The sequence below is a fragment of the Aethalodelphis obliquidens genome, unplaced genomic scaffold, assembly GCF_003676395.1.
Source record: "Aethalodelphis obliquidens isolate GAN/ISIS:26980383/991018 unplaced genomic scaffold, ASM367639v1 scaffold2, whole genome shotgun sequence".
Lineage (NCBI taxonomy): Eukaryota > Metazoa > Chordata > Mammalia > Artiodactyla > Delphinidae > Aethalodelphis > Aethalodelphis obliquidens.
In genome coordinates, this window is record NW_020837946.1 from 50324831 (window position 1) to 50396919 (window position 72089).

Here is a 72089-nt window from a genome sequence, read left to right on the forward strand (position 1 = left end):
ACTGACCTAATTATATGGAAGAGTGGCTAAAGGCCTTTTTTTCTTTTTTACACTATACCATTTCATTTATGTATTTTTTATATCTTCAAGTAGCCTATCAGAAGTTATTTTCAACTGAAAAATGACATTTTATTCCCCAAACAGAAAAGCAATGAATCACTAATTCAGCTATTTAGGAAAAGAGAAATTTTATTTTAGGAAAATTCTTTACTTCTGGGTGACATTATGATGAATAATAATTTATCTTCTTAGGAGAGAGAGAATATTTGAAATATGGATTTCTCTTAACTATGGAACATGAAGCTGTTATAACTTTTACTGTTTTACTCTGTCATATTAACAATTCCAATTATGTTGTTCTTGGATTTAGCATATTTTGTTCAGTACTGGCCACATTTTTTTTTTTTTCATTAGGGGTTGAAATCTTAAACAAGGTAATCTGAAAAAAAATCATGTTTTGTTTACTTTAGATATCCAAGGTTTTTGCCAATTTTTTTCCTGAGCATAATGATTTTGATAAACACTGTTCTACTATTGTTTGAATATCTGACAGGCTTTCCATTATATTCCAAATGTTACAACAGTTGACTTCAGTTTGAAAGAAAAAAGATAAGTTAGCCTGGCCTCCAACATTATTGATGTGTTTTGAATAAGAAATGCCAACCATGCTTCTGTGGCTTTGTACAGATGAGGAAAATGTGAAAAGAAATAAATTGGCAGTGATGATTTTATGATAAGTGACAATTTTATTAGAAAGACTACCCCAAAGAAATAATATTTCATCAGGAAAAAAGGAATATTTACATTAAAACAATCCATAACAGAAAACAGTTGCAAAAATGTGGAACATGTGGGTGTGCCTGCGGATGTAGGAAATGATTTACACTATTTCAAATTACTGTGCTTTTGAAAATTGAAATAATTTGATAGTATTATTTATCTTTCAAATATATATATTCACATAACTTTTCTCATTTTATTTATTTATTTATTTATTTTTTGCGGTACGTGGGCCTCTCACTGTTGTGGCCTCTCCCGTTGCGGAGCACAGGCTCCGGATGCACAGGCTCAGCGGCCATGGCTCACGGGCCCAGCCACTCCATGGCATGTGGGATCTTCCCAGACTGGGGCACGAACCCGTGTCCCCTGCATCGGCAGGCGGACTCTCAACCACTGCGCCACCAGGGAAGCCCCCTGATATGTCTTTTGACAATTGAAGATTATTTCAACTGTCAACCGTGAAGACATATATTGTCTCATGTACCATGACTAGGAGCTATACTGAAGTGCTAAAATTTTCAAGTGATTATCACGTCTGTCTAAGAAGAGTAATAATAAAAATGTTATTTGAAACATTAAGATTTTTTTTCTTACCTCAGAAAAACTATGCAAAGTTCTTTAGTCATTATTCAAGTTGTAAAATTAACTCATTATATGAAAATGTAAAGAAGACTAATGGTACTCTTAGAATATAAAACTATAGTAAATTGTTAATTATAAATTCATTTCCTTCTCCTTGTTCATCATAATGATTTACTTTTAAAATCTGGAACGAATAAGCCCAATTAACCAATTTTGATTATGGGTTTGCTCTTGGTTAAAATATTTCAATTCATATTTGCTTTTATGGGGGAGGGAATATTGAAATACCCAAGATTTTGGGAAATATTTAATAAATAATCACTTTAATTTTATATTAGTTATAAAATATTGGGAATAGCTTAATTATGATATGACAACAGATAGAAAGTGGGCCTAGTTTTTAATGATTGAATATATTTTTTATATTATGTTTAAATTAATTTTTGATTAGGTAGTATTACAATTAAATTAAATTAAAAACACAGTAAAAAGTCTATACCATCCTTTTCCCCATATGCCTAGTACTCACTTTATATTCTTCTTCCCACCCCTCCCCTTGCACAGGCAACTCCCTTATATAGATTCCTATATATCCTTCCAAAGTTTCTTTTTGCATGTACAAGGAAGCATGTATATAGAAACTTAATATTCCCCCATATTTTACACATGTTTGAAAACTTTTACTATGAAGTCTGTTGTCTTTGCTTTCTATTCTTTATATGTCTTCTGACAGTTAAGGAGTTTTTTTCCCTCCCTTGTGGTTGCCTTTATAAATATAACTATGTATAGTCTATAGTATCAGCCCTAAGACAACTAATAAAATAGACATGTTTCTTCTTCCTTCCTGTTCCCTCCGTTTTCTTCCACTATCTGATAGTATAGAATAAAATTATCTTTCTTAGTATTTACCCTTTTATGGTTAAATATACATATATTTCTATTAATTGATTTGTCAGCTTCAGATAACATTTTTGACTCCCAGCTGTTACAGACAAGACAATCAGAAAATTTATTTACTCTCTACCTTTCCTTTATGCCCTCCCTGTATTTATTAGTTTATCATTTCTACATTTTCAGAACATACTATATTTACATCCTGATTTTTTGCCCTTATCCTCACTTATAGTCAGTGTCAGTTCTACAGTTACATGTATTTCAGTCCTCATTTCCAGTTTCATTACTGCAGTTTTCCTGACCTTGTTTGGATAAAGTTCATCCTTTTGTATCTACTACTAGGAAAGAAACATTATTTGAAGAGAATATGATTGTATATGATTGTAATAATATTACAATATTACAATATACAATATGTATTACAATATGATTGTAATAACCAACCCCACCCCCCACCCCCCGCCCCATGTAATCAGTTGAAAACCTGCTGTAAATAAGAACATTCAGTGAAGTAAAGGGACATGGAAGTAACATAGAGAAATCAGTACTTTTTATTATATAAGGAACAACTATAAACAAATGACTCCATAAAATACCTAGAAATAAACACATCAAGAAATATATAAAACATATATCTAGAAATTTTTAGAACACTCCTAAAGAGCATAAAAGAAGAATTGAAATAATGGAAAGATATACCAAGATTTTGACAGGAATATTCAAAATCATGAAGTTATCATTTCTTCATAACTTATAAATTTAAAGTGATCCAATAAGAGAACCAAGTGTTTTTAAGCTAGAAAAATTGATTATAAAGTTTATATAGAAAAAATATACGAACAAGAATATTGAAAAGAACTTTGAAAAGAGCAATAGTGGTAGGGGCAGGATTTCCTGGAGGCAACACATTTTGTGTCTCAATAATTCAACAGAGAGCTAGTATATAAATAAACAAATGGCCAGAAATAAATGATATGGAAGTCTAGTATATTACATAGGTGTTATCCCAAAACTAATGGGTAAAAATGTATTATTAAACAAATGGTCCTGGGATGATGGGTAGCTCTCTGGAAAAAATAAAACTGGATCCACATTGTACATTATATACTATGATGAATTTCAGTTGCACCAAGAATTTACATGTAAAAGAAGAAGCCATTGAAATACTAGATGAAAATTTATTTTTCAGTGGGAAGGCTTTTCTAACTATGAATCAAAATCCAGAATCTTTAATAAAAAAAGATTAGTGGATTTGGAACTATAAAAAAGAAAAAAATTCTTCATGACAAAAATACCACATAGTAAGTCAAAAAACAAATTGCAATCTTGAAAAAATTTTGCAATTCATATCACAGGCAAAGATTAAATCTTATCATTACACAGAAAGCTTCTAGAGCTCAACCAAAGACCAACAGCCTAAAAGTTAAGAGAGCAAAAGATATAAGCAGTTCACAAATAACAAAGTACAAATAATTAAAAAACATAAAAGAGGACTCCCTGGTGGCGCAGTGGTTGAGAGTCTGCCTGCTGATGCAGGGGACGCGTGTTCTTGCCCCGGTCCGGGAAGATCCCACGTGCCGCGGAGCGGCTGGGCCCGTGAGCCATGGCCGCTGAGCCTGCACGTCCGGAGCCTGTGCTCCGCAACCGGAGAGGCCACAACAGTGAGAGGCCCACGTACCGCAAAAAACAAACAAACAAACAAACAAAAACATAAAAGAGGTAGTCAACCTCACTGAAAAATAGAGGTTTTTATAATGAAGAGTATCCAATTGATTTATTGTTCTAAATTTTTAAATTCAAATTATTCTATTAAGATCCTATAAGTTGCATGATATTACTTATAGGGTTGGTCAAAAGTTTGTTTTTCTGTACAACGTTATCAAAAAGCCTGAACGGACTTTTTGACCAACCCAATACAATAATATCAACTGCAGTTTATATTCACATGGAGTGACATTTTATGCTATCTTTTATTGTGCACCTGTTTTCATATTTCTGGAGCAGGTTCCAATCATTAGGATGAATGCAGTAATTAAGGGCCTACTAAAGATGAATCTTCACCCGTACATGCTGTGTTAATTTTGATCACTATAATATCTGCCACTGCTATTAAAACAATTCATTCTCATTTCATCAAGTATTCTTGTAAACTTATTTTCTTTTAGTCCTCACATTAGAGAGTTGTTTTTCTCTCTATCAAAAAGTGCTACCCATGTGAGATGAGGCATTCAAGACAAGGGTAACATTATTCCCTGAATAATAGTGACACCTGCAGTCCTTAGTATCACAAAATATGATAATTGCATCAGCTTTGTGCTACAAAACTGACAGTTGAAAACCTGCTTTGGCAAAGCAGGACTCTTTTGCTACTGCTTGGTTTGTTTCAATTGTTTGTGTTCTTAGTCCACCCTGTTCCTGAAGTTATTTTCATTTCCTCCAATACTTGGTTATCTTAGTATTATAAACATATTGGAGGTGGATGGTTATAATACATACTCCTTGTTTGATCTCTTCGGCAGAGACAGTACCCGAGAGAACTCTCTGGGATAACTGGATTTTCCTATGTCTGGCTCAAGCTTTATTGAGTTATGTTGGTCTGTGAGATCACATTGTACTGAGTAGAGGCTCTCTCAGCACACCTTGATTTATCCAACTTGCCCACTGAACTGGTGCTCCACATTCCCTCTGCAAAACATATCCATGACCAGAGCAAGCTGAATGCAGATGGCTGAAGACTGCTCTCTCATGCACTCTGCTCCTCCTTGGATAGTTGCATACTTACCGTATATCAAGAAGCTTGTCCCCACAATTTCTTTTATGTGAGTTTTATTATAATCACTAAACATAATTTTTTTTTGTTGCAGTATGCGGGCCCCTCACTGCCATGGCCTCTCCCGTTGCGGAGCACAGGCTCCGGACGCGCAGGCTCAGTGGCCATGGCTCACGGGCCCAGCCGCTCCGCGACACGCGGGATCCTCCCGAACCGGGGCACGAACCCGTGTCCCCTGCATCGGCAGGCGGACTCCCAACCACTGTGCCACCAGCGAAGCCCACTAAACATAATTTTAATTAAATATTCCATAAACTGGCAAGAATGGAAAGAAAGTGTTGTTTGCAATGATAACTAGAATGAATGCTTTGGAAAGATTCAATTAAAAAGGTCACTTAAAAATCCTGTCAGATAAAGTATTGGTGAAACAACAGTAAAAACATTAGAGAAATTATACAATATGAAAGGATTTTCTATTCAGATTGTTCTGAAAGACTGCATCCCTGAGATTTCTCTTCATATTAAAAAATTGAAATTGGAAATTGTAGATTGCATTGTGAGTTTGGTTCATGCAAGGTATCACAAAAAACTCCAGTCAAGTAGTGGGCTAATACTCACAGAAGTTTTCCTCTACATGAAAAAAACTGGAAAATGAATGTACATTTGTATATTTTAAACTCAGGTAAAATGTTTAAAGTATATATGCAATGCTTTTAAATGATTCAACCCTTTACACCAACTGGTTTTGATAAATTGACCAATTACAAATGCTGATGTTTCAGATAAGAGGATTTGTACTGAACTTAAACATGAATGGCTGTCCTTTTAATATTTTCATGTGGACCTAAGCTTTTGAGATAGGTAGAAGTTTGTTTTTGGAAGAATATAATGTTCTCTTAGGATGCAGGCAAAGTGATTAGAAAAAGTTTTGAGAATATCTGAAATAAGGGCAGGATGAAATGGAAGTGGGAGCAAAATGAGAAAACTGTGGACCCAGAAGTCATGTTCTTCCTATGCCTGCTGGAACAAATCCATGACCTAAATCACAAATTAACACCTCTTCTCTTTCCCCCATGGCTTCTTTTAATAAGAGACAAAGACTTTCAAGCTAATAGTAAGGGTATTCTAAGTACAAGTAACTGTACATAACACTAGGCATTTCTATTTTAGTGTGAATTAGTTTTTAGATTTTGTGTAAATGACAGACTGGTGGGGCTTCTGGAAGATGATGTAGATAAGAAACAGGAAGAAAAATATAAACACCAGGTTGGAGCAGGGCAAGACAGGGTGTACCTTCTTAAAGTGGTATTAGATGAGGGAAATCTCTTTGACTACATGGATAAAGATGTTGTTTTCAAAATTTTCCATGTAATCAATGTCACATTGTTGACCCGAGCAACTGAGATCTTATTCACGTTGTGCTATCTACCCATTTCATGCTGACCTGCTATCACCCTGACAGTTTGTCTTAATTATATTTGAGTAAGTCTATTCATCATGCCATTTTATTTTACTTGTTTTGATTGTAGCAAATGGAGCCAACATGAAATTCATCTTTATCTGTAATCTAGCAGGATTGGAAAATAAGTCTCTAAGACCTAAATGGATACAACATAACCTGAGTGCTACAAATTATGTGGTTTGAGTTTACCATGATGTCATGAAATCATTCTCCTTTTACTTAGGTTCTGGAAAAAAAATATGCTTTTTATTTAATGAATTAAGAAATTCAGAGAGAAACAAAGCAACACTGGTACCTGATAGTAGTCATAATTTGAGATCGTCTTATAATATAAACTTGATCCTTTTACTTAAAATCTAAGGGTACTACATAAACTGTGTGTTTATAAGAGTAATAATCTTTTTAAATAAAATTTGAATTATTACAAACAATTCTTTGCTGTATTCCATTTTCTTTCAGTTATAGAGATACTTGAAAAAATAACTTAACTTTGTAAAACTAGGAAATTACTTATAGTAAGTCTAGGACCCAGTTGGACACAGAAGCTGTGAAGGAAATAAGACATAATTTTCAAGGTAGAAGGATATTGCCTCTTATGGTGTCTAACAGAGCTATCCTATTGCTAGAGTGAGAAAAAGGGTAACTAGAGCAGCAGGGGACATAATTACACATAAAAGGGGAAATATCTTTGAATTTGAATCTTTGAATTTATTGCCAAATGTTTAAAAAGGAAGTTTTAAGTTTGTAGTTATTCTTCCATTTACTCAGGTGAATGATAAATCTTGCAAAGTTGATAGGTAAAGCCTCAGATTTTATATATTTGGCCTCTAGGATAAAAGTAGTCTCGTTAAAACATACTGGCAATTAAAATTTTTATTTTCAATGGTAGTACAGTTAAAGAAACCAGACTGTGTTTTTGTTTGACATTAAATCTGATGAAATACTTGTCTGGAAGAAAAATACGCCTGATTTTGTGTGTGTGTATCTGTGTGTGTATGTGCATGCTCTTGTTTATGTGTTATTATCCTAAGGCTTTTTTACTTTTCCGTCCATCTCCTCGGTCTAAACCAACCTTCTCTCACATCCTATATACTTCAGTCTGGAAGTGAATAAAACCCTCTGAAAGTTGTTTACAATTAGCATAAGAAAGGGAGAAAGAAAGCCTTGACTATAATTTAGTATCAGTGTATTTGATTCCACTGATTTTATTAATAATGCTTCCCATTTGTGGGAAGTATAAAAGCAAATTAATTACTGCCATTTCTGCTGGACTCTTGAGTTCAACCTACATTTTTGAGAATAGCAAATATTATAAATTTTTACAATTTCCTGACATTATACTTGACAGAAATGCAGAGAAATACTTTCATGTGAAAACTTTGCCAGAGAGGAAGAAAAGTGAATCATACCCAAACTTTTATTTGCTTTTATATAAAATTAAGTTTTACTAACAACCTCTGTTAAAGCAAATCCCCCAATAATAGGGCCTCAACATGTTTAAGTGCTTTGTGACTGTACGAACTCAAATTCTCACTAAATGAATGAACATTAAAAAGAAAGAAGAAAATGGAGGGGAAAAGGAGAAATGAGAACATTTGGATGAAAAGAATTAATAACATTAAAATGTGAATATTCTAAATGTTAATATAGAAACAAAATTAATTTTTAATCAGAACTCCTCACACGCTATTTTTTCAGTCTGATGAAGTGTTTTAAAATTTTTTATAAAGGTAAAAATGCATGAGATAAGTAAGATATTTTTGGAAAAGAGGACTAGAGAAGGAGAACTTGCTTTACTAGATGAGAACATGCAATAATTTACTGTATTTGAATCAATATGGCATTGGCATCAGAACAGACCAGTGGAAAAGAATCCAGAATCTGAAAATAGATCCTGGTGATGAAGAGAATTTAACATATGGCAAAGGTGGTATTTTAACTCACTGGGAAAATGGTTTTTGCAACATATAATCTTAGCCCAACTGGCTACCCATCAGGAAGTAAATAAAATTGTAACAGTACCTCACACCATATAGATAAATTTTGGATGGATTGAAAATTAAATTTAACAAAAACACAGTAACAAACACGTATAAGAAAATCTAGAAGACCATGGTTATAAACTGGGGGAAGGAGAGTTTTATTTTTTTAAAAGTAAATAGAAAAAGCAATATATTTGGAAAAGATATTTGTGTGTAGAATGCGGACAGAAGATTAATATTTATAATACACAAAGAGTTCTTAGAAATTGACAAGGAGATAATTCAAGAGAAAATGGGCAAAGGACAATAGGCAAATCATGAAAGAGTTAATCCAAAAAAGTTCAACCTCCTTATAGGCAGGCAAAAGTTAATTAAACTAATATCTGTATACCTCTCCAACGGGCCAAAATTAAAAAGAAGGAAAACACCACTTCCTGCCCAGGAATAGAGAGGTTAGAGTATTTTCAGATGTTACTAACAAAAATGTAAATTATTGTATCCTTGTTGGAAAGTAATGCGGTAATGTCTATTTAAAGAAATAAATGCATAGTTGACTTTGATCTAGTAGTCCCTTTCTTAGGAATTTAGCCAGTAGAAATAATAGCACCCATGAAAATTGTATACAGACTATTGGTTGTAACATTATTCATAGTGGCAAAGAATTAGAAACAAAGTGAATGCTCATCATAGTACATTTATACCACGGACTATTTTGTAGTCATTAAAAAGACTGTATTAGAACCATACTAGGAAACTTGGAAGGATTTCCATGAGGTATTGTTGAGTGAGAAAAGCAGTATGCTGACATATTGCATAATATCCAAATTTTGAAATATAAATAAGATCCCCCCACTATAAATATATATGCATTTTGTAAATACTTATAATTTTATAATCTAAGAAATTTTGTCACCTGGATTACCTAGGATGTGATGGTGCTGGTGATGACGTGGGTAAAAGCGGAAGAGAAAGGAGAAAGGTAACATATTAGTTTTTTGTTGTTATGTAACAAATTAGCACAAATTTAGAAGCTTAAACATCATACAGCAATTTTCCCACAGTTTTTATGTGTCAGCAGTCACATTTGCTAATCTGAGTCCTCTGCTCAGTGTCTTATAAGGCTGAATCAAAATGTTGGCAGGACTGAATTCTTTTCTAGAGCTCATGATGCTTTTCCAAGCTCACATGATTGTTGGTGGAATTCATTTCCTTGCGACTGCATGACTGCAGGCCTTGGCTTCTCCCTGGCTATTGTCTATAGGCCACCATAATGTCCTAGACGCCACCTGCAATTCCTCATCACGTGTCCTTTTCCATAGGCAGTTCAAAACACAGCTGTTTGATTCTTCAAGGCCAGCAGGAGAGTCTCCTGTTGCTAAATCAGTTAAGATGTCTTATAAAATGGAATGTAATCTTGAGAGACAACCCACCCAATCACTTTTGCCATATTCTACTGGTTAGAAGAAAGTCATAGGTCCTGCTAACACCCAAGGGCAGGGGATTTTTACAAGGTCATGGATCATAGGCGGGGAGGTCAAGATTAGAGTGTGTTTTGTCATAGAAAGCCAAGCAAATAATGAAAAGAAACAATATTTCAAAAAGACCAAAAAACTAATTGAATACAGAAACTATTAATATGATCATACCTATATGTAATAAATAATTTTTAAAAGTAAAGACTTTTTAAAAAAGAAAATGATTGCCATGTGTCAGATCATTAGTATTGTGCATTTCCTTGTGTTCTACACAGACCATTAATAACAATACATGGTGCCATGTGCTTCTCTGGTTTCTTCATAAAGAATGTGCTCTATTGTTTTCCTTCATATTTCATCCATTCTAACATGGTCTCAATTGTCAGAGGCCCATTATTTTATGTATCACAATGAAAGAAAAAAGAATGCTAGTTAAACTGGGTTTTTCTAACACCATCAATTATGAGACATAGGCCAATTTCAAAGACTTGAAAATGTGAAAATATATTCATCTTAGAATTGATGAAAATTACTTGGGGACATTTTCTTCTTGGGAAAGCTCTCTTTAGCTTCCTGCTGGAGGCCCTTAGGGTCCAATGGGTTACCTCCTTCCTCTCAGACATTGCCTGCTGAAAGCCATTGCTTGCCTCACACATCCTTCTATTTCCTTAAAATGTAAATCAGGAATAACAATAATCAGATTTAGGCTAAGCAAAGGTAAGTAAGACACTTTCTAAGAGCAAATTCCTCTGAAGTCATTCAGTGGTTCCATGGTGCTAGGTTTCCACTTTCAGGTTAACTTATGCAAACTCTAAACATATATTTTACTTATTATTATTATTATTTTTTTGTAGAAAGAAGCATTGTTAAGGTGAAAATAGTGTAACAAAATTTTTGAATTAATTTTTATTTGTCAGCTGCAAAGGTCTGGAAAATTTTTTTAGCTAAGCACAGAAAATAGATGTAATTATAATATTGTGTGTGAACAATGTTTTCCCTTAGATAAAATGAATGCTAATCAAACTTGTCAAGCAATTTAAATGAACTATCTCTTATGGCAATTTCAAATGCACTGAAAGTGACTCAGTAATTTCTTGAAAGAGATTGTATTTGAAAAATGAAGGTAATTTGCTCTTTTCTTTGGCTAGTTCTTTGCTCAAAGTCTTCTGTATATTAGGAAACATTTTTCTTATGGGTTCTACAGGTCGTTGCTAAATTTTTATGTGATATCATTATCATTCTCCAGAATAAAGTCTGTTACCATGATTTTTAATAAAAAATCCTTTACCAGTAAAATGATTAATATAACAAGCTCTAAAATTAGTTTAATATATTCAATAGGTGTTTGAAATAATTAGAATTTTCAAAAGGAACAGCCTAAACTGCTACCCTTAAAAAATTATAAATAGCATTATATATATAACTTTAGTCTTTAAAAAAAATTTAGGTGTCTTTTGCTTCCATTACTGTTTTGTAGATCTTAAAGTTTTTCTCTAACCTTCCTCTGAAATTGAATTTCACGGTGCTATTCTAGTTTTCATCATTAAAAAGCTTTAATTAGAACTCTAAGAATTTATTTCCATTTCCTGTTTCAAAGTGACCTGAAGCTATCTGGTGAAGTTTTCTTTTTTCTCCAGAAATCAGTGACAGCATGTCAGATATAGCTTCAAGCTGGAGTCTAATTTTCAGTCACCGTCATACCTCCCATACACGGGGGTGCCCTACAGATTTCAAGTGCAGTGGTCAGAAGCCGATGAGCAGGATCAGCTACCCATCTGTGCTTTGTCAGTGTTGGCATTTACCATCCTAAGAGTACCTTTTCTTTCTCTCTGCCTTTGTCTCTGATCTTAAGTACTGCTAGAATTTTACCCTTGTAAGTCTTCCTAATTTCCTGTTTCCCCTTTTGATTTTCTCACACACAGGCAATAATAGATGTCAGTGCTATGGTACACGTTGCTGTACCTGAGGAAGAGTTTTTTTATTAGCAAACATAAATACTTGGGTTTCTTTTCTTCTGAGTTAGAAGGGTATGATGGCTTGGGCCCCTCAAAAATACATCTTGGCTTTATGATATTGTATGATATTGACAAGTTGAAAGCAACATAAACTGATCTTACATTTTCATGTTTTTCTGTTACTAAGTCTATTCTCACATGAAAGCTGAAAGATTTAGCCTCTCCTAGAACTGGTGGGATGGCCCTGTACCCAGCCAGTCAGCCAAGGGTTGTTTCCCCAACCTAATGTATATTGGGGTCACCTGTATCTTGCTCCCTAAAACAGAGAGATCTCTTTTCATGGAGTGCTCTTGCACTTAGGCAGGTGCCCCAAACTCAATCTCACCTGTCAAAAGTCCAGAGGAGGGAACAGATATTTGGAAGAAATAGTCAAAGATAGGCAAGGCAGCTACCTAACTCTCCAATCACTATATCTGTATCAAGTCAGAGCACCAGAACACCTTGTACTCCAGGAGTACTACCTCACCTAGCCTGTTTTCTATGTTTTATAGGATTTTGCTTTAATCAGCTCCAGTTGTTTTAATAAAATACCTTAGACGGGATGGCTTAAACTACAGAAGTTTATTTCTCATAGTTCTGGAGGCTGTATGTCTGAGGCCAGGGTGTCAGTGTGATTGGGTTCTGGTGAAGACTCTCTTCCTCACTTGCAGATGGCCACCTTCTTGCTGCATTCTCACATGGTAAAGAGAGGAAGCTCTTGTCTCTTCCTCTTCTCATAAGGGCACTAATCCCATCTTGGAGGATCCACCCTTATGACCTCATTTAAAACTAATTACCTTCTAAAAGTCCCCTCTCCTAATGCCATTACATTGAAGGTTAGTGCTTCAGCATATGAATTTGGAGGGTACACAAATATTCAGTCTATAACAGATTTGAAGTTTTCTTTTTGTATGAAAGAACACAACACAATGACACTGGGATAGATGAGATAGATGAAAGGTACAGCTTTTAGTTACTTACAGCTCCAAATGAGAGAAGGCTATCACTCAGGCCATGCAGAGGGTTGCACCCAGGTAAGGATGACAGCAAGCTGGTGCTGTAGCAGGTTTGTATGTATGGCAAGAAGGGTGAGTTTCGCTAAGTTGTGTGGTCCTCCTGTGGATTGGCTAGTTTGAATAATTTTGCAGGCTCTGGGGCATAGAGGCTGTCCTTTGGTGTTTGGTACCTGGCCCTGGGGCAAATAGGTCAGATGCATAGTGACCCAGAGTCTGAGAGAGTCTAATAAGGGAAGTGATTGGGGTGTGGACTCAATCAGCTGCTGAAGAAGGGAAACTGACCAGCCTCTAGGCAGGGCCTTAAAACTGGTCAAGAGAGCATAAAATAATTATATTACACATGGTTGCCAGGAACATGATTTCCTATCATTCAGTTTTTATTAGGGGTTACTATGAGGACTGGCAATAAAAGAAAGGTTTCATTCAGTGTCTTTTAAAAAGTATTATTGAAAATAGTGCTCATTGGTATCCATGATACCAATATGAAGACTCATTTTATAAATTCTTCTTAGGATTTTGTGTTATTAACAACTGTTTCCCAATGCATTGGTATGGGAGCATTTAATTACTGGGTAACAAATGCTGTGGCTTCTGTAATTTCTTTTGCCTACAGACCTTTTCAATAAACAGCTGCAGTCATGAGTAGAGTCCCCCACCTGTACCTTAAGCACGTAGAAAGCTAATTATTATTATTTAAAATCAGGAAACATAAAGTTAATTTCATGATGGGTGATATTGAGTAGGTTTTTATCTTTTTTGGACTTCACTGTAAAATGGCAATAAAACCTGTACTATCATCTACATGGTTTGTATGAGATTCAAGTGAGATGATTTTATTAAAAGTACATAAAGGTGTTTTTCTAAATAATAATGGAATTCAAATAACTCAGGCTGTAGCCTGTGGACATAAAGTTATTGGTATTAACATCCAAATAGAGAGGGTTTTTTAAGCTATGGCCTGCTCATGCAAGACTCACTTTTAATCCCTAAGGCTCTCCATGTATATATTTACCTATATTCTGAGCATGTCTCACAGATGTTCATGGGGCCTCTGTGGCCCCTAGCTTATATCTCTTCTGTGCATTAGAGTCAAGTTGCTGGTGACAACCCTGAGCCCTAGGGCTTAACTCTAGTTGTTGGAAGACCAGGTAAGATGCTACCTGCTTTAATTTGGGGTTGTTTTCTCTCTCTTAGGCCTGAAACGAGATTCCTTGAGACTTCCTGTGCCTGGAATGCCACTTAGACTTTCCTAGAGAAGTATACTAAGTCTGTCTGCTCCCAAATATCTCTTTCCATACAGTTTCTACACCAGTCCATTGGACTGGGCATGTTGGGTGGTCACTGTGCTGTCACCTCCATCGTCATTTCCACTTTTCACTAGATTCCCAGATCCATACATACATATGCCTATATGTTTATGTCTTTTCTTCCTCCTTCTCCTCAGACCCCAAAGCTTTCATGGATGTCAATTCATGCACCCAGATAATGCTAGATTTGCCGTCCAATTTCTGCAAACAGTAGTTCAGTGCGGATTTAAGTATAACACCTCATTTTGTTGAGAACCATTTATTGTAAATTAAGTCACATCAATTTTTGATTGTTGTTCTAACTGTGCTCCACAGCCACAGAGTCTCTGCTATTACTAAAATGCTTCCTTCCACTGAGTATTGATGTTTGAAACTCTATCTTGAATAATGTCCTTCAATTTGTCTGTTTCTTGTTGTTGACCCTTTGTTTCTGGTCCCAGTTTTCTTCTCATTTTGGACCTATTCTTATATCTTGCTTCACCAGACTCTCAGAGTCCCTAGTTTCTGCACCACCCTTGTCTTCCATTAAATCTAGCTCAGCCTTCTAAGTCCCCCAAGCTCAGGTCAATGGCTTTGCTTCCTACTCAGCAGGGAGGGGAAATTGGTGGTTTGGATGTAGGATGGTATGAACTGATTCCTAAAAGTAATACGCATTCATTCCTATCATTTCTGTATAGGCCCTGTAGAACATTTGTTTATTTTTAAATTGTAGAAGACTGCTTGTCTTGGTAAGAACTTACTTCAGGATAGTTTATCTTATTCATATGGGAAATTATCACTGTATAGTTTTCCTTCTTGTGTTTAGCTGCTCTCTGACCTAATTAGATACAGCAGTGATGCTCAACACTGGCTGCACATTTTAAATCATCTCAAGTGGTTTTGAAAAAATGCTTTATTCTGGATCAATTGAATCAGAATTTCTACAGGTGGATTCAAGACGTGGGTGTTTTAAAAAAATCTTTCTAGGTGTTTCTAATATGCATCTAAGATTGAGAACCACCAGGAAGGTTTCAAAACAATCACTTGCTTTATAATTTTAGACAGCGGTTCTATCTCATACTTAATAGCCTCCTTTATTTTCAATCTGTTCTCTTCAAATATAAGAGTATTTAAAACATATTGTGCTTAACCCTCAATTCTTGCCTAAGATAGGGCATTTGCATATCTGGAAATGGGCTAACCGGTCTATAATATTCAATAACTTATAAATGAAACCATAATTGGATTTTCAAATATCATTCTCCAAAGTCATGAAAATTCTCTCCTGAGGCTATTTCCATTATTAAGTAAATGCATTATAAATTAGGAAACCAAAAGAATATGCATGAACTATAATTCATATCCTGTAAATTTAGAACTAAACCAGAAATCTCAGTTTTCTTCAGGATGTATTTCTGTATGCTTCTTGTCTACCTATCAAGAACTTAATTATGTAGAAATTAAATTCTTCGAAATCCTTAGGAATCTTATCAATGTTGAAAATAAACAACAAACATCTTGCTGTATTCACACAAAAATTAGGCTTTTAAAATTCCTGTTGGAGATCAAAAAGTATCGCAACACATTCAAAGGGAGAGAGAAACAATGACTTGAGAGAAAAGTTTTTTTTTTTTTTAATGTGTGAAAAATACTCGATGGGTATAGAAAATGACCACATATAAATTTAAAAAATTGATATTTCCTCCTGATATTTCTCCTTAGGAGAGTGTGATAGGTTGGAGAGTAAAAAAAAAAAAAAAAAAGACTTTAGTCTCTGGTTTTTGTTTTCAAAAAGCTCAGCCCCACTGAAGAAATTATATTAAGTGCTCTTTGAAGCAAAAACATTTCATAGAGAAAGTGATTCTTCTACACTTAAAGCAAGAATGGAGGATGGGGTTCAACTGGAGATAGTCAAATATTCTCCCGGGTTTTAAGTAGCTGGTGGATTTTGGACCCCAGAGGTAGGAATGTGTGGCCCTGCTTCAGAGATAGAATCCTGAAAAGGTAAAAAGGGAGAGGAGAGGTTTATAAAACACAAGATAGGAAGGGATCTGCACCCAGTTTTCAGGCTTAGAGTCTTGGGACGTGGCAAAACTTCAGAGAGGGAATGGCTGCTTGATGCATCTGGGCAGAAGGAGCACAGAGAGCCCCGTGGAGATGATTCTTGGGTCACTAAGTGCTATACACTGAATGCGTCTCCCCAAATTCATGTGTCTGAAGCAATAAACAAGGACTGAATGACTATTGACAAATCATTAAAAATCAAATAATTAAAATTCAAATTAATATATAAATGTGTTAATAATTACATTCTTAGAGATGCACACAGACTCATTCAATTACTATTTATTGAATAAATAAATACATTAAAAACTTATCAACCTTTTATTTATTTTATGGGATCCTGCACTTGGCTTAATTCCCATTAAAAATCCCAGCAAACCTTCTTCTGTGAAAGCCCAGTGGTATGAAATTCTCCTGAACTTGTATGTATAATAACTGTAATGTATCAGAAGGAAAGTTTGATAAAACAAATAAAATATTTTTCATAAAAGGTGGTTTACAGTAAGGTAAAATCTTAGATCTCAATGCTACACAAAGAATATTTCCAGTGTCAAAAACTTCTTTGAAAATAATTTTTTTCATGCAGGTGTCCATTCTGTGTGTAGCTCCGACAAAGTCTGCAGCATTTCCCTTTGTCACTGTGGTTTGATCATGTGACTCTGATCTTCCAGTCACTGGGGGGTATGGGTCACTGTACATTCCTCTGCTTATGTGAGCCACACAGTGTATTCTCAGAACTTGCTCTTTCTTATTTTCTGAGGCATCGATAACACTTTCTGGACATGCTCAGTTTTGAATTTCACACATCAGTAATATTTCCCCTCAATTTGGGGGCAATTATCATAGTGTTGTGATTTTCTATTTGGCCAAGCAAGCATGTTAATAAAACAAATAAAACACCCTTTCTTATCATATTGAATAAACGGATATTTTTGTGAGAGATAATAAATAAGGAAAACATAATTGCAGAAATTAAGAACGTGGAAATAATTTAGCTTTAGGATAGACTTGTTATAGTATATCTTTTTTTTTTTTTTTTTTCTTAATTGCAGAGAAATCAATGACAACTTAAGTACTGAGTGGCACTGGACAAAAGCCTGGCATTTGGGAGTCACTGCCCTAGATAATGCCTTCTTGTTCTGGACAATTTCAATGGTGCCCATAATTCTAAGATGCTGTCAGAAGAGGGATTTTCTTTCTCTAAGGTTTATCTTCTCTTCGTAGAGCATTCATTTATTTAACAAACACAATCCAGGCCTGTGCTTTGTGCCAGGGACATAGAGATAAAAGTCCCTGACTCCTGAAACTCACAATCTGTAAATAGATAATTTTTCAGTTGAATCATACTGTTACTGACTCATGTTCCTGGAAATAACCATGTATATAAAAAATGTGAAAGAGAAATATAATGCATACCATCTTTTAAAGCAGTTAACCTATTGCCAACATGCAGAGAAAACTTTCAATTATTTCTATCTTTATTAAATTATCATTTATATTTACTCATTTTTTACAAACAGAATCGTAATTTTTATGACAATTCTTACTGTAAAGTCTTTGACTCCATTTCTCTTTGACTATTATTGTATCGCTTGCCTTCCTCACCACTCTTTCACTGCTTCAACTTTCGCTTGGAATCAATTAGATCTTTTGTAGTCTTTTCCCTCTTTTTTTTCCCTATTCTAATTTCTTCTTTTGGTTGCACTTATTTTTGTTTTTCCAGTAATTTCTCACAAATTAAAAAAGTCAAACATAATTACACAATATCCATGACCTTAGAGAGGGAGCACAGCAGAAATGAGAAAGCAAAGCAAGCAAGCTGAGTATGAAATATTGAAGTTCCTCTGCTGCTAAAATTGGAGCCTGGTCAAAGTCTTACCAAGGACATTTGAGGTTGAAAGAAAGTAAAAATCACAAGCTTCAGGTGTTTATAATCTGGTAAATGTACTTTAGACGTAAGTACAAAGTCCTATGAGAAGGGCACACATGTAATATAGATGGAGTGTGGAGGTTTCTGGAAGCAAATGACACCTGAAACAATTTATGACAAGTGAGAAGGATTGAGTCGATGATGAATATGAGTAAAGACATTTCCAGAAAAGGAAAAGCTGATGTAAAAACATGGAGAAATGAGAAAGGATGCTGCTGCAACTCAAATGGAGAATTACTCCGGTTGGGGATCATTAGGTTCTTCACAGAGGAGACAATCTGAGCTGGGTGAACTGAATAGGCCACATGAAAAGTATATGAAATTCCCAAGATCACCCTCATTTGTGATGTCAACTGGAGATTGGAGGGTCCCTAAGATGACTCTCAGGTTTAATAACTCACTAGAAGAACTCACAGAACTCAGCAAAGCCATTATACTCATGGTTACAGTTTATTACAGCAAAAGATAGATTTAAATGATATAAGGGAGGAAGTGCACAGGGAAGGGTCTATGAAGGTCCTAGGCATGAGCTCCCAGTTATCCTTTCCCAGAACAATCTTGAGAACAGCACTAACTTTTCCCAGCAACAATGTGTGACAACACTCATTGAGTATTGCCAACCAGAGAAGTTTACTTGAGCCTTGGTGTCCAGAGTTTGTATTGGGGCTTGGTCACATAGACATGTCTGACTACCCACATGGCTGACCTTAGTCTTCAACCCCTCCAGACATCAATCTGACACTATGTGTCTCAAGGCTCCCCAACCATAAGTTACATTATTAGCACAGACTATCTGACAAGGTCCAATGTTCTCAAATAAACAAAAACATTCTTATCAGGCAGAACATTTCAAAGGCATAGAGGTTACCTCCCAGGATCTGAGGGCAAAGGCCAAACCTCTCTTTGGGCAAGGTTAATCCCTTATTGCACACCAGAAAACTCTGAAATTCCACCCATATTTCCTTCAGAGGAAGCCTGACATCAGGTATCTCTCATTGGACCAGGGGTCACATCCATTGAGACCTGGTGGATCTCAACACTGGCTACACATTGAGCTTACTTAGGAGCACTTAACATTGTTGATGTTTAAGTCTGTATCCCCTGATTAAGAGATTATGATTTAATTTGTCTGTGACAGGTCTAGGATTGGTATGTTTTTAAAGTTCTCCAGGAGATTTCAATTTGTGGTCAAGATTGGGAACCACTCACTACATGAAGTAGCTGGGAGAATTCTGCCTGGTAAAGATACTCTCAGGAGCATGATGGCTCTCTGTTGATGTATCAGAATAAAAGAAAAAGTTGCCTCTGGCAGTGGGTGTAGATAAAGATGCAGCCTCAGGAGAAGAAGAATAAAGAGAGATGCTGAGTCAAGAGAATGGTTTTCTACTGGAGTTGCTGAGATATCCAAACAGACATGACAATTCTCAAGAGGCCCTACTCTACTACTGCTAATCTGGTTTTTAGAGTGGTCATCTACCATCAGAGGTTATCTGTGCTTGTGCTGTGCAATTTGAATGAGTTTACCTAATACTCTGGCTACTGCCTCTTACCTCCTGGGGCAGGTTAGTTAATTCTTAAAGCTCCAGCTATCTCATTGGTAAAATGTAAATAATAATAGATACCTCATACGGTGTTCTAAGGTTAAATCATCAAAACCTTATTCTACTGTGCCAAATTATTTAGCTTAATACATAAATTAACTTATCTAATTTTTGTAACAGCTCTATGAGATAATGCCATTATAACTTTCATTTGATAGCTGAGAAAGTAGGACTTATAAAAATTAAATAATTTGTTCAATAGTGTTCATGGCTTATTTCATTAATAGTGCTACTAATAAAACTAGTTTATTGGGATAAATATACTTAATTTACTAATAAAGAAGTTGTTTTTCTAGCATCTGATGATATATGGTTTTGTATTGCTTTTGACTTTTTCCAAGTGTTATAGTTTTATCTTTCCAATGAGATTATAAGTTTTATATTCCCCATAATATTATATCTTCCCAATAAGATATAATATAGAAGTGACCAACTCATATTTCGTTTGCATCCCTTACTGCTCTTGGAGCAGGAGGAGAAGTGATCCTGTCATGTTAAAGAGAACCAAATTGATACCTGGGGAGGTCAAATGATTTGAAGTTACTCAATGAAGTGGAAGTAGAACTGCAATCTACTGGCTTTTATTCAGGAGGCTTTCACTGGAACTTATGCCCATGGAAAGAGAAGAGAAATTTATGTAACAATTCCACACATTCTCAAATCATCTGCCATAGCTACATGGCTTTGGAGATAGTGAAAATGGCATGATTCTAAATTCAATTACAAATGAATTTTCAGGAAAATAGAGTATTCTAGTTAATCAAATATTCTGGTTAATGAAGACTTTCTATATATGTCACATACGAATTATCTATTTTAAAAATCCCATTATATTAAAACTATGAAGCACATATCATACTTTATGTTTGATGATTCATAAAAGTTTCTTGCTATGGTTTAGGACCACAGTAGCATCACTTCAGGTAAAACTGAATCGATAAACTAAATTATTTTAAATATTATATAATAAAGTAACTTTATAAAAATAGCAAAGAAAAAGTTTTCATATAATAATAAAGTCCCCTACATATGAAAAAGTTCAGTTCCAAGAGCTCATTCGTTAAGTCCAACTTGTTCGTAAGTCCAACAAAGTTAGCCTAGGTACCCAACTAATACAATCGGCTACATACTACCATACTGTAATAGGTTTATAATACTTTCCACACAAATAATACATAAAAAAATGAACACAAAAAATAGAGAAAACATTTTTAATCTTACAGTAGAGTACCTTGAAAAGTACAGGGTACAGTACAAGATCTGGCATACAGGGGCTGGCATCGAGTGAACAGGCAAGAAGAGTTATTGACTGGAGGAGGGAGAGGAGGTGGGAGATGGTAGAGCTGAAGGATCATCAGCAATAGGAGATGGAGGGCAAGGTGCAATTTCACTCACACCTGACATTAATGGTACAGGTTCTGTTTCCTTGCTGGGTTCAATTACATCTACCCTCTTGAAAAAAACGATCCAGTGATGTGATGTCTGGGTAGTAGCTCTTTTTTTCTCTTCGTAGATGACATGGTAGCACTGTGGCATTCTGAACAGCTGCTGCAACCTTCAGGGACCATTTGCTGCTACTAATAGTGCCTCCTCAAAAACTAACAGTGCCTCCTCAAATAAAGAAAATCCCCTTGCCATTTCCTGTGTCGTGTATCTCTTCGGTTCTTCAGTTACTTCTTCCTCTTGTCTCTCTTCATCCTTTCTATGAGCCTCCAATTCCATCAGGTCTTCATTAGTAAGCTCCTCCTATTGCACAGAAAGGAGTTCAATGAAGTCGTCCTCTTGCAGATCTAGCTCCAGCTTCTCCCCGAGGGTCACTAAGTTGCTGAAGATCTCTTTTGACTCCTCATCCACCTTCTCAAATCAACAAAAATTGTGAACAAACTGCAGGCAAAGGTTCTTCCAAACCCCATTCATGGTGACGGCCATAGCCTCATGCCAAGCAAAGTCAATGTTTTTTTATGGCCTTGTAGATGTTAGAGATAGTCCTTCCAAAATTGTCACAAGGTTGTTCCTGATTCGTGATTCACCTTTACTGCCTGACAAAACGTGTGACATGAATAATATTTCTTGAAAGTCACTATAAATTCCCTGGTCCATAGGTTGGATGAGTGACATAGTATTTGGTGACAGATGCACTGCTTTGATGTTGGGATGAAATTCATCCATGAAAGGGAGGTGGCCCGGAGCATTATCAAGCAGTGAAAGAATGTTGAACGGGACGTCCTTCTTCAAGCAATAGTTCTCTACCTCCAGGATAAAGTGGTGGAAAAACCAGTCCTGGAAAATGGCCTGTGTAAGCCAGGCTTTGGGTTTACTCTTCCACACAACAGGAAGAGAGCCCTTGGCTACGTTTTTAAGGCCTCTTTGGTTCCCTGAATGATAAACTAAGAGAGGCTTCAGCTTCACATCGTGCTGGAAGCATTGCCACCAAACAATAGAGTTAGCCTATCCTTTGCTGCTTTATAGCTTAGCATCGAATTTCCTCCTTGCAGATGTAACTTCGTTATGGCATCCTCTTCCGGTACAGTCCTGTCTCAACCATATTAAAAAGCTGCTTGGGTAAATTTGCGCCTTCATCAATAATTTCTCAAAGCGTTTCAGGAAATTCCTGGGCAGTTACCGTATCTGTACTCGCTGCCTCGCCACTTTTACATTGTGAAGGTTGGCTCTAGCCTTGAACCGATGAAACCAGCCATGGCTGGCATTGAAAGATGCTCCCTCTGATTCTTCACTGTGTTTCTTCTTCAAGTCTTCATAAAGGCTTTTAGCTTTCTCTTGAATCAGCATTAAGCTGAGTGGGACTCGACACTGATGCTGATCCTGCATCCACACACTGATAAGTTTCTCCATCTCTTCCATCAATTTTCCACACTTCTTCGCTATTATTGTTGACATCATTGGCACAGCAGACTTCACATGTTCCATGACCTTGTTCTTATTCTTTAGAATCGTGCCAATGGTTGAACGATTCATGTTATAAGAATGAGCGACATCTACCATCTTTTCGCCTCACTCCACTCTCTCAATCATTTTCACTTTTGTTTCCATTGTTATCACTTGGTGCTTCTTAGCAGTACCAGCTACATCACCGCTGCTTTTACGCTCGCTTCCGGGACATCCTGGGTTTGAAATAAAGATACTGTACTACTGTACTCTATACAGTACTGTACAGTAAAGTACACAAAAGCACAACCAATTGTAGAGGATACATGCACATGACAATGTATGCCAGACATCTGAACTAACTTACGTGACTAGACATGCAAACACACGTTCACACCTTTGAAAGTTCGCAACTTGAAGTTTCATATGTAGGGGACTCACTGTATTGCAAAAATGAAAAATTCAATCAATCATTCAGGAAGATAGAGAATTAAAATTTATAGAGTTTCTATGGTCGTTATTTTAGATACTTTTACATGTATTATGTACTGTTTCACAATAGCAAACTCCTTCTTTCTGTTATTTTCCTGTCTTGAATATCTGTGAAATTGATGTCTCTTCTAAGCAATCTGATAACACACAATTTACAAGGACTAAATAATTAAATATTAATCATGTTCACTAAGAATATAGAATTCCTATAAATGAGACTGAAAGAAAAATGTATAGCTTGTTCTGAATACTAACATACTTTACGTATCTATTTTGAGTGAAATTAGTACTGGGCTGAAGTCTTTTGTGAAGCAAAGTATATTTGAGCTGACTCTTTGTGGCCCCATTACAAGTGGTTGGTTTGATACAGTTCAGTGTTGAGACTGAGACTTTGTTAGCAGGACACAGAAATTGTCTGAGCAGCAAGCCTCGTCATTCTTGTTTTGATTAGAGTTGTGATTTGGCCAAACATCATCTTTCATTTATATTTAACTTTGTTACTTGAAGTCACTTATCAGTTTCAGATATTACATTTCTTAATATTTGCTTACTTTTGTACTTTGCAATTCTTTTGCTTTCAAATAGACCTGATTTTTTCTTTTTTCCTCATTCTTTCCCAATATATATCTCATGACAGTATAAATTGTTAAATTTAAAAATAATTACTAAGGGAAGCTATAAAATCTTTGGAAATCTTTAACAACAAGATAGATTTTCTAGGGTTATTTTAGGCCATAGGTTAGACAGAGGGATAAATTTATATAATTTTCAGAGTCTGCTAGCCTTAGGGTTTTGGAATCCAATGCTATGTCAAGCAAAATGAAAGGTGAATTGAAATTAAATTTACTGATCACTGGTACTGGTTGAGAAGATTAAATCAGTGAAAAGTATAGCAGAAAGGGAATACTATGCCATGGCATTTCTTTATGTTGAATCTATCATTTGGCATATACATTTAGATACATTTTGGGCAGGAGTGTTTCTTTGAAATCACTTTAGTGCTATTTTGAGGCTTATTATTCCTCATTTTCTCCCACTTCTAAGCCCCCACATATCCACACTATAGGTGGTGAATAGTTTGGAATTCTGTGTGGCTTAGATGTTGTGTAATTCTATGTTATAGAGTACCTCAAAATGGCAGTACGTGGAATTAGCAGTGGGCTGAATCAGTTAATTGCACACTCTAGGTATGAAGGTCAGGGAACTGGAGGTCCAGGGAGACACAAAGAAAACTGGGCATTATAAGGGTAGAGCACACATTCACTGCCAGAATGTTGTGTGTGTCCAGGAGGGATGAGTGAGGGGAAGGAGGGACAGAGATGACAAAGGCCATTCCCTACAGGCTCTGATAACCTCACATTCTGCTTTTTAGGCTTAAGGGCTTTACTTGGATCATATGGTAGTTCTATTTTTAATTTTTTGAGGAATCTTCATACTGTTTTTCATAGTGGCTGTACCAATTTACAGAGCCACCAACAGTGTACTAAGGTTCTCTTTTCTCCACCTCCTAGCCAACATTTGTTATTTCTTGTCTTTTGATGATAGTCATTCTGACCTGTGTGTGGTGATACCTCATTGTGGTTTTGATGTGCATTCCCTGATGATTAGTGATGTTGAGCATCTTTCTATATGCCTATTGACCATCTGTATGTCTTCTTTGGAAAAATGTCTATTCAGATCCTCTGCCCACTTTTTAATTGGCTTATTTGGCTTTTGATATTGATTTGTATGAGTTCTTTATATATTTTGGATATTAACCCCTAATCAGATATATCATTTGCAAATATCTTCTCCCATTCAGTAGGTGGCCTTTTTATTTTACTGATGGTTTCTTTCACTGTGCAAAAGCTTTTAAGTTTTATTAGGTCCCATTTGTTTATTTTTGCTTTTGTTTCCCTTGCCTGAGGAGAGAGATCCAAAAAAGTATTTCTAAGACTGATGTCAAAGAGAACACTGCCTATGTTTTCTTCTAGTTTTATGGTTTCCAGTCTTACATTTAAAAGGTCTTTAATCCACTTTGAGTCTATTTTTGTATATGATATGAGAAAATGTTCTAATTTTATTCTTTTACATGTAGCTGTCCAGTTTTCCCAAAACTACTTCTGAAGAGACTGTCTTTACCCCATTGTATATTCTTGCTTCCTATGTTGTGGATTAATCTAGCAATTCCACACCTGGGTATTTAACAGAAGAAAACAAAAACATTAATTTGAAAAAAGATACATCCATTCCAATGTTCATAGCAGCATTATTTACAATAGCCAAGATATGGAAGCAACCTAAGTGTCCATCAACATATGAATGGATAAAGAGGATGTGGTATTGAGGTATATATAGTGGAATATTACTAAGCCATAGAAAAGAATGAAATTTTGCTATTTACAACAACATGGATGGACCTGGAGGGTATGATGTTTAGAGAAATAAGTCAGACAGAGAAAGACAAGTACTGTATGTTTTCACTTATATGTGGAATCTAAAAAATAAAACAACTGAACAAGTATAACAAAACAGAAACAGCCTCATAGATACAGAGAACAGACTGGCAGTTGCCAGAGGGGAAAGGGGTGGGGCTAGGGGCAAAAAGGGTGAGGGGGATTAAGAGAAACAAACTACTGGGTATAAAATAGATAAGTTACAAGGTTGTAAATTACAGCATAGGGAATACAACCAATATTTTAAAATGATTTTATACAGAGTGCAATCTATAAATTTATCAAATTACTATGTTGTACACTTGAAACTAATATAATATTATAAGTCAACTATATTTCAATTAAAAGAAAAGACTTTACTTGGAGACTTTTTCAAAGGAATTTGTATCTTCAGATGACAAGTAAGTAGTCAAAAAAGCAGAAACCCATGCCACCTTTTGCACTAAATTTGAATTTGCTTTCCTTATCTTTTGTCTATGAAATGCTTTGTAACAGCTTTTATATATTTTATTCTCTTAGTGTTTATAGCAATAATAGCTCATATTCTTAATTAAGAGTTTAAATTTTCCTTTTTATATTTTTGAGATACCTTACTTTTGCTTTTCAATTTATTTCCTTGCTCTTTTTAAAAAATAAGAGTTTTATAACTTTCTTATAATGTATCCAACACTATTAAATTTTGAGCTGTTTTATCTAACACTAGTAAATTTTGAGATGTTGGTTTTGTCTTATGTTTAAATAAATTAAGACAATTATTTTTAGAATAGTTTTAGGTTCACAGCACAACTGAAGGGAACGTACAGAGATTTCCTGTATAGCTCCCACCCCCACACATGCATAGCCTCCCATTATCAACATTACTCACCAGAATAGTACATTTTCTTGCCAAGGATGAACCTACACTGACACATCATAATCACTCAAAGTCCATAGTTTACTTAGGGCTTACTCTTGGTGTTGTACACTCTATGCATTTGGAAAAAAGTATAATGACATATGTTCATCATTATATAACACACACATTATAAATCAAATCTCTTCAACTAAGATCAGGTACAAAGCAAGGATGTCCCCTCTTACCAATCTTTTTCAACATTGTACTGAAAGTCCTTGCTAATACAAGTCAAAGAAGAATTAAAAAAGTGAAGAAATATTCCATGTTCATGTATAGAAAGACTCAATATTGTCAAGATATTAGTTCTTCCCAACTTGATCTGTAGCTTCAATGCAATTCCAGTCAAAATTGAAGCAAGTTACTGTGTGGATATTGACAAACTGATCCTAAAGTTTATATGAAGAGGCAATAGACCCAGAATAACCAACAAAATATTGAAGAAGAAGAACAAAGTTAGAGGCTGACACTACCCAAATTCAAGACTTACTAAAAGTTACAGTAATTAAGAGAGTATGGTATTGGTGAAAAAATAGACAAATAGATTAATGGAATATAACACAGAACCCAGAAATAGACTCCTGTAAATATGATCAACTGATTTTTGTTAAAGGAGCAAAGGTCATACAATGGAGCAAAAATAATCCCTTCAACAAATGGTGGTCAAACAACTGGACATTCACATGCAAAAAAAATGAATTAGACAGAGACTTTACACTGTTCTCAAAAATTAACTCGAGGGAGGGGGGAAGATGGCAGAAGAGTAAGACGAGGAGATCACCTTCCTCCCCACAGATACATCAGAAATACATCTACACGTGGAACAACTCCTACAGAACACCTACTGAACGCTGGCAGAAGACCTCAGACCTCCGAAAAGGCAAGAAACTCCCCACGTACCTGGGTAGGGCAAAAGAAAAAAGAATAAACAGAGACAAAAGAATAGGGACGGGACCTGCACCAGTGGGAGGGAGCCGTGAAGGAGGAAAGGTTTCCACACACTAGGAAGCCCCTTCGCGGGCAGAGACTGTGGGTGGCAGAAGGGGGGAGCTTTGAAGCCGCGGAGGAGAGCACAGCAACAGGGGTGTGGAGGGCAAAGCGGAGAGATTCCCGCACAGAGGATCGGTGCTGACCAGCGCTCACCAGCCTGATAGGCTTGTCTGCTCACTCGCCAGGGTGGGCGGGGCTGGGAGCTGAGGCTCGGGTTGCGGTCGGAGCACAGGGAGAGGACTGGGCTTGGCAGCCTGAACACAGCCTGCAGGGGATTAGTGCACCACGGCTAGCTGGGAGGGAGTCCGGGGAAAAGTCTGGACCTGCTGAAGAGGCAAGAGACTTTTTCATCCCTCTTTGTTTCCTGGTGCGTGAGGAGAGGGGATTAAGAGCGCTGCTTAAAGGAGCTCCAGAGACAGGCGCAAGCCACGGCTAAAAGCGCGGAACCCGGAGACAGGCATGAGACGCTAAGGCTGCTGCGGGCGCCACCAAGAAGCCTGTGTGTGAGTACAGTTCACTATCCACACCTCCCTTCCAGGGAGTCTGTGCAGCCCGCCACTGCCAGGGTGCCGGGATCCAGGGACAACTTCCCCAGGAGAACGCACGGTGCACCTCAGGCTGGTGCAATGTCATGCCAGCCTCTGCTGCCGCAGGCTCACCCGCACTCCGTACCCCTCCCTCCCCCCGGCCTGAGTGCGCCAGAGCCCCGAATCAGTGGCTGCTCTAAGCCCGCCCTGTCTGAGCAAAGTACAGACGCCCTCCGGCAACCTACATACAGAGGCGGGGCCAAATCCAAAGCTGAAACCTGGGAGCTGTGCGAACAAAGAAGAGAAAGGGAAATCTCTCCCAGCAGCCTCAGGAGCAGTGGATTAAAACTCCACAATCAACTTGATGTACCCTGCATCTGTGGAATACCTGAATAGACAACCAATCATCCCAAATTGAGGAGGTGGACTTTGAGAGCAAGATTTATTATTTTTTCCCCTTTTCCTCTTTTGGTGAGTGTGTATGTGTATGCTTCTGTGTGAGATTCTGTCTGTATAGCTTTGCTTTCACCATTTGTCCTAGGGTTCTATCCGTCCATTTTTATTTAAAAAAAAAATTTTTTTTCTTAATAATTATTTTTTTATTTTAATAACTTTATTTTATTTTAACTTACTTTATTTCATTTTCTTGTATCCTCTTTCTTTCTTTCTACTTTTTCTCCCTTTTATTCTGAGCCATGTGGATGAAAGGCTCTGGGTGCTCCAGCCAGGAGTCAGGGCTCTGCCTCTGAGGTGGGAGAGCCAATTTCAGGACACTGGTCCACAAGAGACCTACCAGCACCACATAATATCAAATGGTGAAAATCTCCCAGAGATCTCCATCTCAACAACAACACCCAGCTTCACTAAAGGACCAGCAAGCTACAGTGCTGGACACCCTATGCCAAACAACTAGCAAGACAGGAACACAACCCCACCCATTAGCAGAGAGGCTGCCTAAAATCATAAAAAGTCCACAGATACCACAAAACACACCACAAGATGTGGACCTGCCTACCAGAAAGACAAGATCCAGCCTCATCCACCAGAACACAGGCACTAGTCCCCTCCACCAGGAAGCCTACACAATCCACTGAACCAAGTTTAGCCACTGGGGACAGACACCAAAAACAACGGGAACTATGAACCTGCAGCCTGCAAAAAGGAGACCCCAAACACAGTAAGATAAGCAAAATGAGAAGACAGAAAAACACACAGCAGATGAAGGAGCAAGATAAAAGCCCAACAAACCTAACAAATGAAGAGGAAATAGGCAGTCTACCTGAAAAAGAATTCAGAATAATGATAGTAAAGATGATCTAAAATCTTGGAAATAGAATAGACAAAATGCAAGAAACATTTAACAAGGACCTAGAAGAACTAAAGATGAAACAAGCAATTTTGAACAACACAATAAATGAAAATAAAAATACACTAGATGGGATCAATAGCAGAATAAGTGAGGCAGAAGAACGGATAAGTGACCTGGAAGATAAAATAGTGGAAATAACTACTGCAGAGCAGAACAAAGAAAAAAGAATGAAAAGAACTAAGGACAGTCTCAGAGACCTCTGGGACAACATTAAACACACCAACATTCGAATTATAGGGGTCCCAGAAAAGAGAAAAAGAAAGGGACTGAGAAAATATTTGAAGAGATTATAGTTGAAAACTTCCCTAATATGGGAAAGGAAATAGTTAATCAAGTCCAGGAAGCACAGAGAGTCCCATACAGGATAAATGTAAGGAGAAACACACCAAGACACATATTAATCAAACTATCAAAAATTAAATACAAAGAAAAAATATTAAAAGCAGCAAGGGAAAAACAACAAATAAAACACGGGGAAATCCCCATACGGTTAACAGCTGATCTTTCAGCAGAAACTCTGCAAGCCAGAAGGGGGTAGCAGGACATATTTAAAGTGATGAAGGAGAAAAACCTACAACCAAGATTAATCTACCCAGCAAGGATCTCATTCAGATTTGATGGAGAAATTAAAACCTTTACAGACAAGCAAAAGCTGAGAGTTCAGCACCACCAAACCAGCTTTCAAACAAATGCTAAAGGACCTTCTCTAGGGAAGAAACACAAGAGAATGAAAAGACCTACAAGAACAAACCCAAAACAATTAAGAAAATGGGAATAGGAACATACATATCAATAATTACCTTAACTGTAAATAGATTAAATGCTCCCACCAAAAGACACAGATTGGATGAATGGATACAAAAACAAGACCCATATATATGCTGTCAACAAGAGACCCACTTCAGACCTAGAGACACAGAGAGATTGAAAGTGAGGGGATAGAAAAAGATATTCCATGCAAATGGAAACCAAAAGAAAGCTGGAGTAGCAATTCTCGTATCAGACAAAACAGACTTTAAAATAAAGACTATTAGAAGAGACAAAGAAGGACACTATGTAATGATCAAGGGATCGATCCAAGAAGAAGATATAACAATTGTAAATATTTATGCACCCAACATAGGAGCACCTCAATATATAAGGCAAATACTAACAGCCATAAAAGGGGAAATCAAAAGTAACACATTCATAGTAGGGGACTTGAACACCCCACTTTCACCCATGGACAGATCATCCAAAATGAAAATAAATAAGGAAACACAAGCTTTAAATGATACATTAAACAAGATGGACTTAATTGATATTTATAGCATATTCCATCAAAAAAACCCCCAGAATACACAGTTTTCTCAAGTGTTCATGGAATATTCTCTAGGATAGATCATATCTTGGGTCACAAATCAAGCCTTGGTAAATTTAAGAAAACTGTAATTGTATCAAGTATCTTTTCCGACCACAGCGCTATGAGACTAGATATCAATAACAGGAAAAGATCTGTAAAAAATACAAACACATGGAGGCTAAACAATACACTATGTAATAACGAAGTGATCACTGATGAAATCAAAGAGGAAACCAAAAAATACCTAGAAACAAATGACAATGGAGACACAACGACCCAAAACCTATGGGATGCAGCAAAAGCAGTCTAAGAGGGAAGTTTATAGCAATACAATCCTACCTTAAGAAACAGGAAACATCTCGAATAAACAACTTAACCTTACACCTAAAGCAGTTAGAGAAAGAAGAACAAAAAACCCCAAAGTTAGCAGAAGGAAAGAAATCATGAAGATCAGATCAGAAATAAATGAAAAAGAAATGAAGGAAACAATAGCAAAGATCAATAAAACTAAAAGCTGGTTCGTTGAGAAGATAAACAAAATTGATAAACCATTAGCCAGACTCATCAAGAAAATAAGGGAGAAGACTCAAATCAATAGAATTAGAAATGAAAAAGGAGAAGTAACAACTGACACTGAAGAAATACAAAAGATCATGAGAGAGTACTACAAGCAACTCCATGCCAACAAAATGGACAACCTGGAAGAAATGGACAAATTCTTAGAAATGCACAACCTGCCAAGACTGATTCAGGAAGAAATAAAAAATATGAACAGACCAATCACAAGCACTGAAATTGAAACTGTGATTAAAAATCTTCCAACAAACAAAAGCCCAGGACCAGATGGCTTCACAGGCGAATTCTATCCAACATTTAGAGAAGAGCTAACACCCATCCTTCTCAAACTCTTCCAAAATATAGCAGAGGGAGGAACACTCCCAAACTCATTCTACGAGGCCACCATCACCCTGATACCAAAACCAGACAAGGATGTCACAAAGAAAGAAAACTACAGGCCAATATCACTGATGAACATAGATGCAAAAATCCTCAACAAAACACTAGCAAACAGAATCCAACAGCACATTAAGAGGATCATACACCATGATCAGGTGGGGTTTGTTCCAGGAATGCAAGGATTCTTCAATATACGCAAATCAATCAATGTGATACACCATATTAACAAATTGAAGGAGAAAAACCATATGGTCATCTCATTAGATGCAGAGAAAGCTTTTGACAAAAGTCAACACCATTTATGATAAAAACCCTCCAGAAAGTAGGCATAGAGGGAACTTTCCTCAACATAATAAAGGCCATATATGACAAACCCACAGCCAACATTGTGCTCAATGGTGAAAAATTGAAAGCATTTCCACTAAGATCAGGAACAAGACAAGGTTGCCCACTCTCACCACTCTTATTCAACGTAGTTTTGGAAGTTTTAGCCACAGCAATCAGAGAAGAAAAGGAAATAAAAGGAACCCAAATTGGAAAAGAAGAAGTAAAGCTGTCACTGTTTGCAGATGACATGATACTATACATAGAGCATCCTAAAGATGCTATCAGAAAACTACCAGAGCTTATCAATGAATTTGATGAAGTAGCAGGATACAAAATTAATGCATAGAAATCTCTGGCATTCCTATACACTAATGATAAAAAATCTGAAAGTGAAATCAAGAAAACACTCCCATTTACCACTGCAACAAAAAGAATAAAATATCTAGGAATAAACCTACCTAAGGAGACAAAAGACCTGTATGCAGAAAATTATAAGACACTGATGAAAGAAATTAAAGATGATACAAATAGATGGAGAGATATACCATGTTCTTGGATTGGAAGAATCAACATTGTGAAAATGACTCTACTACCCAAAGCAATCTACAGATTCAATGCAATCCCTATCAAACTACCACTGGCATCTTTCACAGAACTAGAACAAAAAATTTCACAATTTGTATGTAAACACAAAAGACCCCGAATAGCCAAAGCAATCTTGAGAACGAAAAACAGAGTTGGAGGAATCAGGCTCCCTGACTTCAGACTATACTACAAAGCTACAGTAATCAGGACATTATGGTACTGCCACAAACACAGAAATATAGATCAATGGAACAGAATAAAAAGCTCAGAGATAAACCCATGCACATATGGGTTTATCTTTGATAAAGGAGGCATGAATGTACAGTGGAGAAAGGACAGCCCCTTCAATAAGTTGTGTTGGGAAAACTGGACAGGTACATGTAAAAGTATGAGATTAGATCACTCCCTAACACCATACACAAAAATAAGATCAAAATGGATTAAAGACCTAAATGTAAGGCCAGAAACTATCAAGCTCTTAGAGGAAAACATAGGCAGAACACTCTATGACATAAATCACAGCAAGATCCTTTTTGACCCACCTCCTAGAGAAATGGGAATAAAAACAAAAATAAACAAATGACACTTAATGAAACTTCAAAGCTTTTGCACAGCAAAGTAAACCATAAAGAAGACCAAAAGACAACCCTCCGAATGGGAGAAAATATTTGCAAATGAAGCAATTGAGAAAGGATTAATGTCCAAAATTTACAAGCAGCTCATGCAGCTCAATAACAAAAAAACAAAAAACCCAATCCGAAAATGGGCAGAAGACCTAAATAGACATTTCTCCAAAGAAGGTATACAGACTGCCAACAAACACATGAAATAATGCTCAACATCATTAATTATTAGAGAAATGCAAATCAAAACTACAATGAGATATCATCTCACACCAGTCAGAATGGCCATCATCAAAAAATCTAGAAACAATAAATGCTGGAGAGGGTGTGGAGAAAAGGGAACACTCTTGCACTGCTGGTGGGAATGTGAATTGATACAGCCACTATGGAGAACAGTATGGAGGTTCCTTAGAAAACTACAAATAGAACTACCATATGACCCAGCAATCCCACTACTGGGCATATACCCTGAGAAAACCATAATTCAGAAAGAGTCATGTACCAAAATATTCATTGCAGCTCTATTTACAATAGCCTGGAGATGGAAACAAACTAAGTGTCCATCATCGGATGAATGGATAAAGAAGATGTGGCACATATATACAATGGAATATTACTCAGCCATAAAAAGAAATGAAATTGAGCTATTTGTAATGAGGTGGATGGACCTAGAGTCTGTCATACAGAGTGAAGTAAGTCAGGAAGAGAAAGACAAATACCGTATGCTGACACATATATATGGAATTTAAGGAAAAAAAATATCATGAAGAACCTAGGGATAAGACAGGAATAAAGACACAGACCTACTAGAGAATGGATCTGAGGATATGGGGAGGCGGAAGGGTAAGCTGTGCCAAAGTGAGAGAGTGGCACGTATATATATACACTACCAAACGTAAAATAGATAGCTAGTGGGAAGCAGCCGGATAGCACAGGGAGATCAGCTCAGTGCTTTGTGACCACCTAGAGGGGTGGGATAGGGAGGGTGGGAGGGAGGGAGACGCAAGAGATATGGGAACATATGTATATGTATAACTGATTCATTTTGTTATAAAGCAGAAACTAACACCATTGTAAAGCAATTATACTCTAATAAAGATGTAAAAAAAAGAAATTAACTAGAAATGGATCATGAGCCTAAACGTAAAATGCAAAACTAGAAAATTGCTACAGTAGAACATGGCAGAAAACTCAGATGACCTTGGGTATGGTCATGCCTTTTAGATACAATACCAAAGGCACAATCTATGAAAGAAATAATTGCTAGGCTGAACTTCATTAAAATTAAAAATTTCTGATCTGTGAAAGACAATGTCAAGAGAATGGGAAGACAAGCCACAACCTAGGAGGAAATATTTGCAAAACACATATCTGTAAAGGACTGTTATCCAAAATGTACAAAGAACTCTGAAAAGTCAACAGTAAGAAAACAAGTAATCATAGTTAAAACCGGGTCAAAGACCTTAACAGACACTTCACCAAAGAAGAGATACAGATAGCAAATAAGTATATTAAAAGATGCTCCTTATCATGTGTCATCAGGAAAGTGCAAATTCAAACAACAATGAGATACCATTACATACCTATTAGAAAGGCTGAAATCCAGAACACTGACAGCAATAAGTGCTGACGAGGTTGTGGAGCAACAGGAACTCTCATACATCGCTGGTGAGAACACAAAATGCTACAGCCACTTTGGAAGACAGTTTTCTTGTTTCTTACTAAAATAAATATACTCTCACCATACAATCCACCAATTGCACTCCTTGGTATTTATGCAGAGTTGAAAATGTATATCCACATAAAAACCTACAGATGGATATTTACAGCAGCTTTATACATATTTGCCAACACTTGGAGGCAACCCCAGAAGTCCTTTAGTAGGTGAAGAATAAATAAACTGTGGTACATCTAGACAATGTAATATTATTTAGAGTTAACAAGAAATGAATTTTTTTAAACATCTTTATTGGAGTATAATTGCTTTACAATGGTGTGTTAGTTTCTGCTTTATAACAAAGTGAATCAGCTATACATATATCCCCATACTTCCTCCCTCTTGCGTCTCCTTCCCACCCTCCCTATGCCACCAAATTATACACATATTACTAAGTGAAAGAAGCAAACCTGAGAAGGCCACATACTGTATGATTCCAACTATATGACATTATGGAAAAGGCAAAACTATGGAGACAGTAAAAAGATCAGTGGTTTAGATCTGGATCAAGAGTTGGGGTGAGAGAAGGATAAATAGGTGACACACAGAAGACTTTTAGAGCAGTGAGAATGCTCCATATAAGATCATAATGATAGATATATATGGTTATACATTTGTTCAAGCCCATACAATATACAACACCAAGAGTGAATTATAATGTAGACTATGATTTTGGGGTGATTATGATGGGTCAATGTACATTCATCAGTTGTAACAAGTGTAACACTGGTGGGACATGTTGATAATATGCATGTGTGGGGGCAAGTGGTATATGAGAAATCCTTTTACCTTCCTCTCAATTTCACTGTGAACTTAAAACTGCTCTAACGAATAAAGTAAAAAAACCCAACATCTTTGTTTCTGAAAACTATAACTTCTCTCATTGATTGTCTTTTCCCCCTTAACTCCCCATGTTCTTCATATTCTTGGACTGAGTGAATGACTACATTTTTCATTTTAAATGGTTCTTCATAGGAAATGCTTTTTTTCTTTTCCCTGAATATGACTTTCTTCTGTGATAATGACAATGATTGACATGTTTAAAATAAAGATCATTCAGTTAGTATTCTAGGCAATTTTCAAAAATTAGCAAATTTCCCCTTGAAATTTCTTGTTTAATGTCTTAAATTTGCTATTGCTAGTTTAATAGTGGCTCAAAAAAGATGATAACACTTTGAAATAATTAGACTGGTTATCCAAACACTGATACATGTAAGTTGAATATCTACTTTAATGCACAGACACCACAAGTTAACCAAAATTATTCCAAATAAAAAATTAATATAAAATTTGATTATAATATTTAATTAGAATTACTTTCGAATGTGGATTTTAAATTCTTATTCTGTAGTATTACTGCAATTCTCCAAAATGTATAGTTTAGGAACAATGTATAAATTTTTTTGCTAAAAACTACATTTTTAGAAATAATATGTAATTTATTTTATAAAATATTAATACCTATTTTTAACCCAATGAAGTATTAGTGGTTTGAGATATTTCAGAGTGAAATAGGAATGTAGACATCACTCTGAAATTACAGGAATTTAAATTGCTGCAGTTTTAAATATTATTAATACTCTGGTTCTTTCTTGGTATGGAATTCACATTTTTGGATGATGTTTCTTGTTGGCATGAATTTTGTCTTTAAAAATGAATTTAACTTAAGGCCACATCTTGTTGAACAAAATAAACCTTCAGTGACTTGTTTAATATAGAGAAATTATCTTTCTATTTTGCTATTCTCACAGTCTGCATTTTACTTGAGTACCTTACCTGCATTCTTCAACTGTTAATAAACTTTAACTCACTCCTCCTCTTTCACCCTTCTCTGGTAACCAGTATGGTTATAGTTAATACAATTTTCATGGAGTGAATATCAGAAAACCCAATGATAAATTTCTCAACAACTACTTACTGACAGGAAATGTGAAAGAACTTCTAGAAGCAAGAAAAGACATAGTACACCTTACTTATAGCCATGATCTTATTCCTTCTTTGGATTTGGTTTATCTTTAGACCTGCCCAAGTTGCCTTTCAAATTAATGTCAAAGACGAGTAGACAGAGTATTTCAATCTCCCCCACGATGGCATTGTTTATTTTTTTTAGTACAATGCAAGTGTCAACTCCTTAGATACTCAGTAAGTCTACTGGGTTATCTTGTACTCTTAGATTTGATATAATTAGTTTCAACTTCCAACCCAGTGTCCCTTTTTTTATCTTCAGTTTCTTGATACCCAGTTACTATTGGCTTGAGTTACTGATGTTGTTTTATCCTCTTTGTCTACTGTACCATTTATTTCATTTATCTTCTGCCTGTATTAATTCCTTTCCCATACCATGTTGTCCCATTATTCTGTTTCTAAATTACCAACTTTGCCCAGTTTAATTCTGCTTCCAAATTACAATTAATGCAGGCTGATTCTCTGGAAAATTTTATTAGATACTTGGGGCCAAAAAAAGTTTACATCACAGGACAGCATATCACTTAAAATCAGATAATAGATATTTGTATATATTAGATTTTGCTCCATAACAAACCACTTCAAAATGGTAAGGTAACAACAATTTTATTACTGCTTCTGAGTCTGTGGTTGATTATGCAGTTCTACAGCCATCTGAGGGCTGATCGATCTAGGATTATTTCTCCTATATATTGGGAAATAGTGTTGGCTGTTGGGCTGGGGCAGTAGGGATGACAGGGCCTTGTGTCTTTTACCATCCAGTGGACTAGCCTTGTCTTTTAACATGGTAGCAGCAACATAATTTTGAAGAGTTAGCAAGAGACAAGCCTTTAATACACAAATACTTTTAAAATCTCTGTTTCTGTCAGGTTTGCCATTGACCAAACCTGGCAAAACTCAGAATCAGTGTGGGAGGTAAATATTCAAGGGCAAGGGTAAGAGAAGAATTATTAAGGCAATTTGTAAACAATCTGCCAAACATTGTTTAACTTTTTTATCATTTATATTTTTATTGTTTATCTTTTCTTATAAGGTACATACATCCAACCACATTGATGTGTCCCATAGATTTTGAATTGTTGTGTTTCTGTTTTCATTTGTTTCCAGATATTTTTAAATTTCCTCTTCAGTTTCTTCAGTGACCCATTTGTTGTTTAGTAGTATGTTGTTTACCTTCTACGTGTTTGTGTTTTTTGCAGTTTTCTTCCTTGTAACTGATTTCTAGTCTCACAGCATTGTGGTTGGAAAAGATGCTTGATATGATTTCAGTCTTCTTAAATTTGCTGAGACTTCCTTTGCAGCCTAGCATCCAATCTATCCTGAAGAATGTTCCATGTGCACTTGAAAAGAATATATATTCTGTTGCTTTTGAATGGTATGTTCTATATATACCTATCTATTAAGTCCATATGGTCTACTGTGTCTTTAAGGCCAGTGTTTCCTTATTGATATGTTGTCTAGATGATCTGTCCATTGATGTCAGTGGGTGGTAAAAGTTCCCTACTGTTATTGTGTTACTGTCAATTTCTCATTTCATGTCTATTAATATTTGCTTTATGTATTTACGTTCTCCTACATTGGATGCATATATTTACAGTTGTTATGTCTTCTTGGATTGATCCCTTGATCATTATGTAATTTCCTTCTTTGCCCCTTGTTAGAGTCTTTGTTTTAAAGATTATTTTGTCTGATATAAGTATTGCTACCCTGGTTTTCTTTTCATTTCCACTTGTATGAAATACCTTTGTATATCTTCTCACATCCAGTCTGTATGTGTGTTTAGATCTGAAATGAGTCTCTCGTAGGCAGCATATATACGGGTCTTTTTTTTAATCCATTCAGCCATTCTAAGTCTTTTTATTGGAGCATTTAGTACATTTACATTGAAAGTAATTATTGATAGGTACGTACTTATTGCCATTTTGTTAGTTGTTTTGGGTTTTTTAGTTCTTTTAGTTCCTTTTTTCTTTTGCTCTCTTCCCTTATGATTTGATGACTATCTTTAGTGTTATGTTTGGATTCCTTTCTCTTTTGTGTGTGTTTATCTATTATAGATTCTTGGTTTCTGGTTACCATGAGGTTTATACATAGCAATCTATCTATCTATTTATCTATCTATCTATGTATCTATCTATCATCTCTGATTATTTTAAGTTGCTGATCTCTTAAGTTCAAATGTATTTTAACAACCCTGCATTTTACCTGCCCCTGCAGTGTTTACAGTTTTTGACATCATATTTTTTTATTCTTTTGTTTTTTGTATCCCTTAACTACTTATTGTGGATATAGATGAATTACTACTTTTGTCTTTTAACCTTCCTACTAGCTTTATAAGTGGTTGATCTATTAACTTTACTGTATATTTGTCTTTATCAATGACATTTTTCCTTTCATAGTTTTCATCTCTAGTTGTAGAATTTTCCACCTAGAGAAGTCCCTTAATATTTTCATAAAGCTGGTTTGGTAGTGCTGACTTCTTTTAGCTTTTGCTAGTCTGCAAAAGTTTTGATTTCCTCTTCAAATCTGAATGAAAGCCTTGCCAAGTTAGTATTCTTGGTTGTAGGTTTTTCCTTTTATCTCTTTAACTGTATCATGCAACTCCCTTCTGACCAGTAGAGTTTCTGCTAAAAAGTCAGCTGATAGCCTTATTGGAGTTCCTTTGTATGTTATCTGTTGCTTTTCCCTTACTGTTTTTAATATTCTCTCTTTATTTTTAACTTTTGCCATTTTAATTACAATGTATCTTGGTGTGGTCCTCTTTGGGTCGATCCTATTTGGGAATGCCTATGTTTCCTAGACCTGGATATCTATTTCCTTTCCCAGGTTAGGGAAGTTTTCAGCTATTATATGTTCAAATATGTTCTTTTCCTCTTCCTCTCTTTCTTCTCCTTCTGGGACCCCCATAATGCGAATGTTAGTAGGCTTGATGTTGTCTCAGAGTTCTCTTAAACTGTCTTCATTTTTAAGATTCTTTTTCTTTTTTCTATTCATCTTGAGGGATTTCTACTACTCTGCCTTCCAGCTTGCTGATCTGTTACTCTGTATCATCATCATTATACTGTTGATTCTTTCTAGTGTATTTTTAAAAGTTCAGTTATTGTGTTTTTCAGCTCTATTTGTTTCTTCTTTATATATTCTAATTCTTTGTTAAAAACTTTTAACTTCTCACTGTGTTCATCCATTCTTCTCCCGAGTTCTTTGAGCATCTTTATGATCATTACCTTGAACTCTTTATTGAGTAGATTGCTTATCTTCATTTCAATTTCAAAAGTGGCTTTGTGTACGAAATGTCCTATGGGGCCCAGCAGCACACTCTCCTTTGGTCACCAGAGCTAGGTGCTTTAGGTGTACCCTCTATGTGGGTTTTTCTGTTGTGGCAGGCTAACTATTGTGGGCATGCTAGGTGTGGCTGGTCCTTGAATTTGGTTGGTTGTCAGGCCCAGCCTTGAGTGCAGGCTGCTGGCCACTGATGGTGGGACTGGGACCTCACCCAGTGGTTGTTATGGCCAGGGGAGTACAGGTCCTGGTGCCAGCCCACTGGTGGGCAGGGATGGCTCATGAGGCAGCTGGTTATGGAGCTCCAGGTGGAGCTATGGCTATGGCTGGCCCATTGGTGGGTGGAACCAGGTCCTGGGGTGGCCAGCTGTGAGACTTGGGGTCCCGGAGCTAGTGTTGACCTGATGATGGGTGGGACCATGATCCAGGAGGGTCCCAGGGCTTATGTCAGTCTGCTGGTAGGTGGGGCTGATTCCTGATGTGGCTAGCTGCAGGGTCCAGGCTGTTCCAGAGCTGGTGACCATCCACTAGGGTGGCCCCAGATCTCAGGGCAACTTCCTGAGGGATCCAAGGTGTTTTAGAACTCGTATTGGCCTGCTGTTGTGAAGGGCTGAGGCCCAGTGTGTCCTGGGGTGCTGATGCCCTGCTAGTGGGTGGGCCAGGTCTTGACATAGCTGGATGTGGGACTACTGTGGTCCTGGGGCTGGTGTTGGCCCACTGCTGTGCAAGACCAGGGCCCAGGAGGTCCCCAGGCTAGTGCCCACCCAGCAGTGGGTGAGGCCAAGTGTTGGGACTCATGCCAGCTCATTGGAGGGTGGAGCGAGGTCCTGGGGTCTCTAGCTGTGGGTATCTTGGTGGTCCAGCATTGGTGTCAGCACACTGGTGGATAGGGCCTGGGTCTATTGGGTTCCCAGGGCTAGTGCCAGGCCATGGAAGATGGGACTGTGTTCTGGGCCCTTTGCTGGGTGGGGCTGGGTCCAGGGGTAGCTGGGAATTGAGGAATCCAGCCTGCTGGTGGGTGGAGCTATGTCTCCTCCCAGCTAGCTGCTTGGCCTGAGGTGTCCCAGGGCTGGTGCTGACCAGCTGGTGGATAGGACCAAGTCCTAGCACTGATAAGTTAGAGGGAGGATTACAAAATGGCACTTGCCAGCACCGGTGGTATAAGCTCCCGAAAATGGCTGCTGCCAGTGTTTATGTCCCCAGGGTGAGTCCCAATTGCCTCCTGCCTCTCTCAGAGACTCTCCAAGATCAGGAAGTGGGTCTGATCCAGGCTGCATTCAAATGACTGCTTCTGTCCTGGGTCTCAAAGAATGTGAGATTTTGTGCACACTCTTTAAGAGTGAAGTCTGTATTTCCTACAGTTATCTGGCTCTCCCCAAAGTAAGCCCCACTGGTCTTCAAAAACAAATGTTTTAGGGGATGATCTTCCCAGTGTAGGACTCCTAGGCTGGGGATGTGGAGCTCAGATCCTTCACTCCTTGGGGAGAAACTCTGCAATTATAATTATCCTCCTGTATGGGTCTTGACTATACTGTGACTCTGCCCATCCTACCCATCTCATTGTGGTTCCTTCTTTATATTTTTTAGTTGTAGAAGATTTTTCTGCCAGTCTTCAGGTCTTTCTCATTGATAGTTGCTCTATAAATAGTTATAATTTTGATGTGCTTGTGGGATGAAGTGATCTGAGCGTCCTCCTACTCTGCCATCTTGGCCACTCCTCTACTTTAGCTCTTTTTAACCTCTTTTCCTATGTCATCTAAATCCGACCTCCAAAGACCGAATTTTTGTAAACAAACCTACTGATGAGGTATATTTACTGTATAAGCAAAATGGCTCTCTCTATGATAGAAATTCAGTGTACAACTCAATCTTTTCCTAACAGTTATATAAATATGAAGATGAAAATGTGAATTCTCACAAAATAGTAATAGTACTCTTATGTATTCAGTGTATAAACAAGGCTTTGGATTTAGAAACCACTTAAGATAGTTTTGGGGCCCCTCTATGGGGCCTTTGTAGTTGAAAAATTTTACAGTACATTTGGAAAAAACCTTTCAGAAAATGGATATTGCAAGACAGACTGGTACAAAAAGAGAACTGTGCTGACAGAAGGAAGCATGAACATTTTGAAATAGTATTTTTTTTTTTAAATAGAGTTGTACGGAAGTGCCCGATTTTATTTTAAAAACCTAAGAGAAATTTGCTGCAGTTTTCCAATCTAATTATCAGTGACAGTAACTTTAAAACCTGAAACATTTTACTTAGTGACCTATTTTATTCCTGGGAGAGAAGCAGAGTTGTGACCTAGACCAGGCTCTAAGGAACTTCCCTGTCATGCTGAGGTAGCAACCTGATCTGGGTGTATGTGATTTCACTTTATGATTCCTATAGGAGTAGAGATTAGCGCTCTGATATATGTAACTATTCAGAAATACAATCAGATATCATATTTGGATCAATAACAGGCATAACTGAACCTCTTTGACACCTGTATCACTGGGATATGTGCTTGAGTAGGGTGATCTGATAAAATATGGGACATCCAATTAAATTTGAATTTCAGATAAACAACAAATAATTTTTTGTATAAGTATGCCCTAAATATTGCATTGGAGATATCTGTCTATCTATGCTAAAAATTATTGATCTGAAATTCAAATTTAATGGGGAATTCTGTGTTTCTATTTGCTATTTCTGGCAACCTTGTCAGCTTAGGACAACATGAGGCTTAAGAGTCAGGACATATACATAAAAAGTACTAACAAAAGGAAATACATTGTGGTGGATTTAACACATATATCTACAAATTCTTTGGCACTCCTTCATTGAGAGATGGGGACTATGTCCCTTTCTTTGAATCTGGTTTGGATTTAGGGATTTGCTAGTATTTAATAGAATGCAGAGGAGATGCCGCCACATGGCTACCAAGCCTGGGTCATAAAAGGCGTGTGCAGACACTCACTGTTGAAGCACTGAGCCACCAGGTAAGAAGACTAACTACCCTGAGGCCACCGTGCTGTAAGGAAGCCCAGGTCACAGGGAAAGGCTCAAGTAGCTGCTTTAGCCAACAGCCCCAGCTTAAGTCCCACTGAGGTAGCAGCTTAGAGCCAACATCAACCACTAGGCATGTGAGTGAAGTCATCTCCAGATGATTCAAGACCCCAGCCACTGAGTAACTCCCAGATGAAACCCAGACATTGTGGAACAGAGATAAGCTATTCCTGCTGTGTCCTATCTGAATTCTTGACCTATATCATCTGAGAGCATAATAAAGTGGTTGTTTTAAGCAATTAAGTTTTGGGGTAATTTGTTATGCAGTAATACTAACTGTAATACACATGTTAAGTACAAAGTAAATGGTTAACAATCTGTGATTCAGGAGTTTAGGGGAGGAAGAAGTCACCAAAAGCTTGGGTGGGGGTGGGGCTCCCCTTCTTGACTCTACTCCCACACTTGAAATACATAGCTTTACAGGAAGTATAGGACATGGACAATGAGAAAAGGAAAGTGTGAAAGTGGATTTAATGGCAAAGATCTCTGTTCTTTTTCCTTTAAAATTCTTCTCTTAGAATAATTGGAATTTAAAATAAACCAGCTTACGAAGCACTGGAAAGAAGATTAAGGGTTGAATGGAGAAGGAATACATTAAACTCCCATCTTCATTCTTGGGTTATGCTTCTGAGTGTTTAAAGATAAAGCTATTATGACTGTGTATAGGACTTAATAGTCTTTAGGGAGACTGATAAACTGAGAAAGAGATTGCAGTAATTTTGGATTGGTGACCCACCAGGCTGACTTAGTCACTTAAATTTCACATTTCTTTAAAATTCTGAAAAAGGGGCATTCTTAAGTGTTCTTTTAAAAGAACAGAAGAGTTTCATGGGAGAGCAAAGCAATTTGGTGAGAAGAGACTTTTCTTCATGCTTTAATGCATCTGAGGAAGTCTCCAAGCTGCTGAACGATCAAAGATAAAAGCAAAAAAGAATATTTTTGCCTTTATTTGTGGCAAGATTTTTTGAGAGCTGCCATGCGCAGATATTGTGGGGTAAGATACTAAAGGCTGAATCCTTTTCTTTGAAAACTTTATAATGTCAGGAGATGTTTATAATGTAAAGGATGTTTGTACACTCCTCAAAGCTAAAACCTAGAGATTTCTATGTACAAATTCAGTAGTATACTTTCTGTTTTAGGAGTGGACTTTGAGCAAAATATTGAGGTAGGTGTTGCTGAAACAGCTTCCTTCCTCTTACTGTATTCTTTACTCTCTTTACTCCCCTTCCCTCGCACCTTTCTGGACCTTCCCAGAACCTCTCAGTTCTCATGCTGTGTCTGGCCTATTAGCTCCTCCCTTTCTCTACTACAATCTACAGTATTCATTTCTCAGAGTTTCCTCCAAGGTATGCTTTGACGCTATCAATGTCTCCACACGTGTCCATCCAAATGTACCTTCCCTTAGTGAGGTGTGGCAACCACATAGACTGGGTTTTCCAGGATAGATAGTACACAAACAATCCCATTGGCTCCATATATTGAAATTCCTCAGAAATCCCAACATTTTTATATTCAAACTATATCTCTCAGAACTTCACTCAAATCTGGGACTTCCCTGGTGGCCCAGTGGTAAAGAATAAGCCTTCCAAAGAAGAGGGCATGGGTTCGATCCCTGGTTGGGGAACTAAGATCCCACATGCCACGGGGCAACTAAGCAGGCATGCCACAACTATTGAGCTCGTGCCTCAACAAGAGAGCCCGCGTGCTGCAAACTACAGAGCCCACGTGCTCTGGAGCCCATGTGCCACTAGAGAGAGAAAACCCGCAAGCCACAACTAGAGAGAAGCCCACAAGCACAACAGAGACCATGCGCCATAATGAAAGATCCCACATGCCTCAACGAAGATCCCGTGTACCACAACTAGGACCCAACGCAGTCATAAAAGTAAGGAAAATAAATTAAAAAAAAAAAAAGAGAACTTTGCTCAAATCTAAGAGGGACCCCAAATCCTTTTACATCACGTGTTTAGATTCCTTGTGTCAAAGATTCTTATCCTCCACCGCTCATTGACTCTATTAAAAAAAAAAAAATCCGTTTTCTGTTTACTCTACAGCTTTCCTTAGAGACACGGGCATTTGCTTTACTCTCTTTGTCCTTGCCCAAGTTCTGACATTTTCTCATCCACCCATCTATCCATCCTTCCAGTTTACTGTTCATGTAGACAGCTCATATTATACCATAGCTTCACAGTTACTTGTGGTTCTCGACTTTGATACCTTTATTTCTTTTTCAGTTTAGTTACCTGGCACAATTTATTTCCTGGCACATTATGTTAAGGAAATAAAAACACTTAAAATACAAACCAATTTTTATAAAGCATCCCCAGACTTTGGTAACAGAATCATCAGGTACTAATAGCACAAATTTCACTGGCCCTTGCTCTCCTCTAAGGATGTGGTACCTTTAAGCCCCTGCAAATTTTCACCCAATTAAGACTTCACTCTCCCTGAATGTGGGGGTGGTGGTGGTGTCTTGTACGTGCCTCAGAAGAGTGTTAGGTTCAGTCACTGTACATTGTCTATCCTGGTTTTCCTATGTCGCTCCATGAGCTTCTCAACCTCCCTTGCCTGAGAGGCTGCTTGTCAGTGCTCTATCTGCATGTACCTCCTGTGAAAACCTCCTGTGAAAATGCTCGTGCCAAGTGTTCATTATCTTTGAATTTCCATAGTTTCCAAATCCCAGGGTAGGGAAGAATGCAAGCTACTCGGTTAGACTTTTGTCTTGGAGACTTAAGTAACACCCCTGATGCCTGTCCTATCTCAGATATTCCCTCATGAAACAAACAAAAAGTTTTTACAGCTTTTCATTTAATTTGCTTGTGCTATAGGTTTTTAGCAGTGGTTCCCAACCTTGAATGTGCATTAGAATCACCTATTTAAATCATCCATTTAAAAATGCTAATGTCCCTCCCACCCCCCAGAGATTCTGATTTAATCCACCTGGAATGGGACCAACATTAGGTGATTCTACTGTGCTGTGAGGGTTGAGAATCTCTGGTTTATAGGCACTGACAGGAGGCTGACACAGTGCTCATCTCCTCCTGGTTTTTATTCCAGGTGCTTTCAAAATAGTGTTCCTCCTCCTTTTCATCAAAACAAATAGCCCTCACCCTTCAGCAAATCATCTCAAAGCACCTACTTGATGGTGAGAGAAGTCTGAATTTTAGTCTGGTGCTTAAAATAAGAGTCCACAGCAGTTTTTATAGGGAAAGAATTCCAAACACAGACGTCTGGCAGAGAAAAAGACTTACTGGTGTTGGAGGTTTCCCCATTCTAAGTTATCAGAAAAATCTTTGGCCCAGTTTTGAAAAAGATTGACTAGGATAAAAAAATGAGCATGTATTACCTCATTTTCATCTTTAACCTATTTGATTTTTCTGTTCAATATATGGGAACACAGTTAATGTCACATATAATATTAATTCTGGATTTTGATATGTTTCTCAGTTTCTCAGGGTCACAATTTATATTGAGCACAGGCGAATCATTTGAAGAGTCAATCAGTTATGCAATTTTCTCTGAATAATCTGCAGAGGTGGATTTAGTGATGTTAATGAAGATGAAACTTTAGGGTCTCTGGAGGGCTCTAGAAATGTGTCCCTATAATCATATTTTTGTAAAATTTAAATAAGAAAGTTTTTTTTTTTCTTAAGAAGGGTCCCCTTCCCCAAACTGCAAAAGCTTCAGACCTCCCTTAACCTGATTATGTGGAATCCTTGAGAATTGTGCCAAAGTGAAACGGTTCTTATTTCAATGTCTTTATCTTTCATTTTCTTTTCTGTTAGAAAAAATGGGCTTATTTTAAGCCAATATGTGCCACTAACCATGTACAGTTGCTAAATTACTGAAGTGGTACTCTACCTGTTGGTAAAATAGCCATTGCCTCAAGCCCCCAAGTACCCCATACTACCATTCCATCTAACCCGGTTGTTCCCCTGAAGCTTACTGATGCCTCCCATGATCCAACCCCTAACAAGGTAACATCTGGTACACCAGGGGCCCTCCAGAACCCTGTTTCAGTGCAGTGGCCACCAGCATCCATTCTGATTTGGCAATACCTGTGCTAAATGAGTTATTAAATAGGTTGAATATCAACCTTGCTCAAAAACAACTTAAAAAATTCTGTAGTTATATATCATAGGTAAGATGACTAAATGTTTAATAAAATATTTTTATACAGGTGACACTATAAAAAAATCCAACCTCTTTTAGAAATTATTTTTGGAAATCTGTTTTGGGCCCATTTAATATCTGGTTATGTATGACTAAGAAAGGTCATGTCATATAGAAACCAGATCTTAGCTCAGTCAAAAAGGATTTGAGGAATACTTTAATAGAGCTTTAATTTGCAACTAGGATGGTTCTTAAAATATACTGAAAGAAGGAAGTCAGCTGCTAACACAAAGGAGTACACTACTCAACAGTCACTGTGTAGGAGTTGCTATGAGGGCTAGAAAGGAGACAGCACAGATATTCAACAATCGCTTAAATCTTTACCAAGAAATACATCTGGGAAAGTGCTATACTTAAACTCTATCTAGAGATGATCCACATTTTAGGTTTAAAGAATATAAGCTCAGGTCATTCTCTGCATAATTTGGCAGCCTAGGAATGAATAAATCATTTGGATCAGATTTGATGCACATGAGTGTCGAAAGTAAATGAAAAATTAATTTAAGTTGAAAGTAAAATTAATTTAAGACTAAGCTGTTTAAAATATATAAGCTCACTTTAGAACATAAAACATAGCATAATCTTTGAAAAGAATAACTTCACCTTATTATTTTCACAGATATTTTATTTGTAAACTGAAAAGAATCTATGGTTATACTATATTTATAGATTCAAAGATTCTTTGGTAATGTAATTATTAATAAACAAAAATAAGCAACAAAGGGAAGAGGTGAAAGGTACTTTTGGGTAGAAAAAAGTGACTGCCATACATTTGCAAGGCAGGTTTATTTGAAGACTCACAAATGGCCTGAAACCACCCATGTGAATACTCAAATTTATAGATGCCAATAGCGTTTCTGAGTAAAACTCTGCGTATTCATTCAGGACTCAAAAAAACCTTTATTGAGTACTTAATATATTCCAGGCATTGTATTAGACTACTGATATGAAAAGATGAAGATGACACAGTCCCTGTCCTAAAGGGCACAGTCCCAGTGGTGGAGACAAACAGGTAGATAATAGTTCCATTCAATATAACATGTAAATGGTTTGTAGAAATGAATTAGTCACTCTATATAATTATATATCTTTTTAGTATAAGATGCTGCTTGGCAGAAACTCCAAAGGAGTTTTCAAACCCAACACAGATTCTCTCCCACTGGTGTGACTCATCAGGAGAGAGTATTCCTTCCAGTGTTAAATGGAAGCACATCATGCTATCTTGGAGCCCAGATTCCCTGAGTACTTAATGCGTACAACAGTGCAGCAATGGGGATTCCATTTGATCTCTGCCAATCTCTCCCATTTTCTGGTCCAGCTATAGTGCTCTTCTGCCCACATTTCTGAGACAAATAATATCTGTTCTCTGCTTCTTTCGTAATGAAAGAAAACTTAGCCATAATTGGATTCAAGTGCACACTTGCCCACTTTAATCCCCAGGTTTAATCCCAAATTCCACCAGCAGGTGGTAGGGAAGTCAAACAGAGTAAACCTGTTTATAATTGTTTTGGGCTGAGATCACAGTACAGTAATGATTTTGACACTTCTGGATAAATAACATCTTCTACGTTTATAATAACACTTGTAGATATTGTTCTTGCTTACTTTATTTGACGTAAAATTTGTGTATTTTTTTGAATTACATTTTTAGTTGCTTAGAATTTCAAACATCAGAATTATTACTATTCTTAAAGAATACTGTGTGAATGTGTATTGATGTGGCTTACTTAAAGCTTACCTAAAGTAGCCATAGTCTTTATATTCGAGAAGAATACTATTTTAAAGTCTGAAAACAGAATTAATATGTGTTAATACAACATCTCGTAAAGTTTTCTTTCTAGAATAAAAAAGTCTGAAAGTCTAGATATCTATTTTTTTTATTTCATTTCTTATTATGCAAGTGAACCAAAAAGGACAGGGGTTTAACTGACCATTGTGATGCACAGGTCTTTGGAACACTCAGTTGCATTTGGCATGTCACCCTAGGACACTTGAGGTCCTTTAGCATCTTCTGTGCATGGAAAGGAGTAAGCAAACATCAGACACCTAAGATTCATTTTTGGTCCCTTTTTTCCCAAATAATTTTATACAAGTCCCTGCATGTACAAGTTTAAGAGTAAAGGAAAGAAAGGCTAATTAGAAGTAGAACATCAAGCTAATTTCCCTTAACTGGCAAACTTTCTAATACATAGTATGTAGGGCCTGTAAGATTGCATTTTAAACATACTTTGTGCCAAATATCTCCATGAATTATTCTGAAGAGAAATTATTTTAAAAGGATATATTTCACAAGAACTTCTTTGTTTTTTAGGAAGCATTTTGAGATAATTCATTCCTTTATGTATATTTCTTAGTTAATGAAGGTATTTCTTTTCTAACTTTTGTTTCTTTTGTATAACAAATATTTTCTTGATTTCAGCAGCTACTCTATCTCAATGAAGTAATGAAAATGGTCATGACAAATGATTCTTTCTTGATAATCTATGTAATCATTAGAGGAATAAATATAATATCTGGAAATTAGAATTAGAAGCCATTTTCTTTCAGTAAAATTTTAACATTTAAAACCTTAATATTAGGAAATAAAGGTAGCTTGTTTTTAGCTATTGCAATCAATATATTTGATATACAGAATATCTGGCATTAGGCATGTGGTGTTAAAATCTGAAATAATATTTCTTTTTGAACTCCAATGTGTCTTTATCATAAATTACATTGTTGAAAATTCATTTGGTGGGAAGATGGAGGTGGCTTTTGAATCTTCTCAAATCTCCACAAAAGTAAACATAGCAACTAGATAGCAAAACCAGAAATATTCATGGACAACATTTATAATAAAATTAGGTGACATGAATTCTCTTGAATTTCAAAAGTAGGATCAAGCCATCAAGAGCTACAAGACATGCAAGGTATTAGCATATGTTCAGAAGAAAGCAGAGGAAAAACAATGGAGAGTCTAAAGGGCCTGAGAACAGGAGAATCTTAAAATAATCAAAAAATATTCACTGGAAAATATAGTGCAGGCAATTTTAGAATAGCAGCTGAAACTGGAAATGAGTTTTGTCCACTGCAAAAGTGGTGAATGCAGGGGCCTTCAGTAAGGCCTGAAAAGGCTAGAGAAATCTAGAGCCTATGGACTCTTAAATTGACCAGCTAGGATTCCTTTTCAAGACTGGATCCCACCCCAAGGAGAAAGTGTTTGGAGTAAATTAAAAATTAGCCAATAGAGGGACAACCAGAGGACCAAAGGACAATGTTTAGGTGAAACTGGGGAAGGAGCCAAGAGACAGGAAATCTCATCAAGTTGCCTTATTATTTAACACTATATAAAAAAGCAACAGAACAGGGAGTCCTGAAGTTAAAAAATGCTGAATTTAATGTCCTAAAAAATCATGAAAACCAATTTTATATACACAAAACCCCCAGAAACTATTGAGGTCAAATCTCAGAAGAATTTGTTAAACGAATAAAAGAGAAAAAAAATGAGAATAACATTTTTACAGATAACACAAGTTTGTTAGAAAGACCTGTTCCTAAAACACGTAAAAGCCATAAAACCTTCTACATCAAAATGAGTTAATCGACATTAAGAAAATGATACAAATTATGAGAAATAATATAGTCAGAATTAGAAACTCTAAGAAAGTATGTGACTGAATGTGAGAATTAGAAATTAAAGAAAAAGGAATACAAGAGTGAATAAGTACAACATATAATGCTTTAAGAGAAATATAAAGCAAAGAAGAGAAAAGTTGCAAAAATTAAAAAGAAAAAAATAAGGATTTGAGAGAAAGTGATAGATATTGAAAATAGACAGACTTTAATTTAAGGACAACAGAAGTCATTTAAGAAGAATAACCAAAGCAATGAAAGAAAATAAGTACAAAAATATGAAATTTAAGAAAAATTTCCTGAATTTATAAAATATGTATCTGAAACTATATTTTGAAAGAGCATAGCATGAACCTGAGGATATTGACCCAAATGACCACCACCAAGACATATGGTAATGAAGTTACTGAAAGAAGAACTCCTGTATTTCCTAACTGAATAGTACATGGAAGCTAGAAATTGTATAACTCTTGTTTGAATAATCAAACTTGTATTTGATTAAATAGAAGTATGTAAAAGTGTGAATGTGATAAACTTGTTCAGTGTCTTGAAACCAATTATTTCAGATATTTTGTCCATTTACTGGATGTTTTAGGCAGGAGGGTAAGTTCTATCCCTGTAACTCCTTCCTGACTAGAAATGGAAGTCCTGCTTGGCTGCCTTTTATTTATATCTTACTTTATCTGTGCCTCCCCAAGACTCTTAAATCCACAAAATTTTAGAGTTTCCTCAAAGCACAGGAAATATCTGTATTCCTACCTAAAATAAATGATTCTCTGACATGAAACCATTAAGGCTTTGAGTGTTTTTCACTGATATTCCTTGTCAAATCACCAAATTGTTTACTTTGTATGTCTGTCCCAATCTTCAAGGAATATTATATTTTTCTATTGTTGCTGTAATACATTATCACAAATTTAGCAGCTTAAAACAATAAAAATTTATTATCTAACAGTCTGTAGGTCAAAAGTTTGGGCACAGAGTGGCTTGGATGTTTCCTCTGCTTCAAGTCCCACAAGGCTGGAATCAAAAGTGCCAGCTGGTCTGCAATCCCTTCTGAAGGCTCTGAGGGAGAATCTGCCCCCAGGCTATTTGTGTTGTTGGCAGAATTCAGTTCCATGTAGCTGTAGGATTGGGGTCCCTACTTCCTAGGTGTCAGCTGGGAGTTGCCCTTGTCTTCATAAGAGGTGAAAACTGGACTGGAGACTGTAGTGTAGATGTACTGCTATAATGCATATCTTAACACATCACCCCTGACTTAACCATCCAGGAAGTGACACATTTAGACCATGGCAATTTAGCGCTATGTGTTTCCCATAGCGTGGAGAATAGCTTAGAGTGTTCCCTTCCTCTCTGCTGGCAGGAGGATCCAAAAGAGAAAACCCAAAACAAGCTAAGTCAAGCAAACTCATTTCTTTTCCCGGATGCATTAATTAGGTAAGTCATTCCTTTTCTTACAGAGGGAGTGAGTAATGAGGGAATTGAGAGACATCAGGAAAACATAAGACAAGGAATAACATTCCCTCCTCTCCCCCTCACCAAATTATAGTTCTTCCTCTCATTTAAGTCAATGAAAATAGTATTAGGAGTATATGGGAGGGATTCCCCTATTCCACATGCCATAGGTACCACACCTCCAGCTCCCTTGTTACAATCTCCTCTGAGCAGATTCTTTGTAGTTCCTGCACAGATTTCCACTCTCACCAAAGAATTTTTCCTTGGAAGAAATAATGTTGTAGTCTTTTCCCTGGGGCATATGACTCTTCCTACATTCTAAGCTGTTAGTATACATTAATGGTGTTGTGTGTAGATAAGCTTAGCTTTTGGGCAGAATTTGTTCCAGTTTCTCCTGAGGTTTCAACGGGATATTTTTCTGGGTGGGTGCTGCCTCTGTTGTTCATAGACTGGCACATCCTCAGGGATAAGGACTCTGGATCACCTAGATCTTTTACAATTTTTGTTCCTTCATGGGTGGATTAGACGGTCTCAGCACACTGTCCAGGGATGGAGAACAGTATGTGTGGAAGGGGTGCCTGCCTTGATAAATTTATCAGTTGTGCTCTTTTCCCTCCTAGTCTCATTTCCTGATTCTCTCTTTCTTTTTCTCAGCATGTCAGGCATAAAATCTCTGCCACCCTGACCAGGGGTATAATTTATCTAAAACATCTCTATGGGGCTGTGATTATTTAATTGGATTAACTTGATTTGGCCTGTCCTATTTTTGGCTATGTTTTGTACACAAGGAAGTGTCCCCAAGAATGTCTAATCTTAGATGGGGACTAGCCGGTTTTTATAAGCATAATCATCATTTTACTCAGGTCTGACATAACTAAGACTGAAATCTGAATAATCTAAAACCTTCTCTCAATTTTGACTTATTTAGGCTGGTGATGGGAAGATATTTATCAGTCCTCAGGTTAAAGGAATCCCATATACTTCAGATATTCTTCACTATTCAAATCTCACTGTCCAAATATTTACTTTATATATTTGCAAAAATTTTTTACCCGTAATTCCTTGAACTCAAAACCTGCTGTAATGAATATGTTTGTGCACCAGCAAAATCATTTTAATTGGGCAGGACTCAGGGAGAGAAGATGTAAAACGGGCTACATCTGAGCTGTTCTCCCAATAGAATTACAGCATTTGTGCTTTTATTGTTCAACGAGTTTGCATATTGCTATCAGCTTTATTACTTTTGCCCTGAGAGTTCAGCCTTTAAGTTTCCCAGTGTCTGCCTCCATAAAGAGCCTGAGGTCTAAATTAGACAAGTGTTAATTTCATTTGCAGTCAGAAGGATGGTTAGCATTTGAAATACTCTAACAAGGCATACTCTCTCAACATGCAGTTAGCTAGCATTTGAAAGAATCTAATCAGGAGAGGCACCTGCTCTTCAGAGGCACTGCTACTAGCACTTTCACTATCGCCATCTAAATCAATACTAGTAGGTGTCCTAATTATAGCATATGGGATGTTGATTTTTCACTGGTGAAATGAGTGTTCAATATATGTGGGTTGGTTAGAAATACTACATAGGAACCTTTGACAACATTAAAAAAAAGACTAGGTGTCCAGTGAGCCAAGCAGCCTAGACCAGTGGTTCTTGACTAGGGGGCAATTTTTCAGTTTGGCAATGTTACCATTTTTGGTTGTCTCAGTTGGAAGGAGGGGCTGCTACTGACATCTTGTGGGTAGATGCTAGGGATGTTGTTTAAAATGCTATAATGTACAGAACCTTCCCACCCCCATCACCCCAACAAGAATTATCTGGCCCAAAATACTGGTAGTGTCAAGGTTAAGAAACCCTAGCCCAGAGTCTTCAGGGTGGTGCCCTAGGTCTAGGGCTCTATTTGTCTCTATGTGTAGCCATTAACTGAGGATTTTGTTTTCTGCTTTTGACTAGAAATTTAGCTGACACCTGCTGCCAGAATATTGCTACAATTCCCTCAAGTAAACCTTTCATGGAAGGTGCTAGCTGGAGTTCATAACAGGTCAGAGAACTGGGACTTACTTATTTTTGTGCCTGCTTGCTAATATATGTTTCGATATGTTGCAGAATTCAATCTGAAACTTACTCTCATTGTAATGGAACACCTGACAGATTTTTTTTTTTAGGCTTCTCTTCCAATGGATTTTTATTTTTTGTGACTATAGTTACAATGTCTATGCTGTTTACATGGTAGGATAAGTTGACACTAAATTAATCAAAAATATTTTGTTTTCTCAAGCATTTGTAAATTAGGATTTTACAGAGATTTTGAGAGCAAAGGCCTATGGCTTTTACCTACCTCTCATAATTAGAGTCTATTTATTTTTATCAAAATAACCTAATAATTGTGTATAACTAATTTTGCTTCGATAAGTTTCCAAAAGGCAAGGTACAGCTTCAACCTTCTATCACACTGAGTACTCAGTAGCTTTAAGTGCTGACATGCTTAAATATTTGTACATGTATGCAATAGATTATATTGAATACCTTATATATACCAGGCACTGTTATAGTTCCTATGGATATAATGATGAACAAAACAGGCAGCAAGCTTACTTTCCTGTGGATTATATTAGAAATATGTCTGAGTTCCAACTGTGAGCACAGCTGAATTCTTTGGCTAGTAGCAAATTATTTACAAGGCAAATTAGTGGATGTAAATAAGTGTGAGAGTGGGGGGGGGGGTCACAGGCTATTGTCAATTTTACAGTAACAGATAAATATTACCTTCAGAACAAGATTTCCCCTCAATTTTTATGAAAATCTTTGCAAATAAAATACCTTGGCTAATCACTCATAAATTAAGAGAATCTGTAAGTATAGTTTCTACAAATCATTGCTACATGAGAGAGAAAATGAGAAAGAATATTTGGTAAAGTCTCTGGGTTATTTTAAATTATAGGACTGATCCCTCTCCTTCACATGCAGAAGAGTCCTCCTTCCCCTTGCTTCAATTTCACTTCTATAAATCACCATTATAGTATTTTTCTTTCTTAAAAATCATTTATTTATTTATTTCTGAAGTATAGTAGATTTACAATATTGTGTTAGTTTCAGGTGTACAGCATAATGATTCAGTATTTTTGCAGATTATATTCCATTATAGGTTATTACAAGATAATGAGTATAATAACCTGTGCTCTACAATATATAGTATATCCTTGTTACTTATCTATTTTATACATAGTAGTTTGTTAATCTCACACCCCTAATTTCTTCCTCCCCACTTCCCTCTCTCCTTTGGTATCCACAAATATAGAAAACCTTCGGTTTCTATATCTGTGAGTCTATTTCTGTTTTGCATTATACATTCATTTGTATTATTGTATTATTTTTTAGATGCCATATATGAGTGATATCATATAGTATTCATCTTTTTCAGTCTGACTTATTTCACTAAGCATAATATTCTCTAGGTCAATCCGTGTTGCTGAAAGTGGCAATATTACATTCTTTTTTTATGGTTGAGTAGTATTCCAATGTATGTATATACCACATCTTCTTAAGCCAATCATCTGTTGATTGGTACTTAGGGTGTTTCCATGTCTTGGCTATTGTAAATAGTGCTGCTATGAACATTACGGTGCATGTATTAATATCTTCTTAAATTAGTGTTTTCTTTTTTTTTCAGATATATACCCAGGAGTGAAATTGCTGGATCATATGGTAGTTCTATTTTTAGTTTTTAAAGACCTCCATTCTGTTTACCATAGTGGCTGCACCAATTTACCTATAGTGTGCAAGGGTTCCCTTTTCTGCACATACTCCCGGACATATGTTATTTGTGTTCTTTTTGATGATAGCCATTCTAACAGGTGTAAGGTGGTATCTCATTGTAGTTTTGATTTGCATTTCTCTAATAATTAATGTTGAGCATCTTTTCACGTGCCTGTTAGCCCTCTGTATGTCTTCTTTGGAAAAATGTCTATTCAAGTTCTCTGCTGGTTTTTTTTTTTTTTCCCGGTACGTGGGCCTCTCACTGTTGCGGCCTCTCCCGTTGCGGAGCACAGGCTCTGGACGTGCAGGCTCAGTGGCCATGGCTCACGGGTCCAGCCGTTCTGCGGCATGTGGGATCTTCCTGGACCGGGGCACGAACCCATGTCCCCTGCATCGGCAGGCAGACTCTCAACCACTGCGCCACCAGGGAAGCCCCTCTCTGCTGATTTTTGATTGGATTTTTATTTTTATTATTGTTTTTAAGTTTTAGTTTTTATTTATTTATTTTTGGTTACATTGGGTCTTCATTGCTGCGTGTGGGCTTTCTCTAGTTGTGGTGAGCAGGGGCTACTCTTTGTTGCGGTGGGCTTCTCATTGCGGTGCCTTCTCTTGTTGCCTAGAGCACAGGCTCTAGGCACGTGGGCTTCAGTAGTTGTGGCAGATGGGCTCAGTAGTCGTGGCTCACAGGCATTAGAGCACAGGCTCAGTAGTTGTGGTGCACCAGCTTGGTTGCTCTGCAGCATGTGGGATCTTCCTGGACCAGAGCTGGAACCCATGCCCCTAAACTGGCAGGTGGATTCTTAACCACTGCGCCACAAGGGAAGTCCTGATTGGATTTTTTAAATATTGAATTGTATGAGTTGTTTGTATGTTTTGGTTATTAACCTCTTCTTGGTCACATCATTTGCAAATATTTTCTCCCATTCTGTAGGTTGTCTTCTCATTTTGTCAGTGGTTTCCTTTGCTGTGCAAAAGCTTTTAATTAGGTCCCTTTTATTTTTGCTTTTATTTCTTTTGCCTTAGGCAATGGATGCAAGAAAATATTCCTATGATTTATGTCAAAGAGTGTTTCTGCCTATGCTCTCTTTTAGGAGTTTTATGGTTTCATGTCTTACATTTAGATCTTTAAACTACTTTGAGTTTATTTTCATATATGGTGTGAAGGAATGTTCTAATCTCATTAATTTATATATGGCTGTCCAGTTTTCCCAGCACCACTTGTCCAAGAGACTTTTTTCCATTGTATATTCTTGCCTCCTTTGTTGTAGATTAATTGACCCCAGATGCATGGGTTTATTTCTGGGCTCTCTATTCTGTTCCACTGACCTATCTATGCATCTGTTTTTGTGGCAATCCCATGTTGTTTTTATTACTGTAGCTTTGTAGTATTGTCTGAAGTCTGGAAGGGTTATACCTCCAGCTTTGTTCTTTTTTTTTTCAGGATTGCTTTGGCAATTCAGGGTCTTTTGTGGTTCTATATAAATTTTAGGATGACTTGTTCTAGTTCTGTGAAAATTGTTCTGGGTATTTTGATAGAGATTGCATTGCTTTGGGTAGTATGGCCATTTTAATATTATTAATTCTTCCAATTCCAGAGTACAGGGTGTATTTCCATTTTTCTGAGTCATTCTCAATTTCCTTCATCAATGTTTTATAGCTTCAGCATATGGGTCTTGCAAATCCTTGGTTAAGATTATTCCTAGGTATTTTATTTTTTTGACATGATTTTATTTATTTCATTGAAGTATAGTTGATTTGCAATGTTGTGTTAGTTTCAGGTGTACAGCAAAGTGATTCGGTTATACATATATATATATTTTTTCAGATTCTTTTCCCTTACAGGTTATTATAAAATATTGAGTATAGTTCCCTGTGCTATACAGTATTTCCTTGTTGGTTATCTATTTTACATATAGTAGTATGTATATGTTAATCCCAAACTCCTATTTTATCCCTCTGCCTTTTCCCTTTGGTAACCATGAATTTGTTTTCCATGTCTGTGAGTCTCTGTTTTGTAGATAAGTTCATTTGTATCATTTTATTAGATTGCAAACATGTGATATTATATGATCTTTGGCTTACTTAGTATGATAATCTCTCATGTTGCTGCAAATGGTATTATTTCATTCTTTTTTATGGCTGAGTAATATTCCACTGTATAAATATGCCACATCTTCTTTATTCATTCATCTGTTGATGGACATTTAGGTTGCTTCCATATCTTGGCTACTGTAAATGGTGCTGCAATGAACATTTTGGTGCAAGTATCTTTCTGAATTATGGTTTTCTCCAGATATATACCCAGGAGTGGTATTGCTGGATCATATGGTAGTTCTATTTTTAGTTTTTTAAGGAACCTCCACACTGTTCTCCATAGTGGCTGTACCAATTTACATTCCTGCCAACTGTGTAGGAGGGTTCCCTTTTTTCTCCACACCCTCTCCAGTATTTATTATTTGTAGACTTTTTGATGATGGCCATTCTGACTGGTGTGAAGTGATACCTCATTGTAGTTTTGATTTGCATCTCTCTAATAATTAGTGATGTTGAGCATCTTTTCATGTGTCTTTTGGCTGTCTATATGTCTTCTTTGGAGAAATGTCTATTTAGATCTTCTGCCCATTTTTTGACTGGGTTGTTTATTTGTCTGTTTTTTGATATTGAGCTGTATAAGCTGTTTGTATATTTTGGAGATTAAGTCCTTGCTGGTACCATTTGCAAATATTTTCTCCCATGCTTTTCATTTTGTTTATGGTTTCCTTTGCTATGTAAAAGCTTTTAAGTTTAATTAGGTCCCATTTGTTTATTTTTGTTTTTATTTCCATTAATTTAGGAGACAGATCCAAAAAGATATTGCTACAATTAACATCAAAGAGTGTTCTGCCTGTGTTTTCCTCTAGGAGTTTTGTTTGTTGGGAGTTTTTATTTATTTATTTATTAATGACAGTACTCTAGATTCACCAATTTATTAGTTTCTCCAATTTAAAAGGATCCATCATTTGGCCATTAATAAAATACATATTAATAGTGATTCGAACAAATAAGATGCAAGAGGTTTCCCCATAAGAATGGGAGGGGATGTCACCTAAGTAAAATCCTGAGAGTTTTTTCTCAAAAATAGTATGGCAGAAGTCATGTTTTTAGAACACATACACTCACGTTCACACACACAGAAAGTTCTAGGAAGATCCGGTAGAACATTTACATCTCAAAGCACAGGAAGCGAAATGCAAGTCCCCCTAGAAGGCCTTTGTTTAAAGTCAGAATTCTGAAAAAATATTTTTATCAAGCTGGCTTTTTAAGCTTAATTTAACTTAACTGCATACACAATAAAAAAGCCCCCTCATTTTTAGAGCAAGATTTCCTTGAATTCCCAATTAAGTATTTGTAAGTTTTGTACATAAATAAACCTGACTAGGGTATTAATTGGAGCTGGCAACCTGCTGTTCCTTTTTCTTTTGTTTTAAAAGCTTTATTTCCCATTCTGAGGTCAGTTTGTTGAAATAAAATTGCTAGTGACAATCGTGTGGTGCTGCTTGAGAGCTTCACTCCTCTAGGTTCTGCCCCAGAGTTGTTTTAGCCCCCTCTTATGTGTCTCGGGTTCTCCTGGTGGTTTATAAGACTACCACGGGTGCTCCAATCGTGGAATGGCCAGTTCTTATTCACGTCCCTGGTTGAGCAGTTTGTTAATTAAATGAGTGTTTCCCTGTAGGGACAGCAGCACAGCATGAGGTCTTGCCTCCACCACTCCTGCAAGTTTCTCAGTTGCCTGAGAAAGCTGTTGCTGGCCTGGAGGAGAGAATCCCTTCTTTGGAGCTCAGAAGCTCTCATAAGATTTTGGTTTTTTATTTTGACAAACTCTATTAAGGTAGACAATTCAAGGAAAAATGACAGGCCAGTCTTCTCCCTAATTACTCAGTCCCACCCTACTCAGTGTTTAACTGAGCAAAGTCGTCCCCGTCTTTAAACTGAAGATACCCACTCAGTATCTAAACTGGGTCTTCCCAGTGCCTTTCACTGTGAATAACCCACTCAGTGTCTAAACTGAGCAAAATCTTCCCAGTCCTTTGACTGAGGATAACCCAGTTACCTCTTCTTGAAACTAAGTCTCAAGGATAACCTATTCCCCCACTGAATAAAACTTAGGATTATCAACCAATAATGGGAGATCCTAGAACCAGGAGAGAATCACCCACATTCATCTGGACTCCCTGAGGAGGCGGATGGGCACAAGAGGCCTCTTCTGGTATCAAGGGTCCAGATCCTCATAGAGTACAGGTGAAGGAGAGGAATCTGCTCTGGTCCCTTCGTTGGTCGGCTATAACTGTTGACTAAAAAATTATTCACACCCTAAAAGTTGAGAGTTATGTTTTATTTGGCAGGAATTTTTAGGACTTCAAGCCCAGGAGGCAGCATCTCAAGTAACCCTGAGAGAACTGCTCCCTGTTGGGAGTTTTTAAATCTCAGATTCAATTTCAGTACTTGTCAATGGTCTGCTCATATTTTCTATTTCTTCCAGGGAGAGTGTATCTTTCTAAGAATTTGTCCATTTCTTCTAGATTGTCCACTTTATTGGCATATAGTTGCTTGTAGTAGTCTTTTATGGTCTTCTGTATTTCTTTGGTGTCAGTTGTAACTTCTCCATTTTCATTTCTAATTATATTTGTTTGGGTCCTCTCCCCCCCTTTTTTATTGATGAGCCTGGCTAAAGGGTTATCAATTTTGTTTATCTTCTCAAAGAACCATCTTTTAGTTTCATTGATCTTTTCTGTTGTTTTCTTAGTCTCTATTTCATTTATTTCTGCTCTGATCTTTATGATCTCTTTCCTTCTACTAACTTTGGGTTGTGTTTGCTTTTCTTTCTCTAGTTGCTTTAGGTGTAAAGTTAGGTTGTTTATTTGAGATTTTTCTTGTTTCCTAAGATAAACTTGCATCACTATAAACTTCCCTCTTAGAACTTCTTTTGCTGCATCCCATAGGGTTTGGATCATCGTGATTTTGCTTTCATTTGTCTCTAGGTATTTTTTTATTTCCTCTTTGATTTCTTCAGTGATCCACTGGTTTTTAGTAGCATATTGTTTAGCCTCCATGTGTTTGTGTTTTTTACAATTTTTTTTTCTTGTGGTTGATTTCTAATCTCATAGCATTATGGTTGGAAAAGATGCTTGATATGATTTCAATTTTCTTAAATTTATTAAGACTTCCTTTGTGGCCCAGCATGTGATCTATCCTGGAGAATGTTCCACGGGCACTTGAAAAGAATGTGTATTCTGCTGCTTTTGGATGGAATGCTCTATAAATATCAATTCAGTCAATCTGGTCTAATGTGTCATTTTAGGCCTATGTTTCCTTATTGATTTTGTCTCAATGATCTGTCCATTGATGTAAGTGGGGTGTTAAAGTCCCCCACTATTATTGTGCTACTGTCAATTTCTCCTTTTATGTCTGATAACATTTGCCTTATATATTGAGGAGCTTCTATGTTGGGTGCATAAATATTTACAATTGTTATATCTTCTTCTTGGGTTGATCCCTTAATCATTAATGTAGTGTCCTTCCTTGTCTCTTGTGACAGTCTTTATTTTAGTGTCTATTTTGTCTGATATGAGTCTTGTTACTCCAGCTTTCTTTTGATTTCCATTTGAATGTGTACCTTCTTCCATCCCCTCACTTTCAGTTTGTATGTGTCTCTAGATCTGTCTCTTGTTGACAGCATGTATACAGGTCTTGTTTTTGTATCCATTCAGCCAGTCTATGTCTTTTGGTTGAGCATTTAGTCTGCTTACGTTTAAGGTAATTATCGATATCTATATTCTTACTGACATTTTGTTAATTGTTTTAGATTTGTTTTTGTAGCTCTTTTTTCTTCCTTTCCTCTTTTGTTCTCTTCTCTTGTGATTTGATATAGGATTTTTTACTTTCTCTTTCTGATATTTCATTTTTGGTGTATAGAAACACAACATATTTCTGTATAGTAATCTTTATCCTACAACCTTCAAGAATTCATTTATTAGTTCTAATAGTTTTGGGGTGGAGACTTTAGGGTTCTCTATATGGAGTATCATGTCATCTGAAAAGAGTGAGTGTTACCTCTTCCCTTCCAATTTGGATACCTTTTATTTCTTTTTCTGGTCTGATTGCTGGGGCTAGGATTTCCAATGCTATGTTGACTAGAAATGGTGAGAGTGGGCATCCTTGTCTTTTTCCTGAACTTAGCAGGAAGGCTTTAAGGTTTTTACCTTTGAGTATTATGTTGGCTGTGGGTTTGTCATAAATAGCCTTTATTATGTTGATATAGGTTCTCTCTAAACCCAGTTTGATGAGAGTTTTTATCATGAATGGATGTTGAATTTTGTCAAATACTTTTTCTGCATCTATTGAAATGATCATGTGATTTTTGTCTTTCCTTTTCTTAATGTGGTCTATCACACTGATTGATTTTGAACCATTTCTGTTGAACCATCCTTGTGACCTTGGAGTAAATCCAACTTGATCATGGTGTATGATCCTTTTAATGTATTGTTGGATTCACTTTGGTAATATTTTGTTGAAGCTTTTTGCATTTCTATTCATCAAAGTTATTGGCCTGTAGTTGTTTTTCTTTTTTTTTTTTTTTGTAGCATCTTTGGTTTTGGTATCAGGATAATAGTGGTCTTATATAATGAATTTGGGAGTGTTTCTGCCTCTTCAAGTTTTTAGAATAGTTTGAGAGGGACAGGTATAAGTTCTTTATGTGTGTGGTAGAATTTCCCTGTGAAGGTTTGGTCCTGGACTTTTGTTTGCTGGGAGTTTTTTTTTTTTTTTTTTTTGCGGTACGCGGGCCTCTCACTGCTGTGGCCTCTCCCTTTGCGGAGCACAGGCTCCGGACGCGCAGGCCCAGCGGCCATGGCTCACGGGCCCAGCCGCTCCGCGGCATGTGGGATCCTCCCGGACCGGGGCATGAACCCGCGTCCCCTGCATCGGCAGGCGGACTCTCAACCACTGCGCCACCAGGGAAACCCTGCTGGGAGTTTTTTAAATTACAGATTCAGTTTCACTTCTAGTGCTCTTTCTGTTCAAACTGTCTGTTTCTTCTTGCCTCAGTCTTGGCAAGCTGTCTTTTTTTCTAGAAATTTTTCCATTTCTTCCAGGTTGTCCAATTTGTTAGCATACAACTCTTCATAGTATTCTCTTACAATTTTTTTGTATCTCTGTTGTGTTGGTTGTTATTCCTCCTCTTTTGTTTCTTATTTTATTTGTGTTCTCCTTTTTGGTGAGCTTGGCTAAAGGTTTATCCATTTTGTTTATCTTTTCAAAATACCAGCTCTTGGTTTTATTGATCATTTCTACTTTTTGAGGGGAGGATATCATTTTACTTATTTCCTCTCTGATCTTTATTATTTCCTTCCTTCTGCTGACTTTGGGCTTTGTTCTTCTTTTTCTAATTCTTTTAGGTGGTAAGTTAGGTTGTTTATTTGAGATTTTTCTTGTTTCTTGAGGAAGGCATGTATTACTATAAACTTTCCTCTTAGAAGAGCTTTTGCTGCACCTCATAGATTTTGGAAAGTTGTGTTTTCATTTTCATTTGTCTCAACGTATTTTCTTATTTCCTTTTTGATTTCATTGTTGACCCATTAGTTTTTTAGTAGCATGCTGTTTAGTTTCCATGTGTTTGTTCTTTTCCTATTTTTCTTTCTATAGTTGATTTCTAGTTTCATACTGTTGTGGTTGAAAAAGATGCTTGATATAGTTTCTATCCTCTTAAATTTATTGAGGCTTATTTTGTGACCTAGAATGTGATCTATCCTGGAGAATGTTCCATGCTTCCCTGCACAGTTGAAAAGAATGTGTATTTTTTTTTTTTTTGGATGTGGTGTCCTGTAGATATTAATTAAGTCCAACAGGTATATGGTGTCATTTAGGACCTCTGTTGCCTTACTGATTTTCTATCTGGATGATCTGTCCATTGATATCTGTGGGGTGTTAAAGTCTCCTACTATCATTGTATTATTGTCAATTTCTCCCTTTATGTCTGTTAGTGTTTGCTTTATGTAGTTAGTTGCTCCTATATTGGGTGTGTATATGTCAATAAGGGTAATACCTTCATGTATTGATCCCTTTATCATTATATAATGCCCTTCTTTGTCTTTCTTTATGTCTTTGTTTTAAAGTCTATTTTGTCTGATATGAGTATTGCTACCCTGTCTTTCCTGTTGTTTCCATATTCATGAAATACCTTTTCCATTCCCTCACTTGCATTCTGTGTGTCCATCACCCTGAAATGAGACTCTTTTCAGCAACATATTGCAGGTTCTTCTTTTTTATCCAGTCAGCCACTTTATGTCTTTCAATTGGAGTATTTAGTCCATTGACATTTAAAGTAATTATTAATAGGTATGTACTTATTGCCATTTTAATCCTTGTTTTCCAGTTGTTTTTGTAGTCATTCTTTGCTCATTTTTTCTTCTTTTTGTTTTTTCCTTTTGTGGGCTGATGATTTTCTTTTGTAGTATGCTTGATTTCCTTTTGTTCTAATTTTTGTGACTCTATTGTATGTTTTTATTTGTGGTTACCATGGAATTCATGTATGTTGACTAGTGACTATATCTACTTGCTTTAAACTGTCATTCAAATTCAAACGCATTTTAAAAGATCTATATGCTTTTACTTCCCTCCCCATATTTTGTGATTTTGATTTCCTATTTTACATCTTCATACTTCTTTTTTACTGTTTATTGTAGTTATAATTACTTTTACAATTTTTCCTTGTTTTTTAATCTACGTACTGGCTTTTTTAAGTGACCTTCAATCACTGGTTTATTTAAGGATCTTCAATTCTTAGTATATATTTTCCTTTCCTATTGGGATTTTCCCTTTTCTATAGATTCTTTTCCATTTAGAGAATACCCTTCAACATTTCTTTTAGGGTAGGTTTAATATTGCAGAATTCTTTAAGTTTTTGCTTATCTGAGAAATTCTTTATCTCTCCGTCTATGCTAAATTATAATCTTGCTGTGTAGAGTATCCTAGGTTGCAGGTTTTTCTCTTTCAGGACTTTAAGTATATAATGCCACTCTCTTCTAGCTTCAGAGAAATCAGCTGATAGCCTTATGGGGGTTCCCTTTATATGACTCTTTGTTTTCTCTTGCTGCCTTTAGAACTCTCTCTTTACATTTAATTTTTGCCATTTTAATTATGATATATCTTGGTGTGGGTCTGTTTTGGTTCGTCTTGTTTGCGACCCTGTGCTTCTCGTACCTAGATATTTGTTTCCTTTTTTAGATTGGGAAGTTTTCAGCCATAATTTCTTCAAATACATTTTCAATCCCCTTCTCTCTCTCCTCCTTCTGGAATCTCTATTATGCTTAGGTTGGCATGCTTTATATTACTCCATAGATCTCGTATGTTGCTTTCATTTCTTTTCATTTGTCTTTCTGTCTGCTGTTGAGTGATTTCCATTTATTCTATTTTCCAGATCACTTATGCATTCTTCTGTGTCACTTAGTCTGCTATTTATTGATTCTAAATTGCTTTTATCTCAAAAATTGAATTATTTTTGATTGAGTCTTCTTTATAGTTTCTAGTTCCTTGTTAATGTGATCTGTGCTTAGATTGATTCTCTTTCTTTAATTCAGTTAGCATTTTTATTACTGATTTTTTAAACTCACTATCTGGTAGACTGATTTTCTGTTTTATTATTTATTTTTTCAGGGGTTTTCTCTTGCTCTTTCAATTAAGAGTAGTTCCTCTGCCTTTTCATTTTACTTTACTTTCTCTATCTCTGTGAATTTAGGTGAAACAGTTACTTATTGTGGTCTTGAAGGGGTGTTCTTATGTGGGAGCATCCCTATGCAGACTGCATGTGCCCAGTGCCCTTGGTGGGAGGGCTGGATTTGATGTGGATGCCAGGCATGTCTTTCCTCAGGGTGTACTGGCAGCCATCACCTTGATAAGGTTTGTGGCGGTACTGGAGTAGCTAGAGCCTGCTCAGGGTATGAGGAGAGACTTCCTCTCTGCTCAGTGGTAGTCACAGCCCTTTCAAGGTTGGGGGCTGCTCAAGTTGCTGGAGCAGATACCCTGAGGGTCAGGCTTGAACTGGCTCTGTTCCTTTTAAGTGTTTGTTTTTCCTTCTCCCCACACTGGGGCCTTTGCTCCAAAGTGGGGGGAATGCTGTAGTAAGCAGGGATCAAGTGCTTACAGAGGTCTGATACACCTCTGTAAGCAGAGGCATCTGCAAGCTCCATTTAGACACAGCCCAAGGTCGTGGTCTCTTCCCCTATTGTCCCAGATCTAGTGCAAGGGTTTGGTACTGAGTGAGTGGGGCCAGAGCATTCACTCAGCTGATGCTGGGGATTGTGGCATTGTGGATGCAAGAGTTGAAGAGGCTGTACTGCTGTGAGAAGTCTGGGCTGCTTGGCATTTGAGAAAGCATGAACAGTGGCCACTGCTGCTCCACCTGGACCACATTCTGGGCCCCTGGGTTGCCTCTGTGTCCTTAAATCGAGTCTTTTCCCAGACCTGGTTGCCCTACATCTGTGCCAAGCTGTGGCATGGAGTGAGTGGGGCCAGAGAGTTCACTCAAACTCATGTTGGGAAATGTGGTGAAGCAGTAGCCGCTAGGGCAGACCTTTCTCTGCCCTGTCTGGTGGCAAGCCAGAATCTGTGTATTCCTCATGAGTGGAGTCTAGGTTTCTTCAGTCTTTCTATCTGTCTCAGCAGTTTTCCAAGCAGCCAAGGGGCTTGTCTTCTCCCCACTGGACCCCAGGATTGGGACACCTAGTCTGTGGTTTTACCACACTCACTTCCCATGTCCACCCACGAGCTCTCCTTTTTCCACTTAGTCCCATCCCAGGGGCACAGGTCCCAACAGAATGCTTTCCTTCCCAGTGTACCTGATTACATGGGAATCTTTCTTGCAGTCTTGGTTGTATAGGATTTCTTCTTCCAGTTTCCAGTTAGTTTCCTGTGAGAACTGTTCCACATGTAGATGTATTTTCGATGTGTTTGTGGGGAGAGGTGAGCTCCATGTCCTCTTTCTCCACCATCTTGATCCCCTTATCCTGTGTTTTTCATACTATATCAAGTTTATGCACATTTCCATCTCCCCTGCTAGTTTGTGAACTGTTTCAAGGTGGTAATGGCACATTTCCAGTACTTACCAAAGAACCTGGTGCACAGAGGGAGTTATGTTTATGGAACAGATGAATGAGTAAACTGATATCATCACATATTCCTATATCCAGAAAGCATAATATTATTTCTATTTATGGTTTCCACATATTGTTTAATGATCACAAGAAATAGGTGAATTTTAGTTGTAGAAAATTTGAATGGAAAGAGCAAATAGCCAATACCATGGTCAAGATGTCCACTTGAGAAAGGCTGGTTGATTATCAGCCAAGAGGACTCACAGGCGTTATTATCTTGGTAAGTATGTAATCCTAAATCTTGTGTAGTCACTCTGAGAGTGGATGTGCTAACCACTGATGTGATGGACTCCCAGTAACCAGACTCATGAGATTGATGAACAGAATACAAATGTTAATATACCAATATTCGTGAGTGTTGGCATAATCAGAGTATTCTTGACATGCAGGCACATCTATCTGGAATTGGAATCAGAGCACTGAGATTGACACAAATTTCTTCAGTGTGACGTATCTATCTCCCTGAAAGGAAGAGCATTTTTCATGATAAAATGAAAGAAAACTTCAGGAACTTTTTTACCTGTAAGAGAAAAACCAATTGACAAGAACTGCTTTGAAGTGTGCTAAGGGTCAAAGATAAAGGTCTCTGACCCACTTCTCTAGATATAAAGACGATTCTTTATAGAGCTGGAGGGAAAAGTTCATCTTTGCTTTATTTTCCCCAGAGCTCTCTTTTCCCTTGTTTCATACTATAGTGAACAGATGATAAGGAGGAAATGAATTCAAATTTATTTACTTGCAAATAGACATATTCTACAAAGCTTTGCTTTGAGTAAGGATAGTTAATAGCAAAGTAGTGCTACCAATTTTTCATCTTTCAAATTCCAAACTGATTCAATCAAAAACACATTCTGTTAAACACAGTTACTCCTCGGCAAAAAACATTCTCCCAATGTGTTGAGCATTCATTTGACTTTCTTGTTAGTGACTCAGATATTACTTAGAGTCACATCAAGTTGTTTTCTCTCTCATGCTAAATGTCTTCTTTAGTTGTGTGGTATATTGAACAAACATCACCTGACTATCTAATGTTTTTAATTCATACAGAGAACCAAATTCAGTGCTTATGTAGATGTATTAGACACAATTTTTAAAAAATTATGTCCTTATAATTCAGAACTTTCCAATTGAATTTTACAAAAATATAACAAGATGTAACATCAACTCTTAGAGAGGGGAAGTCAGTAGGCTTTTTCCAAACTTGCTTTTGATTTGCTTCCTTCTTAGTTTCATCTATAAATAGCAAATTAACTATGTGCTTGTCTTATTTTCTTAAAGAACTTCTTGGAGCATTACTTGAATTAGTGTACAAAAATTTGGTACCTATTTGATGATAACCACACAGAATATCTTTAGAGTTTAGAGTTACTTATGTAACAGTGAAAAAAATGTAGGATAGTTTTAGTTTTAATTACAGAGATAAGTTTTCATTCTTTTATGGATAGACCTGGAAGATTGATGGTTTCTGTCTTGTACCTGGTAAAAGAGTGGAGAAACTGGAGAAGTTTTGGGCTGCCATAGAAGCATTCAAGGACTGACTGACTGACTGACTGATGGAAGAAGAACAGTTATTTGAATTTACAAAAGTCATGGCTCCCTTATCCAGAGTCATCGTCTTGAAGGGCAAGATCATAACTCACCACTATCCTTAGAATAATGTCAAAACTCTTTAATATGAAACATAAGACCTCATGTAACCTGGTCCTTGCTTGTAGATTTCAGTGCCCCAGTAATGCTGACGTGCTTTCTCACCTACAGACTTTTGCTTAATTATCCTCTTTGCCTGGAACACTCTGTCCCTTTTAAATTTTTCACTGAGCTAATTCCCACTCATCTTTTTGATGTCCCCTTAAGTGCCTCTTCCTTTGTGAAAGCCTTGATCCCCCAAACTGGGTTAGGTGTCCTTTCATTATGCTCTAGTAGCATTTTGTTTTTACCTCTGTGGTAATATTTTATATACTAAATTGTAATTGACAGTTTTCTTGTCCACATCTATAACTAGACTTCAGGATAGCAGAGGGCAAGCACTATATCCTTCTTATTTTTGTATTCCAGTGCTTGACACAGCATGCATCTGATAGACATTAATTGAATGAATTGATGCATAAATAAACAAATGTTAGTGTAAACCAGTGGTTTTCAAATGGGGCACTAGATCTTGCTTACTAGGGGACATTTGGCAATTTCTGAAGACATTTAAATTAAGATTTAGGAGAGGTGGTGCTATATCATTTAGTAGGTAGATGCCAGGTATACTGCTAAAAATCCTATAGTGCACAGGTCAGTCTCCCATAACGAAGTGTTATCTGATCCAAAATGTCAATAGTGTCGAGACTGAGGAACTCTGGGGTAAATAATACTATGTTTATTGTAACAGGTAATACAAAGGTGTCCTCAGGGGTAAGTAGTAGAAAAAAGTGGGTGGCAAAGGAAATAACTGGCATGTTTGGAAATTGTACCTTTCAAACTGAGGTACAAGGACAGTTGTTCAAAACCAAGGTCGTGGAGAGCAATAGGGACCAACCTTCCTGTGTTAGTGCTGCCATGTGTGGTGGGTTGAGTGGAGAAGTCCAAAAGTTTTAGGCTTAGATGTGCTCTCTAATGTTTGTTATTCTTTTCTTATCCCTTATAGTTACTGCTCTTTTGTGTTGCCTTGATTTCCTCCTACCGTCCATTAAATATTTGTCATTCAATTTTCAAGTTTTAAAAAAATATATTCTCTTTGAACGTTTCAGATTGTATACTGGGGAGGAAAAACTGAAAATGAATTCCCCATAATTTGTAGGAGAAAGTTAGAGGAGATTGAACCTAAAGTGCTTCCTATATAGGAATAAAAAAAACATTGTATTTCTGGCCTATGTTCTTAGAAATAGGGATATATTATCTTATAAGCGCTATATTACATCTTTCTTTGATCACATTTTGTCTAAAGTTAAACATAGTAAGACCCTTTTTTCTATATATAGATTTGAAATACATCTAATACAAAGTTAAATAAAATTGGCCTTTAAAATCATAATCAGTATAACAAAAATGGAACCAATTAGTAAACAAGAAAGTGTACTTCTTGTTTACTGTATCTATGGAAACAAAGGGAAAATTACTTCTGCTTCCAACAAATGTACAAAGATGAAAAATATTTTGCTTCTCTGAATAATCAGCACAGATGTTGCCCTCCTTGTCAACTTTGTGTTATTACCTATTTTATCACAAGAAAAGCAAAGTCATGGGGGTGGAGATCAAAAGATGTAAGATTAAGAAAATGGATTGAAGATGCCTTAAAGAAAACTGTATACTATCAATTAATTGGGATTTCTGAATTGCTTTCTGAATCAGCAAATAAAAAGTGTCCAAACCTAGGTGGTTTCTAAGTCAAGTCTGTGACCTGACATAAATATGACCAATTTCTGTACAGTTTTATAAGCAAATTTTAATAGAAAATCTTTAAGATTAAGAACATGGAAGAATAAAAATTAATCAAACCGGGAAGAGACTCCCAAAATACATATCATAAAAATAATATTCCATTAATTTTTAAATGAGATGTCCTATGAGCCATGCTGATATCATGTATCTGGTTTTCATCAGGATCTACAGCTTGATGAGATTTCCTGAAAGATATCCATACTTTTCAGGTGATTCTCACCAGATATTAAAGAATAAATGGAATTTATATGAGAATTAAGGCTGAAATGCAATTTCTACCACCCCACATACACCTCTTATCTCTCTACTGAAGTTAAAAGATTGATGTGTTCCTCTAATTTGGTTTAAAAGTTTTATAATCTATATAGTTTGTTTTAAAAAATCAAGGACTTGAAAAACTATTTGTTTACATTAGATTTTTTGTTTGATTTTGTTTTGTGTGTTTTGGTTTTTTTCATAGAATCAGCTGAAAAACAAAGTTTTTCTTGAATCCTCTTTCACAGTGGATTGAGTGTGTTCTGTCTATGCAGTTAATGGTTGGGTTTGGTTCTTCCCCTATGCTCAAGGCAGTTTAAAGCACTTGTTCTCCTGGGTGAAGACAGAGGAGAGCCAATTACCTGGTGCAGCCAGGCAGGTGCTCCAGTCAGGCTCCCTGCTAAGAGGTAAGTCGCAACTGCAAATGCTGGCAGGATGCTGGCAAGAGACTCCTATTACTCTAAGAAGACAGGGAGGTGGTGAGGGCAGAGTTCCCTCTGGAGGAGTCTCTGTCTCTGCCCTAGCACATCTTGTCAATGCCCTTTTAGAAGTTAAGTATTGTAGCATTGCACAGCCATCTAAGACTCTAGTGGCCTGAGATGGTGGTAAAAGCCATCATTTGCCTCACACACATTTTCTCACATACAACTCACATAACTCCCTGGCCAAGGGAGTATGTTTATCTTCTTTCTTAAAGACAAGGAAGTAATTTGCCTAAAGTCACACATATAATCAGTGGTAGAGCTACATTTCAAACTGAGGTCTCTCTAACCCCAACACTGCTGTGTTCTCTCTCTACAACTCCTTGTGGCTCCTTGCAAGTTCTCCAGAGCTGCCTTTCTAACTAAAAGAGGAAGTAGCATTGGTCATTTTTCTGAGTCAATCACATAGAACCTTTGTTTTCTGATCTGGCAATCAGATATTAAAGAATTTAATAATATTCTAGAATCTCTTAATTGGA